Raw genomic sequence first — 68438 nt, forward strand, 5'->3', positions numbered from 1 at the left:
ACCCCAGTATTAATGGCCCTGGGGAGACCCAGAGAAAGAGGGATGGAGGCTGACGGCTTGAACTGCGGTCTGGACCAGCACTGAGGATTCCCGGTCCTGGTACCAGTTCTGAGCCAGGAGGGGTGGGGGTGAGGAGGAGCTCTGGCAGTGGTTGCAGAGAGGTGGGAGCAGGCGGATTCGAGCTGTGGCTGCTCCGTCAGGTTAGGGTTAGAGGCACATCTATCAATCCAAGGCCTGTTCTGGCCCGGTCCTGGGCTAATGGGACTCTATCCCGGCCCACGGAGCCTCTCCCGGGCTGGCTCCAGATGCGCCCCAAAACAAGCACACATTGTCCCAGGCCCGAGAAAGGAGGGCGAAGGAGAGCATGATCCCCTCCAGGCTCTGCAGGGACGGGGCAGATACGCCCCCGCGGGACTCTTACACGGATACCCTAATCCCATTGACCCAGATGTCTGTTTCTAGATCCTGGGCCTATTCTGGGCGGGCCTGGACTTGCCCCTTAGCATTGACCCGGCCCTCCGACTTCTGACCCCTCCCCCATCCTCTCAGCCTCGCCTGCCTTCCCAGCCCAGGGCTTCCCCGTCCCTGGTTCTGCCCCTCTGCCCTTGGCTCCGCTTCTCCGCCGTGGTGCTGCCCCTGAGACCCTGTCCCCAGGCTGGACATTTTGTTTTTTGTTTTTTGTTTTTTAATTTATTTGACAGAGAGAGATTACAAGTAGGCAGAGAGGCAGGCAGAGAGAGAGAGGAGGAAGCAGGCTCCCTGCTGAGCAGAGAGCCCGATGTGGGACTCGATCCCAGGACCCTAAGATCATGACCTGAGCCGAAGGCAGCGGCCCAACCCACTGAGCCACCCAGGTGCCCCATCACCTGGTCCGACCTCTGTTGGGATCACTCCTACCCACCCATCCATCTCCTTCAGATTCTCCACTTGCTTCACCCTGCCCGGTCGGTCGGATGACCGGTTCGGGACCATCCACACCAGAGGGAGCCCTGTGAGTGCCCCCTCCCCCAGGCAGTACTGCCCCCTGCCCCGGGCCCCGGGCCCCTGCCCCTCTTCCGGCTTTCCCGCCTGCCAGCCCAGCCCGCACCACCACCAAAGACAGGGTTTCTGTCCATTTTCTCACTGATCTTCCTGAGTTCCTCAAAGACAAGACCCACAACCTCCATTTTACAGGCCAGCAATGTCCTGTCCGCTACTGCCCTGGGGGGGCCTCTGCTACCCCTGAACCATCAAGGGCCGTCTGTCCTGCCCCACCTCCCACCGTCCCAGAAAGATTTCAATTCTCCGACTGCGGTCTGGGGCTGGGCCTAGGGTGAAGAACAGTCTTACTTGCCTCTCTTGCCTCACGCTAACTCCGGCCCTGTCTTACTTTCTGAATGCTGTGCTGAGAACAGACGGCAGAGAAGTCCAGGTAGAAGAGAGAAGAAACGGCACTGGCCAAGACCACAGTGGCCGCACCCTGGATATAGGTAAGGAAGAAACAACAGGACTGTCTAATAAATGTGGCTTGGGATGTGAGAGAAAGAATGGAATCAAAGGTCACTACAAGATTTGGGACCTGAACTACTGGAAAGACAGAGTTGCCATCAACTGAGATGGGCAAAGCTCCAGAAAGATCAGGTTTGGGGGCTGAGATGAGTCATGTCTGAGATGATTCTAGATTTCCAAATGGAGCTGGCAGGCAGCAGTAATAACAGTGACAACAATAATCGTGGCTACAGCCATCATGGGCAAGCTGAGCCCGGCGCCCTCCCAACGGTTCACGAAGCTGAACTCATTTAATCTGCGTGAGAGCCCCACGAGATCGAGCTAGCGTCACTCCCATTTTACGGTTAAGAAAATACTGGGTGTTCAGAGGAGAGGCCGGGGTGGAAACTTAAATCTGGGTCTCATCAGAGTGTGGGTGGCAACAGTTCACCTGAGAGTAGGTGTGAAGGTCCAAAGACTCAGCCCAGACCTTCAAAGTTTAGAGAATGGGAAGCTGAGGAACGTTGGTGAAGGGACCTGAGGAACGACAGCTAGGGAGAGGAGGAGGAGAACCAAGAGGGGGTGTCCCCAGAGACAAGTACAGAAAGTATTTCTAGGGATGCCTGAGTGGCTCAAGTCAGTTAAGCATCTGCCTTCAGCTCACATCATGATTCCAGGGTCCTGAGATCGCGCCGGCATCGGGCTCCCCTCTCAGCTGGGACCCTGCTTCTCCCCTCCCTCTGCCCCTCCCTTCCCCCATCTCACTCTCTCTCTCAAAAAAAGAAATAGGTCTTTTTTCCTTAAGATTTGATTTATTCAGTTGAGAGAAAGAGAGAGACAGAGCACAAGCAGGGGGAGAGGCAGAGGGAGAAACAGACTCTCTGCTGAGCTGGGAGGCAGACGCAGGGCTCGACGCCAGGACCTGGAGATCATGACCTGAGCCGAAGGCAGACACCTAGCCATCTGAGCCACCCGGCGCCCCAAAATAAATAAATAGAAAGAAAGAGAGGAAGGAAGGAGGAAGGAAGGGAGAATTTCTAGAAGGAGAAAGTAATGAAGAGAGAGCACTTTGAGAACTGTAAACTGAGATCATAATACAAAGAGACAATTTGGGTGTCTGCGTGGCCCTCAGCAAGTCACAGAGCCTCAGCCTTTACATCTGTAAAATGGCTCCTTTCGCCCCGTGACCCCCATGACTGGCCCTTGTCCCCAGCCTCATTCCAGGACCACCTGCTGAGTCAGGCTTCTGCCTCTACCCACCTCCCAACCTACACCACCCTCCCCTGGAGGGTCTCCTGACCTCTGCCCTTGCCTCTACTTCCTACCTCCTACCACTTACCTGACTAGAATGTTCTAGTTCATAATCTATATTTTTGCCTCCAAAGGATTCCCTCGCCTTGGACCAGGCTTGTGTTGGGGAGGGGAGTTTTAATGTAACATGGTGCAGAGCACCCCTCGAGATGCCAATATGTGCAATCACTCTCTCCCACCACCCTGGCTCTCCTTTGACTCTGGTCGGGCCCAAAGACCAAGTGGGTTGCAGATGCAGCTGGGGACAGGGAAGGGGTGACCTGTTAACCAGGTAGAACCCCAAATCTCACAAAGAGCTTTGGAGAGGAAGGCTGAGAGTCATGGGTGGGAAGCGGGACCAGGGCCTGGAGATGAGGTTCAAAGTTCAGAGTCTGGAGCTGGAACCCAGGATCCTTGGGGCCAGACTCCTTGTAAGCTAGGGAATGAGGTCTGTTGACTGAGGCCTGGAAGGCTGGAGGCTGGGTGAGGGGAAGCTTGGGGCTGTGACCTGGGCTTGGGAACCAGGAAACCACATGCAGGGCTATGGGAAGCCATCACACTGACCCCCACCAGGAGAGGCCAGATGGCACCCCTCAGATCATCTGGCAACCAGAAAGAATCTGGGAAGGGGCAGGCAGTGGACTGATTTGAGCCCTCTAAGGCCGAGTCAGGGAAATTCACAGGAAGCCAGACACAAAGAAGGACATACTAAAGAAAGTAGAGCAAGGGGCTCCGGGGTGAGAAGTGTCCCGAAAAGTTTGGAGCCAGGGAAAGGAGCCCTTGATGGGGACAGGGTCCAGGCCTGAAGGGTGGAGAGAAGGCCTAGAATTTTTGCACATGGTAGCTGGAGGGTTTCTACGTAGGCTAGTGCTCTTGTGACTCAAGTATGCTCTTCTGATGCCGGTCCTAAGAGATGCTCATGTGTAAAATAAAAAAAAAAAGAATTCTGTCGAGGCAACGGGGTGGCACTGTCGGTTAAGCCTCCGACTTTTGGTTTCAGCTCTGGTTACAATCTTGCAGTCATGGGATCAAGCCCCGCATTCGGCTCTGCACTCAGCATCGGAGTCTGCCTCGGATTCTTTCTCTTTGCCCCTCTCCACTTGCACATTCATTCTGTCTCTTTCTCAAATAAACAAATAAAATCTTTTTTAAAAAAAGATTTTATTTATTTATTTGACACACATCACAAGTAGGCAGAGCGGCAGGCAGAGAGAGAGGAGGAAACAGGCTCTCTGCTGAACAGAGACACCAACTCGGGGCTCAATCCCAGGACTCTGGAATCATGACCTGAGCTGAAGGCAGAGGCTTTAACCCACTGAGCCACCCAGGCGCCCCAATAAATAAAATCTTTTTTAAAAATCTGCAGTGAGATAGGGTTAGGAATCTGCATGTTTTCTCTGCCTCACCGAGATTCTTTGTTCATGTTCGCCATTTGAAGGTTCTGATAGGTTCCTGCAGTAAAAAAAAAAAAAAGCCTAATTAATTTCCCGTTTTCTCATGGAGGCCTTTTTTCTTACCATTTACACCTACTAAAGTCTTGCAAAATAGACTTTGAGGAACGCTAGGCTAACCTAACCTCCTTTTTTACTTCTGAGAAACCAAAGCTCAGAGAAGGGGAGTGATGTGCCAAGGGCTCAGAGCCAGGCAGAACTGAGTTAAACCCCAGGTGTTCCCTCTGCAAAGAACATCAGAGCTGGGAGAGTCCTTTGGGACCATCTAGTCCATCTTCACCTCTATGCCCATCCCATTTAGAGATGGGTAAACTTAAGCTGGGAGAAAGGCCATGACTCCTTCCCTCCCACAAGATTCTAGATTGGGTCCCCAACCTGACTCAAACAGTTCCGTGCCCTGACATCCTACAGAAGATCCAGAACCAGACCATCCTTCCCAGCCAGCCCTATACCGTCCCCAGTGGAACCAGTTCCCACAGAGCATCCCTATACTTTTCTTCACCTTTCTTCCTATTCCCAGGAAGTTCATGGGCTCTGGTCTGCCGTGGTACGTTCCCCAAGACCATCTTATCTCCTTAGCTAGCTCAGCAAACCCATGGCTTCTGCGCTTTGATTTTATCTATTCCCTTCCTTGTGTTTAGCACACTGCTGAGCAAAGACTCCAGACTGTTGCCTTAGGATAGGGTTGCATTATCAACCTGCAGGAAGTAGGACCTACTACTCCAGGCTGCACTGTGTCATTTTCAAACAGTGACTACTGGTTTAAAACTCTGGAAGCCAGGGACACCTGGGTGGCTCGGTGGGTTAAGCATCTGCCTTCGGCTCAGGTTATGATCCCAGGGTCCTGGGATGGAGTCCAAGATCCTTTTCCCCAAGCAGGGAACCTGCTTCTCTCTCTGCCTGTCTCTCCGCCTACTTGTGCGCTCACTCGCTCTCGCTCTCTGTCTCTCTCTCTTTCTGACAAATAAATAAAATCTTAAAAACAAAACAAAACTCTGGAAGCCTATCCCTGGAATGTAGGGTAAGGGAGCAAAGGATCCCCATATAAAGGGCTGCCCACCTGGGTTTTCATCCCTGTCTTCCCTCACCCTAGGTGGCTTGTACACTCACCCCCCTGGCTGGTGATGGCCGGAAAGCTAAAGCAGGCTAGACGTATGCTCAAGGAAGAGGACCACAGGCCTAGAAGGAAAACATACCCACCACAGAACTAAGCCACTAGAGGTCCAGACAGAGCTGCTTTCCACCTTCCACAACGAAGAGACAGCCTGGCTCCCTCCCACTCCTCGCTCAGTGCTGCCGCCATTTTGCTAGAAGGGTTTTCCTTCTTCTCATAGGCACCCAGCCCCTCCCCTTCGGAGCCTCCCGCCCTCGGTGGAAAGGGCAAGGACAAGAAAGACAGTGAAGATTTGTCCCCAGCCCCTGAGGGACACAAGCGCCCTAACCCCGTTGGCCGGGCACATCACCCTCTCGGTCTTCCGGGGGTCTCCGGCTACTTGCAAACGCCTAACGCGGCCCGGGGAGAGGCGACTCTAGCTGGGAGGCCCCTCCCCCTCCCCAAGCCACAGCCGCGGAGCTCCGGCCCTAACTCGATTGTGCACTGTTAATCACAGCGTGTGCCGACGGGCGGAGTAAACAGGCGGCCTCCGAGGTCGCCCAAAGCTATCAATCCCTGCCCGGGTCAGGCCTTCAGCAGCTGAGGCTGGCCGGAGGCGCCAAGGGGGCGAGGAAGGGGGGGACCGAGACCCTAGCAGAAAGACTGATTGCCTACAGTCAAGGATTGGAGCGGGGTGGGGGGAAGGTTGGAGAAGGGGAAGGCGATGTGGATGCATTGATACTGACATTTGGGGGACCTTTAGGATGGAGGCAAAGGCGATGATCGGAGTCTACTGGCCTAGCTCTGGCACCCACAAGCCGAGCGACCTTAAACAGATTACTGAACCTCTCAGTACCTCCGTTTCCTTATCTGTGAAATGGGTATAATAATACTACCTACTATGTTGGGTTATTACAAAAATTAAATTGGTTAAAACATGTAAAACATTGAGGGGCGCCTGGAAGGGGCAGTGGGTTAAGGGGTTAAGCATCTGCCTTTAGCTCAGGTCATGATCTCAGGGTCCTGGGTTGAAGCCCTACATAAAGCTTCCTGCTCAGCGGGGAGCCTGCTTCTCCTTCTCCCTCTGCCTCTTTCCCCACTCTCTCCACCCCCGTTCATGCACTCTCCCGCGGGCGCTCTCTCTCCCAAATAAATAAATCTTTTTTTTTTTTTTTAATGTAAAACATTGAGAACAAAGTTACGTATTTGTTAAATTAAATCGGGGCAGCTGGACGAAGAACTGTTGGAAGGACACTGGCTTAGCAAATTTCCGGGATACCTCTCCTCATAAAGGGCCCAGAAGAATTCTCAACTAGTAGGAAGCTGGGACCAAGATCCACAAACTGTGAGGGAGTCCAGAGGGCCGACTAAGTTAGCCTAACTTCTCTGGGCCTCAGTTTTCTATCTGTAAAATGGAAATCACAGCACCCACACCGTGGGGATATCACAAAGTTTACATAAGACAAGTGCACGTAAAGCGCTCATGAATGCGTTAGCCAAGGGTAAGTGCTGCAATGAAAGGTACTTCTGAGAGGGGTCTGCACCATCCCTACCCACCCCTGCACACGAAGGACCTGCGCTGTAGGTCAAGAAAGAGGCCTTTGGGGGCGCCTGGGTGGCTCAGTGGGTTAAGCCGCTGCCTTCGGCTCAGGTCATGATCTCAGGGTCCTGGGATCGAGTCCCACATCGGGCTCTCTGCTCAGCAGGGAGCCTGCTTCTCTCTCTATCTCTGCCTGCCTCTCCGACTACTTGTGATTTCTCTCTGTCAAATAAATAAATAAAATCTTTTAAAAAAAAAAAAAAAAGAGGCCTTTGTACTACTATTCCTCTCCCCGCCCCCGCCCAGCCTCTCGCCCCGCCCCTCCGGGACCAGTAGCCCGGCCGCTAGGGGGCGCGGCGGAGGTGCGAGGGGCGGAGGGTACCTCCGGTAGGTCGAGAGCAGCGGCACCGAGGCGGAGGACTGTGGAGAGCCGCCGCGCCAGGGTTACCACCCCGCAGGCCGGGAGGGTGGGCAGCGCCTTGCCAGCTGACGTACTTGCTGGGCCCGTGCCCGGGGCGAGGGTCTCGCGGGGGAGGTGAGCAGGAGAAAGAGCGGGCTTAGGCTCCTCTCGCCCTGCTACGTCCCACTCCTCGCCACTGTGGGCTTCGAGCTTCGGTCTCTGTCCTGGTGGGGACTCGAGGACAAGGCGTACAAGCTCACGGGGGTCGGGGGGGAGGGGGTGCTAGGAGGCAGGGAAGCCAATCTAGCCCAGCCAGGGACAGGGGACCCTGACATCAGTCCAGCCTCACCCGGCTCACTCGCCGGACACGTGGACTCAGCTATGGGAAGGGAGGGGGCTGGAGAGAAGCTCTGGGGATCCGGCCCGACGCGCCCGCCCAAAGCTCTACACCACTTCTCCAGCAGTCTCACATGGGGTCAAGTCCAAGGCTAGGGCGCATATACCGGTTGCTGCAAACTTGGGAACCTGGTGTCCGCTGACCGGGCGGAGCAAAATCGACACCGTTAATCAGATTTTCCAAAACGTTTTTGACCGGAGAGATTTGAGTGGGAAGCACAGCCTCCATAGCGCTGGGGAAAGTGCCCCCTCCCTCGGTCTGGGCCGCTCGTCCACTGTGCGTCCAACTCCTAGGCGGCAGCAAGTGACCTGGACTCCGAGGTCCTGTCCTCATAGGCGGGACAGAGAGCGCTTAGGGACGCCCAACAGGAACGCTGCCCCCCCCCCCCCGGAGCCCCGTGCAACCGAGATTCACAGACTTGTCCAAGATGCGTCACCTCTGTTACCACATTCAACATCCCGGCGCGACCCCTGTCGCTCCAGCCGCCAGAATGACCAGGCGGCGCTCAGCCCAGGTCCAGGCCGCGCAAGGAACCAGAGTCTGGGTCTCCCGGAACCCATCCATTCTCCGGAAGCCGACCTCAAGGCTTCGGGGAGGGTAGAGCTGGGCTGCCCGGGGCCCTGGCGCTGCCCTGTAGGTACCTGCAAATTGCCCCGCCCGGTAAGTGAAGCGTCCGGGGCGCAGAGGGAGATTGTTTCTCGAACAGAGGCCTTAACTTCGGAACGGGATCGGAAAACCTCGATCTCCTGTCCCAAGATGATGCTTGTTGTTGTAGCCACTTTCTCCCGGGCCCCAAATGTCAGGGAGTAAAGAGGCTGAAGGCCTAGAGCTGCCTTCCCTGACCCCCCCCCCCCCCCCCCCCCCCGGCTCAGAACCGAGGTCACCTCCCACGGCCGGTGAGACCTCCAACCCACGCCCATTCCTCAGGGCACTGAGACCCAACCGGTTCGACTTCATAGGCCCGGTGGTCCGGTGGGAACAAAAAGAATCGCCCACTCCGGCCTCTTCCCAGGACAGAGGAAGCGGCACTGACAAGTGGCAAATGTATCTGGTTTTGAGCTTCTGGGGGTGTACAAGCCGAGGGGAGGGTTTAAACGGAGGGGCTTCGGGCGCGGAGCACCAGCACACTCCCCGAGCACGCTCACTTCCTGTCCCCAACCCCTCGCAGCCCTCCCCCAGGAGCCCCCGCCTTTCAACACACGCGGTCGCCCAGCAGGTCTCTGCCATTCCTGGAGCTGCAGCCGGCGCACCCCCATTGCGACCCCAGTCCCAGCGTGGCCCGAGACACGCTGACCGCACCCGCCACGGAGCCCCGGGGTTACGCACCGCTTGTAAACCTACTCATCTGTAAAATGGGAATAATAATAGAAACTCCCTCAGGGAGCTGTGGGGAGAAGCAAACCAGTTAATGAATGTAGAGCGTTTAGCGGCGCCGGGCACGTAGTAAGTGCTCAGTGCGGGTTATAAATAACGACGATCATGGCCTTCACCGGTGGCGAAACGACAGTGCCCCGTTTAACCCGCAACTGAGGGTCAAACGCCTGACTTCCGTGACCGGGATAAAGAAACAGACCTAGACAGGGGCCCTAACTTGCTCGGGGCGGTTCAGCGGGGAAGAAGGCAGAGTCGGATTCGCACCCAGGGCCGCTTGTCTCCTCCTCCCCGGAAGGAGGCTGAGGGAGGGGCCCGGCCCCGCCCGCCGACAGCCCCGCGCTCCCTCGGTGGCCCGGAGGAGTGACTCCTCAGTCAAGGGACCAAAAATAGCAACCCGCAGGAGCCGAGACCCGGGTGTCCTGCGCCAGGCGGCGACCCAGCCGGCCAGACAGAAGCGAGAAGTGGCTGAGGTCAGGCCGGGCCGCTCCCGGGTTGCTGGGGGGCGTCGAGCGGGGGTGGGGCTGGACCCCCACGTGCGCCGCCTGCCGCTGCTTAGCCAAGCCCTTTGTCGCGAGCAGCAGCGTTCGTGCCTCACTCAGAGGCTTAAAATAAAGACAATGTTCCCAGCCTCCCTGCGGCTAAATCCGGCGCGGGTGCGGGGGCGGTGAGAGAGCCGGGTGGGAGAGCTTCTCCAGGCCCTCCCTCCCTTCCTGCCTCAGTTTCCCCATCTGGTAAGGGGACCGAGCCAAGTCTGGGCGGAGAAGAGTCATACAGGCAGGGGGGGAGGAGGGTTTGAGGGGACATCATCCCCCTGCCTCCGCAGCTTCACGGACTTAAGGAGGAAACCGCCTGGGACAGAGAGGGGCACTCAAGAAGAGGCAAGGGAAAGCTGGACACCCTCCCCCTTCCACCCCACCCCCGCCTACAAAATAAGTGTTTTTATTTCTAAAGGGACGTGTGCAGAGGCGGTGGGAGAAGAGAAAAGGGAGACCAAGGAGACTGGGGGGAGGGGGCAAGGAGAGAGCCTGATTCAGACTCGGAAATGGATGTTGAGCGCGGAGGCCTAACACCCCCACACTCAGCCACGTGTACGCGCACAAGTACCCGCAGCCCCACCGCGCGCGCCAGCCGCAGGCGCAACCCGAGGACCGCCCAGCAGGGGGCAGCCCGAGTCCGCGCCCACGGACAGGGACCTGTGGCGTTCTGACCCCACCCCTGACCTGCTGGTCGGCCCTGGGGTGGGAAGGGTTTGCTGGGACTTGTCTCCAAGCTGCCGTGTCTCCTCTGCTTCAGGAGGGAGGTGGCCTAGATGCTTGCTCTACCCGCAGCTGGCTTTGAGACGCAGAGATCCCCCTCATGTACCTGCCACGTGTGCCCACCGCTGGCGTCCCATGGCTGCTGGCCAAGCCCGGGGGACTCCCGTGCCTGTTCCACCTGGCTCCATTGGCAACTGGGCTGCAGCCTGAGGAAGCCCTGGGTTATCCACAGGCCTCCTGATTGAGAGGGGGTGTTTGGTGGGGAAATGGGCAGGGGAAAAGTGGGGGGCAGGTCCCAACCCCTCAGAGCCAAGGGACCTGAGTCCATTCACGTATTAACCACGCCTCTGATCTTCAGTTTTTTTATCTGCATAATGGGACTAATAGATGATCCTTGTCCTTCTATCTTCCACCCCAGAGCTTGGGCATGGCCCAGTGGGGCAGAGGACACAGCAGCCCAGCAGAGGGCTCCCCAGCTTCCCTCCCCAGGTCAGTTCCCCCCCCCCCGCCCCCCGGGACTGTCTCTAGGGCCAAGTGAGGGCCACACAGAACCCTGGGCTCTATGCAAAGGGCCCCCAGAATTCTATCTCTGAGGAAACTCAGCACAGAAGTTCAAAAGCCGGCGGGGGGCGGGGGGGGGTACTGACCAAGCAGTGGGACTAAGGCGGGTGGGGAATAAGGGCATGGTTGTCATTTCCCAGGAACACACCTGTGAGCCCTGAGTGGGAGTCAGGGGAGACAGAATTTGACAAGCTGGGAGGAGAGCTGTCTGTCTGCCTGTCTGTCTGTCTGTCTTCCAAGTGGAAGGTGGGGGTGGAGCAGGCAGGGAGGTGGAGGCAGGGAGGGAGAATTAGCAAGTTCCACAGTTGGGCAACACTCAGACACACACCGAATACAGATACACGTGTACACACACGTCCTGGTTCCAGACCAACGGGCGACACCTGCATTTACACAGGTTGCACGGTATTCGGGGACATTCGCGTGGGGGGGACACTCAGCAGCACGTGTAGTGAGCACACGCCCCCCCCCCGCTCCTCCCTTCCAACCAGACCCCTGTATAGCCTCACACCCGGGCTCTGCAGCAGGGACGGGCACAAGAGCACGCAGCCCAGCACGCGGACACGTCTGCCCAGCCCCTGGGGCGGGTGCGCCAGCCCTCTGGGTCTGTTCCAAGTTGGAGCCTCTCACGTGAGGCCCAATGTGTCATTTCCAAACAGAAGGAATCTAGCTAGCTCCTTCGCAGCAGGGAGGAAGGGCAGGGTGTGGGGCTGGGTGGGTGGGTGGGCGCGTGGGCATGTGCAGGGCACAGGGCGTGTATGAGGGAAACAAGCATGTGAATGCTAGGCTGTGTGTGTCGGGACATGGTGTGCACCGGTTGGGGGCTCTAAGGGTGGGTGGGGGAAGGAGCCCCGGGGAAACAGTGTGCCTTTGTGAGGGTGTGTGTGTGTGTGTGTGTGTGCGCGCGCGCGTGTGCCGCTGAGTCTGTGTGCAGTGGGTGTGGGTGTTTGTCTCCCTGTATCCGCCTTCTCTCCCGTTCTGGACTTTTAGCCTTCCTGGGCTCATTTCCCCCATGTCCTACCTCCTCCCTCTCCGGGCTCGACTTAGGTGCCCTAGTGGAGGAGGGGGGCATGCTCCAGGACCCAGTCCAACCCCAGACGCTGCCTGAGGCTTCCCTCCAGCTCCCCCTCCCTTCCTTTTCTCCCTTTCCTCCCTCCCTCTCTTTCCTCTCCTCCCTCCCCCCCAAGGCTGGCGTGCCAGGGGGTGGGACATGCCAATCACTGGCTGTGCCTCTCCGGCTGCCAGCACAGGGCGCAGCTCCCCCCCGGGAGCCAGGTGTTTGGGTCCCTGGAGACGCCGCCGGCCCCCGGGGAGGCAGTGGGGCTGAGGACCCTACAGACCCTTCTCCAGTCCCATGGTGAGTACATTTGGAAGGGTTCGGGAGGGGCTCCACCGAGATGGGGGCGGGAAGAGCAGGTCCTGGGAGCAAAGCAGAGACAGAGGACTAAGAAATGGGGATGAACTCCGGAGAGAGGAGGGGGCCGAGGAGGGGTCTAGAGACCAAGGGGGCTCTGCAGCACTGGACAGTGGCTGTTCCAAACACCCGGTGTCGTGGCTTTGAACAGATACACCCGATGTTTTTCTGGGGTTCAGCTGGCAGAGAAGATGGAGACCCCTCCCCTTAGGAAACTGGACCTGGAGCCCAGAGGGACTAAGCCGCCCCCTAGCAGGCAGAGGACCCAGAATCCCAGAGACAGAGTGGAAAGGGCAGGGGGCCAGAGGGCAGCCTTTGCCACCAGCATCCTGTGGGAGGTTGCCCCCCCCAGCATCGGGGTGCCCGTCCCAGAACCTCCTCCTCTTTTCCCTCAGGGAACCCTGACTCCCACCACCCCCATCCACCTTCAACCCCCCCAAGATGGACTGAACCAGGTTGCTGGCCAGACGGACAAGCTGGATGCCAAGGTGGGTGTTAGGCCAGAAGCCAGCAGGGGACCAGGCCAAGAGCCCCAGGGCTCTCCGGGAACAAATGGGCACATGGAAGGCCACACCAGTCAGGGTACGTGGCCCTGACGTGTGCAAGGGCCCAGAGAGCACTCCCTATGTCCACAGTATCTTGGGCTCCCTCAGAGTAGGTCTCAGTCCTGTAGCCTCTTAATGCATCGGTACTAATGGGCACCCATGCAGGGACCCATCCCAGGAGCCCCCAGACCCCACGATGTACGGAGGGAGGGGCTGGAGGCCACCAGCTCTGATTCTGCAGATTCGCCAGCTCCCAGGGCCGGCAGCTGGGAAGGGGGTGGTCAGCTCCCATTCGGTCATTCAGACAAGTGCTGCTAAGGGGTTCTCGGTGCTAGCAAGAGAGGCTCACCTCTTGCCACAAAACAGACCTACAGCTCCACCCAGGCTGACCCAACCACCACCAGCCACCCACCCCCCTCTCCCAACTGGCCGGAAGGAGTCAGATTGTCTCCTGTAGCCGGACAGTCTCCTATCCCTGAGTAATCAGCTGCTCACTGAACTGTCAGATAAGAGTTAGTTCTCTGCCCCCTGACCTTAGCCACTGGGCAAGCCATGATCGCTGCTGTGATACAGAACACGGGGAGGGGAGGGGATGGTGAAACGGGGCTGTGGAAGATGTGACTCTTGTCTCCAGGGCTGGGGCCTGGAGGTCTGAGAACTAGATCCCCAAGGGCAAAGAGGCGTCCGGAGTGTCAAGAAGGGATTAGGCAGAGGTCACGTCAGCCCTAAAAAGGAACCTCTTCATCGAACAGATGAAGAGACTGAGGCTGAGGAAGGAGAAGGGACATGCTCATGGTCCCAGAAGGGACATCGAAGGTTCCTCCTGGGCTGGGACCCCATTCCCCCCCCCACCCTCAGGGCAACACTGCGCCCCCACCTCCCCGAGAAAGATGACGGGGTGAGGGGAACAGCAAGCCTTGGGAGGCAGGAGCTTGGGCTCCGGAGGGGAGGGCGGGCGGGGAGAGGTGGGTGACTATCTTGCTGGGTTTCTGCTCTGCTGTGATGCCATGGTGATGCCTAGAAGGATGGGGGAGGGAGGGAGAGAGAAGAAAGGAAATGGGGAGGAGAATTCAAGGATGGAAGAACAGGGGGCAAGTGGAGAGGTGGATGAGGGGCGGAGCTCTGATGATGCCACCTGGCGGAGTGAGGTCTAGGGCCCAGCCTGCCGACTGCCTGGCTCTGGCATGGTTTGGCTCAAGTCGGGGAACTGGTTAAAGTCCATCAGCCGTGAGTGTGTTTGGCAGTGGTTCTAGGGCTGACGCTCCTCTTCCGGCTCGGCAGCGCACTTACGAGCCTTTAACTGATGGCTCCTGCTCTCCCCAGGGCTAGTTGGCATTCCCAGTGGTGACTGTTGAGCCTGAAAATGTGGTAAATTGCATGTGTTTGCCCCCTCCTTGCCAAGGCCAGGCATTGGAGGTAGGAGTTTTGTGCACCTTTAATGGGTCAAGAGCTACTTTTAGAGAAAAGTTAACCCAGGGGGAGAAAGCCGCCTGTGACAGGCTGGCTTCTGGATGAAGGGCCCAGCAGAAGGGACCCGTCAGAAGACCCGGCTGGAAGAATGCCCCCCTCCCTGCACATGTGAAACCCCAGAAGCCCAGCCGCATGGACCCTACCTTGTATCTCCCTCTCCCCAGTACTGCTCATTCTCTCCAGTCAGGGCTCCGCCAGCTTCCAGGCCCAGAATCACAAGATGGCTTCGCTCCCTCCTGAGTCTCTTCCCCAGCAACCCCTCACTCTCCCTCTCCCCTTCTCCACCACTCGACCAGGGGTAAGATTCAGGAACCCCAGTGTTCAGGAATCCCTCTCCCCAGCAATCGCTCCTGGCCTCCCCCTTCCTCTTGCCAGCCAGATCCCCAGCCCCTGGGGATCCATCCAAGGCTCTGGCGGTCAGTAGTCTGGCCTGCTGTTCTAGAGGCTCTGACCTCATCCCTTAACCCTTTAAGCCCAGGCTGACTTCTTCCTTCCCCAGCACTGACAGGTTCCCTCCCACGCCCGCGCCTGTCCTATCACTGTGCTTAGCTTCCCGGCAGCAGGTGAGTCAGGAGGTTCCTTGGTCCGTTGAACAGGTGAGGATGCTCTTGGCCATTTCTCTCCTGTGCTCTCAAGCCAGACAGGGCCTCACCCAGGAGACAGGGACCCGGCAGGTGAGGGTAAGCAACAGCCAGAAGGAGTAGGGGGCATGCTCCTGAGCCTGAGATGAAACAGGAGGACCCCACGTACAAACTCACTTATTTGTTCCACAAAATATTTATGGAGAAACTACGTGTGCCAAGCACTGGGATAAAGCAGCGAATGAGAGCAGACGCAGCCCCTACCCTGCTCCTCAGAGAGCTACGGCTAGACCTCCCCCTTCCATAGCGCTGTCATCACACATCACGCAGATCGACAACAGACACTGTCACACACACACACACACACACTCACACACGCGTGCGCGCACACGCACACACACATACACAAACCCAGGCCAGATTCTAAAGGAAGGACTGGTTCTTCATTGACTCAAACCTCAAACTCTGGGTTGGCCAAGTCAGCCAAGGTGGGCGAGGAGGCTGGGGAGCCCGCCATTCCCACAAGAGCAGATCAGAGTAAGCAGGGGTCCAAGAGGTCTACATCCTGGTTGCAATAAAGAGTTAAGGTCCTTAAGGCCTCAAAACCTGTCACCCCTTTTGCAAATTGAGGACAATAAAGCCTGTTTCACAAGGAGTTGTAGCAGGTCAATTTAATCATAACTAGAAAGCTTAGAGCTGGGTCTGATATATGGTAAACAATCAGTGAATGCCAGTTGTTATGATAATATTAATAATATTATTAAAAGCTCCAACAGCCTTCAGCAGGAGGCCACAGTCCTGAGCAGAAAAGCGCCTCCTGCTTCCTCGCCTCCTTCTGGTACCCCAGACGTGACACCCACAGAGGAGAGACTCACCCCCACCATTTTTTTTTAAGATGTTATTTATTTTTTTGACAGAGAGAGACACAGCGAGAGAGGGAACGCAAGCAGAGGGAGTGGGAGAGGGAGGAGCAGGCTTTCCGCTGAGCAGAGAGCCCGATGCTGGGCTGGATCCCAGGACCCTGGGTCCATGACCTGAGCCGAAGGCAGCTGCTCAACGACTGAGCCACCCAGGCACCCCACCAGCACCCCACCACCATTTCTTATTCCCGCTCAGCAATGCACACATCCTCACACACCATCAGCCTACAGAAGGATTACCAGGTTGAGACAGTGACTTGCCCAAGGTCACACCGCAGGGACCAGAGCAGGCCCCTGGGAATGTTCTCCTGAGCAAATCTCTGTCTGAAAGAGGTTTGGGGGGCGGCCTCTGCTTCTGACTGGGGAGGAAAGGCAGAGTTATTGATGACTCTGTCCTTGGGCAGTAGCCCAAGAGCTCAGAAGATCCAGGCAGTGGAAGAATCGGGGTCCAGTTCCCCAGAACCACTACCTCCTCTTTGCCCCTGCTCTCCTGGGAGGCCTTAGTCCCTCCAGCTCCTAGTTGGGGTACAGAGGAGTCTGCCAAGCGGGGAGAACGCAGACCTAGGAGCCGCAGCCCCGGGGCCGAATCCTAGGTCCTCCACTTCTCACCACTGTGAGACCATCAGCAAGTCGAACTTCAGTGTCTTCGTCTGTGAAACAGAGATAAGACCCCCGCTGGGGTGCCCCATGGAGTACAGGAAATGATAGCATACATCCAGTTTCTGGCATGCAGGACGTGATTCATGATGGTGGTTATCAGCGTGGCTGTTAAAATGAGTGAGCGGGGAACGCCTGGGTGGCTCAGTCGGTTAAGCCACTGCCTTCGGCTTAGGTCACGATCCCAGGCTGGGATCGAGTCCCGCATCGGGCTCCTTGATCAGCAGGGAGCCTGCTTCTCTCGCTGCCTCTGCCTGCCTCTCTGCCTACCTGTGTGTGTGCTCACTCTCTCTCTCTCTCTCTCTGATAAATAAACAAATAAATTTTTAAAATATTTTTAAAAGAAAAATGAGTTAGTGGGAGGGATTTCTAGCCCTTAAGGAGGGGGACTGCCTCCAAGGACCACTTCCCATAGATCCTCCATTCCGAAAGCCCTTTTAAAACTCATCAAAGCTGGGGCACCTGGGTGGCTCAGCCAGTCAAGTGTCTGCTTTCGGCTCAGGTCACGATCTCGGGGGTCCTGGGATGGAACCCCGCATTGGGCTTCCTGCTCAGCAGGGAATCTGCACCTCCTTCTTCCTCTGCTCCTCTCCCTGCTTGTTCTCTCTCTCAAATAAATGAGTAAATAATCTTTAAATATATATATATGTAATAATAATAAATAAAAACACATTTTTAAAAAGAGAAGAAATTTAAAAAAAAACAAATGAGGAATCTAGGACTGGAGCGGGGCTGTGCTAGGGTCTGGACAGCAAGAGGGGGCTGGGCTGTGGGTGGGACTGAGGAGCCAGAAATAAGTCCAGAGACGTGCTTTGGATGCTGTGAACCCCAGCAGCTGGCAGATGGTGGCCGAGGAAGGACAGGTTAAACGGTTGCTGAGGATCACACCGCTAGGAAGAGACAGTTTTGAGGGAAGACACACAAAAACTCACTAATCGAGATAAATAATATTGTAATGTTACGTTTTTAAAAATCAACTTACAAAAAAAAAAATCAGCAACTAGACAGCCCATAGGCGAGCCGTCTGTTTTTATAAATAAAGTTTCATTGAAACCAGGGCCAAGATCAGGGTGAGTCATGGGTGATCGGATGGTTTGTGCAAGTGCAAGATTGGACCCTGCCTTTCTTTAAAATTTTATTCATGATGGATGGTTGTGCATCAGCTTCCTTTTTTTTTTTTTTTAAGGTACTCTCTATACCCAACATGGGGCTCGAACCCACGACCCCGAGATCCAGAGTCATCAAGCCAGCCAGGCACCCCATCAACTTTTTAAATATTGCATTAAAATATCCACTTTCTTGAACTCTGAGTTTGGGGGCACCTCTGACTTTACACCTGAGGCAAAACTGTCTCCCTCACCCCCCAACCCCAAGCCTAGCCGGGTGGTGGTGTGGGACCAGACAGATGGGAGGCCTTGACGCAGAGCTGATGGCCACACCACACCCCGGCAGACAGGACGCCCCAGCAGCTGCTTGGGGTGCGGCCTCTGAGGTCAGCAAGTTCATCTTGTCTGACTCTGACTTAGTCTTTTCCCATCTTGACCCAGGGAACTACGGGGGGCTCCAGAGCTGCCCCAAAGCACCGGAGGTTGAGGGGTTGGGAAATGGAGCCGGCACCCGATAAGAGCCACTTTGGAGATACACCATGCCTTCTTCCCCCTTTTCTCTGGGCCTCAGTTGCTCCATCTGTGCAATGGGCACTAAAGAGCACTGAGTTCAGATGAGAGGGGCAGGAGTTGTGCAGGGCAACAGTGTCACAGCTGCTGACATCCACCAGTACCTCCCCAGGGAAAGCCTCCGTGGGCACAGTCCCATGCCAGCCTCCAGCCCAGCACCTGCCTTTGGTTACGGGAAGATAATGCAACAAAATTCAGTAAGCAAGGGGCGCCTGGGTGGCTCAGTGGGTTAAAGCCTCTGCCTTCGGCTCAGGTCATGATCCCAGGGTCCTGAGATCGAGCCCCACATCGGGCTCTCTGCTCAGCAGGGAACCTGCTTCCTCCTTTCTCCCTGCCTGCCTCTCTGCCTACTGGGGATCTCTGTCTGTCAAATAAATAAATAAAATCTTTAATAAAAACAATTCAGAAAAAAAAAAACAATTCACTAAGCAAGACAAGTAATATTTCTTTTTTTTATTTTATTTTATTTATTTATTTGACAGGCAGAGATCACAAGCAGGCAGAGAGAGAGGAAGGGAAGCAGGCTCCCTGCTGAGCAGAGAGCCCGATGCGGGGCTCCATCCCAGGATGCTGGGATCATGACCTGAGCCAAAGGCACAGGCTTTAACCCACTGAGCCACCCAGGCACCCCAAGACAAATAATATTTCAGCATAATATTTTTGAAATTCAAATTGGCAGGGCGCCTGGCTGGCTCAATCAGAAGGGCACACAACTCTTGATATCAGGGTCATGAGTTCAAGCCCCACACTGGGTGTAGAGATTACTAAAAAACAACAACAACAACAACAAAAAAAAAAAAAAAAAACCACAATTTAAGAGATAAAGTTCCAAGGGCACCTGAGTGGCTCAGTCATTAGGCATCTGCCTTCAGCTCAGGTCGGGATCCCAGGGTCCTGGGATCAGCCCTACATCGGGTTCCCTGCTCTGTGGGGAGTCTGCTTCTCCCTCTCCCACTCCCCCTGCTTATGCCCCCTCTCTCGCTGTCTCTCTCTCTGTCAAATAAATAAATAACATCTTTTTTTTTTTTTTTAAAGAAAAGACAGATAAAATTCCAATTGGCAAACTATGATAGCCTCCAAGCCAGCCATCGGTTTTTATAAATACAGTTTCAGTGGAATGAAGTGCTTGGGCTCAGATCTTGGTTCCTACCTTACCTGCCTGATCTTGCTTTTCCCAACCTCTGTTTTTCACCTGGGAAATGGAGAGAAGAGCGACCCCTAGGTCACGTGCTTCCCAGTTAAGATTAAATGCAGTAATGCACAAAAGTGCTTTCAGCAGCGACTGCCACTCAGGGAACACTGAATAGTAACAATGATCATTATCGTTGGCAGTTGCTATTGTCATAGTATTCAAAATTTCTTTTAAGTTTATTTAAGTAATCGCTACACCCAACGTGGGGCTTGAACTCATGACCCCAAGATCAAGAGTCACATGCTCCACCGACTCAAAGGAGCAGACACTTGGGGTGCCTGGGTGGCTCCATCAGTGAAACTCACTCAGCCGACTCTTGATTTCGGCTCAGGTCACAATCCCAGAGTCCTGGGATGGAGCCCCATGTTGGGCTCCCTGCTCATTGGGGAGTCTGCTTCTTCCTCTCCCTCTGCCCCTCCCCCCCTTCCCTCTCTCCCTCTCTGTCTCAAATGCATAAATCTTTTTTTTAAGATTTTATTTATTTATTTGACAGACAGAGATCACAAGTAGGCAGAGAGGCAGGCAGAGAGAACTCAGGCCTCCCCACTGAGCCCCGATATGGGACTCAATCCCAGGACCCCAGGATCATGACCTGAGCCGAAGGTAGAGGCTTTAACCCACTGAGCCACCCAGGCGCCCCTCAAATACATAAATCTTAAAAAGAAAAAAAAAAAAAAAAAAAGTAAAAGGAGCAAACCCTTGTAGGAGGAAGCCCTCACCGGCACACATGCTAAGAATCACGGGAACCAAGTTCAGGCCTGTGGTGCCAGGCCTGCCTCAGGCACTCTTCATCTATAGACCCATTTCGGCCTCACAATTCCTTGATTTATTCGCCAGGGACTAGTGTCATTCCTGTTTTCCAGCTGAGGAAACTGAGGCACCCAGCAATGACACCGCCAGCAGCGATCCCATACCCTGGAAATAAATGGTACAGCCTGGGTCCCAGCGGAGCCAGTGTGACTCAGGCTGTCCAGGCCCTTCCACCATGACGTGCTGTGTCCTCCTGATGTGCAAACGGCCCAAGACGCACAAGCACACGCTGACAGCGACGGTCCTTCTCGCTCCTTCTGTCACACTCCCGACTGCCATCCTGAGAGTCCCTCTCACGCCCCGACCCCGTGACCGGTGGAGATGACCTCAGCCACACACCCTCGGTCACAGGCTGTCACAGCCGCCTGTCATGCCCTGACCTCCTCACAGGCACACAGCGCCCTCATCTCTCTGTCAGAGACCAGTTCCTGAGGAACACCAGAGCCCGGTGCCCGATGTCTCTCCCTTGAAATTTTTCCAATGATACAACCCCTGAAACCATAGCAGCATGTGGGGAGAGACCCCAGTCTTCCAAGGACAGACGGATGCCTGAGGCCCGGGACAGGAAGGGACCTGCCAAAACAAAAAACAGCAAAATGGTGGCTGAGTGGTGGGGTTCTCCGGCTAAGGTTGCTAAGAGACCCGGCTTTTCCCTTTACACACCTTTAGTCCTTTAGTGCCTGGGCTGGACTCCAGTTTCAAGAAAAATGTGGGGGAATCTTCCTTTTCCCCTTGCTGCCCCTCACTCAGCTTGGACCCAGGGAGAGAGTGGGGAGACAGAAGGGGGCTCCCACACCTCATCAGGGGCCAGATCCCTGCTGGGAGCTGAGGCCCTCAGTTTCCCTGCCAACAGCGCCCCACTACCGTGGCCTGCATTCACTCCAGACTCTTTTTCATTTTTTGTTAAGATTTTGTTTCTTTGTCAGAGAAAGAGCGAGCATAAGCAGGCAGAGTGGCAGGCAGAGGGAGAGGCATGTTCCCCACTGAGCAGGGAACCCAACTCGGGACTCGATCCCAGGACCCTGGGATCATAACCTGTGCCAAAGACAGATGCTTAACCGACTGAGCCACCCAGGAGCCTGTCCCTCCAGACTTTCTACCTCCAGACAAGCATTTAGACCCAGAGCAACTTACCCAGCTGCCCTCCGAGAGGGGTTGATCCAGCTCCAAACTCTGCCTCCCTCCTCTCTTTCTCTCTCTCTCTCTATCTCTGTGTCACACACAGACACACATGCGCGTGCTCTCACACATACACCCAGGGAAACATGCAGTCACGGCAACATAACCTCCCCCTTATCTTCTCTAGAGCCTTGCCCCGGCCTTCCCATCTCGCCTTATTTGATGGAAGAATCCTGCTGGAGCTCCACATGCTCAAAGTAAAAGAGAGACGTGGGTTCTAACCATACTCACCTCCTCTGTCGCTGTGGCCTGCTCTAGTGGCCGCTTGGAGCCACGGCTGCCTCGGGGAAATGGGGAGCCTAAGAGACCTTCCTCCTAGAGATGTACGACAGTTAAATTAGGTAATTCAGTTAAGTGCTTAGTCCTGTGTCTGGCATGTAGTAACTACCTAGTAAATGAGAGCTTTAATAAAATTGAGTGAAGTGCTTTGAAAATTTGGCAGTGTTGTATACAAAGCCAGTCTCCCGACTCCTGCCACAGGAGTGAAGCAAGACAGGAATTAGTAGCAATTTCCCAATGAGAAAATTGAGGCTGGGAGTCTGAAGGGTGAAGCCAGGAGGAGGATTCCATCTCTGGATTCCAAATCCCCACCCCCCAGGGCTGCCGGCACATCCATTCACGGCTGGGAAGGTGCCTTATGAATGACTGCGAGTGGCCGCAGGTGAGAAGGGATGATGTCTCGGCTAAGGGTCCAAGAAAGCAGAGGCCGTGTCCCCAGCACCTTCCACCCCAAGCTATCAGAGACGAGCAGCAACCCAACCAAAGCTCGTGTCCTCTTGTTCCAGGTGATGACCTCCCCCTGAGGAAGCCCTGTACCGCGACTAGAGGAAGGGGCTGCCCCCCCCAACCCCAGCCCACCACCATGAATACCTCGGCCCCACCCGCCGTCAGCCCCAACATCACCGTCCTGGCACCGGGAAAAGGACCCTGGCAAGTGGCCTTCATTGGGATCACCACAGGCCTCCTGTCCCTGGCCACAGTGACAGGCAACCTGTTGGTACTCATCTCCTTCAAGGTCAACACTGAGCTCAAGACAGTCAACAACTACTTCCTGCTCAGCCTGGCCTGTGCCGACCTCATCATCGGTACCTTCTCCATGAACCTCTATACCACGTACCTGCTCATGGGCCACTGGGCTCTGGGCACCCTGGCCTGCGACCTCTGGCTGGCCCTGGACTACGTGGCCAGCAACGCCTCCGTCATGAACCTGCTGCTCATCAGCTTCGACCGCTACTTCTCCGTGACCCGGCCCCTGAGCTATCGAGCCAAGCGCACACCCCGCCGGGCGGCCCTGATGATCGGCCTGGCCTGGCTGGTCTCCTTCATCCTGTGGGCTCCGGCCATCCTCTTCTGGCAGTACCTGGTAGGGGAGCGGACGGTCCTGGCCGGGCAGTGCTACATCCAGTTCCTCTCGCAGCCCATCATCACCTTCGGCACAGCCATGGCCGCCTTCTACCTCCCGGTCACGGTCATGTGCACGCTCTACTGGCGCATCTACCGGGAGACGGAGAACCGGGCCCGGGAGCTGGCAGCCCTGCAGGGCTCCGAGACGCCCGGGAAGGGGGGCGGCAGCAGCAGCAGCTCTGAGCGGTCCCAGCGGGGGACGGAGGGCTCCCCAGAGACCCCTACGGGCCGCTGCTGCCGCTGCTGCCGGGCGCCCAGGCTGCTGCAGGCCTACAGCTGGAAGGAAGAGGAGGAAGAGGATGAAGGCTCCATGGAGTCCCTCACGTCCTCCGAGGGGGAGGAGCCCGGCTCCGAGGTGGTGATCAAGATGCCCATGGTGGACCCCGAGGCCCAGGCCCCGGCCAAGCAGCCCCCCCGGAGCTCCCCCAACACGGTCAAGAGGCCAACCCGGAAGGGGCGCGAGCGGGCGGGCAAGAGCCAGAAGCCCCGGGGGAAGGAGCAGCTGGCCAAGCGGAAGACCTTCTCGCTGGTCAAGGAGAAGAAGGCGGCTCGGACCCTGAGCGCCATTCTGCTGGCCTTCATCGTCACCTGGACGCCGTACAACATCATGGTGCTGGTGTCCACCTTCTGCAAGAACTGTGTTCCCGAGACCCTGTGGGAGCTGGGCTACTGGCTGTGCTACGTCAACAGCACCATCAACCCCATGTGCTACGCGCTCTGCAACAAAGCCTTCCGGGACACCTTCCGCCTGCTGCTGCTCTGCCGCTGGGACAAGCGTCGCTGGCGCAAGATCCCCAAGCGCCCGGGCTCTGTGCACCGCACCCCCTCCCGCCAGTGCTGAGGGCCCCTAGCCGGCGTCCAGGCCCGCCACCCCAGGCCCTGGGACAGCCCAGCAGGAAGGAAGCAGGCAGGGGCTGCGACCTCAGACCCAGGGCCCTGCTCTGTCCTCACCAGGCTTCCAGGGGGCGGGGGAGAGCCGTAGGTCACCTTCCTGGACAGCCCAGACAGACCCTGCCAGCTTTCCAAACTGTTGCTATTCCCAAGCAGGGAACGAACCTGAACCCTGAACCGGGGGAACTGGTTTTTCTGTTCCCTGCTGGGTGGGAATGGGCTGTCACCAGGAAGAAGGCAGGGGAGGGGAGGATCCAAGCTTTTAGATCCCTTGTTTGCCTTCAGGCAGGAAATCCGTGGGGAGCCAGCAGGCCAGGCCAGGAGTAAGTAGGTTCACATTTCAGTCATCCCTGGCCCAGGGGCTGGCCCCATGGGGGGATGGCGGTGGGAGATGGTACCCAGCCCCACCCCACCCCCGGGCCAACAGCAGGGAGCTGATGCCAACCACTGAGAGGAAAGCTTGGCTCCAAGGCAGCACCCCCTGGCTGGATACTGGGTATCCCCTCTCTCCCCGGGCACAGCCCCCCCACACCCCTCACCTCCACCCCCCCACTCCATCCCACCCCACCCCTGCCGCGCCCAAGCTGGGTCCTAGGCACACTCTCCAGGGTTGTCTGAACTCCCTACAGATGTCCCCAGAGTGTCCCCACAGCAAACGTCCAAGCATCAGCAGGACAATGTCACCAGAAGAGACCAGCTTGGCTGCCGTCACACACCAAGTCCCGAGACAGGAGCAGGACCAGGCTCCAGGTGTTCTGACTGTCCCACTCTGTCGTTTCCCTGGGAATGAGGGGCAGGGGTGCCTGCTGTCCAGCCCCACACCCATACCCTCTGCCCCAGAGAAACCCTCGGTCCCTCCCTCCCTCCCTGGCTCACAGCCGCCACCTGATGGACTGCTCCACGCAGGCCTAGCCAGGTCTCCCGCATGCTGCCTGCGTCCAGCCTGCCCCACACAGGCCTGGCCCAGCCGACGGGTCCTCTCCTGTGAGCTCCCAGTCCAACCCGTGCATGGCCTCCCAGCCGCCCTAATCTCCGGACCCAGCCTGGCCCCACCCCCGATGTTCTTTCCTTTTATTCTCAGCAAGTGCTGAGTCTGTGAATAAAGCCACATACCCAGAGGGCACTCTGGGACCTTCTTCCCTGTGTTGGATCGTGGGCCTGGGCTTAGGCCAGGGCAGAATGGGACAGAGAGGGCCCAAGTACTGTGCAACAGGCAGTCCCAGCAGGGGCAGCACTGAGTGTCTCGATCTCCTGAAACCTGTGGGCCCCAGCACTCCAAGGTCCCCGGCTCAGGTGAGTAGGTCGTTCATGGGCGGTAGGGAGGCCAAGTAAAATACATTGCCCTTGCCCGTAGCCCAGCATATGCTCTATCAGCTTTGTCATATGTGGCTGCTCTGGGGGCCTACGAGAACCAGAGAGAGTAGAACTGCTGCAAGGCTCCATTTACAGATGGGGAGACCAGGGCCCACTGACCCAGGAGGACCATTCAGGGTTAGCCTACAAAGCAACACCCAGCCTTCCAGGCAATTCACAGCCTCCTGACCCGTGGACTAGGGAGAGGGGACACTTGGGGTCCAGACCAAAGCACTCCATAAAGGGGACCCTCAGGCCAGGTTCTAGGCATCTCATGGGTGAGGGGGCCCTAAAGCTTAAAGCAAAGGAATCTTCGAGAGGTCAGCCCCACAGCACAGAGTAGTGGTTCTCGGTGTCCTCAGGAGCACACTTAGGTTCAATGATTTGCTAGAAAAACACACCTAACTCAGCAGAGCTGTTACACTCATGGTTAAAATCTATTACAGTAAAAGAATATAAATTAAAATCAGCAAAGGAGGGGCGCCCGGGTGGCTCAGTCGGTTAAGCATCCCAACTCTTGATTTGTGCTCTGGTCATGATCTCTGGGTTGTGGGACGGAGCCCTGCGCTGGGCTCCACACTGGGCGCGTCTGTCCTTCCCCTGCTCTCTCTGTATACTCTGACTCCCCCTCTTTAGGGAAAAAAAAAAATCAGCAAACGCTAATAACACATAGGGCAGAGTCTAAAAGAGACCAGGTGCAAGCTTCCAGTTGTCCTCTCCCAGCAGGAGTCATGGGGTCATTTAAGAAGTCATTTAAGCCTTCCATGTGTGACAACATGCATGAAAGATTACCAACCACAAAGCTTACCTGAGCCTTGGTGTCCAATGTTTCAACTGGAAATTGCTCATGTAAGCCTGGCTGACCCACTTGGCTGGCCTTAGTTACTCAGTGTCCAGCCCCTCCGAGGCTAATCTGATACCACGAGACCCAGGGCCCTCAGGTAAACAAAGACACTCTTATCAGGTGGGATATTCCAAGGGCCTGGGGTGATCTCCCACGACCCTGGACGAGGACCAAACCTTTCTCCAGAATGTGCCGGGTTTGGACCACCCAGACCTCCCGAGTTAATCCTTGAAGACACCACCGTCCTGACCAGTAGCATTAGTATCACTCAGGAACTTGTTAGATCTCTAAGTGGAGTCACCCCAGGGTTACTGATCCAGAAACTCTAGGGGTCGAGCGAGCCCAGCCTGTGCTTCAACAAACCCTCTGGGTGTGCTGATGCAGGCTAAAGTTTGAGAAATGCTGGTTAAAGGAATGAGGTCCTGGGTGGGCTGAACTTTTTACAGAGAGGGCATAGAAGGTCACCCCCCCCACACACAGCAGTCAGCACCCCAGAAAAAGGAAAGCTTCCCACACTATGTCACCTCTAGACGCTGGGAGCACCCATTCTTCACCACTGCTCCCTTGTAGCCCTGAGCCCCCTTTATGGTTCAATGCCCGGCCCTGTGGCAAAGGCACTGGAAAAGCAGTCTTGGTGGCAGAGAGAGTGAGGAAGCCGAGCAGCAGCCTTAGGAGGAGAGGAGCTCTGGAATCCGGAAGCCAGGAGAGGGAGGTCCTGGTGTTCCCATCAGGAATGGGGCTAGCGGTTCACACTTGTCCCTTGTCGCAAGCGCGAGTCCTACCTTGCCCATGGCCCCCACCAGGCAACCCTAGGCAAGTCTCTTATTTTCAGTCTCCTCAAGGGGAAGGAGCTCCTGGCAGAAGAGGGAAGAGGGCTGGAGAGATTAGGAAGAAAGCCCTTCCCAGGCTCTGCGAGCAATGACCAGTGTTACCAGAGTTTGAGGCTGTTCGGGACCCACACATTTCCCTACACCTCCAGCCGTGCCTTTACCAAGTCCAGAGGCCCATCCCCCACCCCCGCCTGGGAGGGGGTGTTGTGGGGGGAGAAGCGGGTCTTGCCGAAAGGAGGGTCGGGGAGGACTTGCAGTCCACGAAGGCAGCATCCCAAACATGGGGCCTGGGCCCTGCAAGCCTCTGTAGCAAGAGTCCTTCAAAGCCAGCTGCCAGAAGATGGAGGAAATGGCTTGAGGCTGACAGGAGAAGGTGGCTGGATATGGCGTCAGTCCACCCCAAACATCCCAAACCACCCCCGCAACCCCCACCCCCACCACCCTGCCCTGAAGGTGTCTTCCTTGGCCCTGGGAACAAGGGCTGTTTCCAACGTGAACAGGAAGTGAGGAAAGAATGAGGTGGCTTTGTGAATGCCACCTCCTGCCCCTACCAAGTTGGAGCGGGCCTAGAGAAGGGGCACCGGGTAGGACTTTGTCGTCCGGGCTGCCCCCTCCCCGCCACCCGGCGGTTCTCACCGTATCACTTGAGCGCCATCTGCTGGCAACCTAGGGAATTGCCCTGCCGAGACTCGGCGCTTAATACCTGCCAGGGGTTTCTTCCCAGAGAGCAGGACCCCAAGGCAAAAGATAGAGTAGATCATTGGCCACCTCAGCAACTGCCCCACATCTTGGCAGGAACCCGAGGCCCGGGAAGGACCAGTTCACTTGGCTACCAGGCTAAACCTGCTGGGGCAAGCCTGTCCTCCTGTACGCCGGCTTCACCAGACAAGTAAGAGACGGATGGGGGCAGGGGGGTGGGGGGGTGCTTGGCATGGAGGGACAGCCCAGCCCCCCCATGTTCTCCCAGGGCCTCCCCCCAGGCTTTTGGAATCATCAGTTTCATTTCTTGGAGCCGGGCTCTGATTGTACAGAACAGACACTGATCCAGCTGGACATTTAGACAGGGTACCGCCTACCTTTACAGCACCAAAGCCTTTGGAATAGCAGGTGTCCCACACCAGCCGCAAGCTCCAAAGACTTTGAGGTGATGCCTTTGTTCTTTGCATCTTTAACACACACAAACTGCCTAACTCCAGGAATCAGACTATCACACAAAATAAGCCTGAAAACTACCGTCACTCTCCCCGTAGGTCCTACAGGTCTCGGTACGCCCCCCAGTTCTACTCCCCCTCCCGGTGTTCCTGGCCTGGCTAGCACCACCATCCACGCAGCACTCAATTCAGAAATCTGTGCTTCATCTTGGACTCCTTTTCCTTCTCAATTCCCTGTACCAGTTGGTCAGTCCACCTCCTGAACAGTTCCTAAATTCGTCCAGCGCTCCCTGTCTGCCCATCACCACCCTAGTGCAACAGTGCCTGAACTGCTTAAAATACCCATTAATTCAGGGGTTAACAAACCTTTTCTATAAAGGGCCAGATAGTAAATATTTTAGGTTCTGTGGACCAAGAGGCAAAATTAAGGATATTATGCAGTTACTTACATATTATAGTCGCTGTCACAACTGTTCGGTTGTGCCATTGTAGGAAAAAGCAGCCATAAACAATACCTAAGTGAATGAACATGGCCATGTTCCAACAAAACTTTATTTAAATTACACTGAGCTTTGAATTGCATGTAATATTCATGTGTCACAAAACCTTATTCTTCCTTTGATTTTTTTTTCCCAGCCATTTAAAAATGCAAAACTCATTCTTAACTTACAATGGGTACAAAACCAGGCCAACCAGCCGTAGTTTGCCAACCCCTGACTTAATTGATCCCATTCCCGTTCATTCTCCACGCTTCAGCCAAGGGGATTTTGCCAAAACATAGATCCGATGCTGCCAATCTTTTGCTAACAACTGGCCAATAGCTTGAGATAAAAATGCAAGGCCATCAGCCTCCAACAGCCTTCCATCCAGGCTCTTCTGTGACCCCCTCATCCCATGAACCCTAGACAGCCCCGGAAATTCCCCTGGTCCTCACACAGGCCCCAAGCCCACTCATTCATGCTTTTCACTCCTTCTAGTTCCTCTGTCTGGAATTTTCTTGCCCCACTAAAAATTCTGTTTTCTTTACACTCTACTCACAAAATTTCTGACACCAAATAGCAGTTGTTTGTTTGTTTGTTTGTTTGTTTCCACATCAGCTAATTCTCCAACATCAGCCAGGTGTCCAACAACTGATTCTGACACTATCTACCTGTAGTTAACATCAGATCCCACGGGCTAAGGGTTCAGGGCCACGAGACTTCCCCCTCATTCCACCAATCTCAAGTAGTGGGTCGTGAGGGGACCCAGACTTCTGTCTGATTTGGCTACAAGTTGGGAATTCCCACAACCCCCTCCTCCGGTTCAATACTTTGCTCAGGGAACTTGGATAAACACATTTACGGGTTATATGATGGAGACGATAAAGAATGGACAGAGGAACAGTGAAGTCCAGAGGGTCCCGAGTCAGGACCTTCTGTTCCCATGGAAGTGGGGTGCACCCCCTTCCCAGCACAAGAATGTGTTCACTGACTGGGGACCCCTCGAACCCCATACTGCCGGGATTTTATGGAGGTAAGTGTGGTGGATTATTAACTCAACCTCTAGTCCCTCTCTGCTCCCTGGAAGCTGAAATGGTTGCTCAAAGTTCCAAGCTCCTAAGGCCCCTCTCAAAGCTATCCAGGAGCCTAACGAGAGCCATCACATTAGAAAAAAAGGCACTCCTGGGGCACCTGGGTGGCTCAGTGGATTAAGCCGCTGCCTTCGGCTCAGGTCATGATCTCAGGGTCCTGGGATCGAGCCCCGCATCGGGCTCTTTGCTCAGCGGGAGCCTGCTTCTCTCTCTCTCTCTCTGCCTGACTCTCCGCCTACTTGTGATCTTTCTCTCTGTCAAATAAATTAATAAAATCTTAAAAAAAAAAAAAAAAAGAAAAAAAAAGAAAAAAAGGCACTCCTATCACCCAGGAAATTCCAAGGGATTTGGGAGCTCTGTGTCAGGAACCAGGATCAGAGTTTATGACAACGATGAAACCGTTGGTGTGGAGGGACCCTACAGAGCTCGAGGGGGATAGGAGGGCTGGTTGCCAGAGGACCCAACCCCTAAAAAGAAGCTTGCAACTTTCAGTCCCACCCATGACCTCGGGGAAGGGAGAAGAGCCGGAGATTTCCTTCCGATCACTACTGGCCGAGGACTTGATCCGTCATGCCTACATGATGGCATCTCCATAAAAACTCCTAAATGACAGAGAACAGGGAGCTTCCAGAACTGCTTACACATCAAGGTGCTGGGAGGGTGGTATGTATGCCCAGAGGGCATGGACGTTCCCTGTGCACCTTCTCTCCCCCGAACCTTGCCCCTTACATCTCTTCTATGTATCCGTTCCTGAGTTGTAACTTTTATAAGAAACTGTTAATGGTAAGGAAAGCACTTTCCTGAGTTGGGTGCATCGTCCTAGAGAATTCTGAAACCCATGGAGCCCTTTGAATTGTTAGCCCGTTGGTCAGAATTTCCGGGGACAACCTGGCACTTACGACGGGCATCTCAAAGAATGGCAGTCTGGGGGACTAAGCCCTTAGAACTGTGGGATCTGAGAGGGACCCTGGTAGATAGTGCCAGAATTGCATTGAACTGTAGAAGAATTGAACTGAATTGTAGGAGAAGTTGGCTGGTGTGAGAAAATACACACACACACACACACACAATTTGGTGTCGTAAGTTTTGTGAGTAAAGAGTTCAGATCATCTCCTACATGAGGAAACTGAGCTAATGGGTTTAGACGGGGCAGAGCCAATGTCATGATCTCCTCAGCCCGAGAGACCTCCCTACTATCCCAGAGTGCTCAGCTGCTGCCTGGAGGGAGGCACTGCTTCTCCCCTCCCCTGCCGTCGAGCTTCCTCCCCTGAGAAGCCGGCACCGGGCAATCTCTCATCCATGCCACAGCTGTCCATGGCCCCCGGGCCCCGGGTTTCCACTGCAAAGAGACTACCCAGATGAACCCCACCATCCAGCTTCCCTGATCCCATGTGTGGACAGCCAAGGATGGCTGGAGAAAAGGTCCTGCCACATTCGTAGACCGACACCATCAGCCAGTGGGCCCCATGGTGCCACCCACGTCTCCTTGTACTCGTCCTCGGTCAGCTTCCTGGCCTTCTTCCCAAAGGTATCCTTAACACGGGGACCTCTCGCGCCCCCTGCCCTCCACCCCCACAAGGTGTGCCCTTGTCCCCTGGGTGTTCATTTGAACGAGACCAGACCCTCGAAGTCTGTTGTAGAGACCTCACAGTCACAATCACCGGGATTCCATTATCTCCTGCGTGTGGGGTGTGTGGGGCATGTGGGACCCGAGGGAGGTGCCCCATGCTCCCCTTCTGCCTTAACAAAGAAACTCACAGGTATTTATACCTTCGAGAAAACAGAGAAGTGAATTTAAATATTATTGCCAGGGCAACCCATTATTAAGGAAGACAAGCGATCAGAATCACAAGCTTTGTAAAAGTTAAAGGTTACTTTCACAGGACAAAGCAACCGCCTCTTACATGTGATTGTCTGACAAGATTCTCTTGTAAGCAGTAACATTTGCAAGAATGGTTTTCAGCTGCAGGAAAGAAGCTGCTTTCATTTCCGTGGCTTCAGAAAAAAAAGGGAACATTTTTTTCTCTTTAGGCTGAGCCAGGGTTATTTTCATCTCCACCAGTTAGACGGACCTGGATTTTTTTTTTTTTTAAGATTTTTATTTATTTAGGGGTGCCTAGGTGGCTCAGTGGGTTAAGCCTCTGCCTTCAGCTCGGATCATGATCTCAGGGTCCTGGGATTGAGTCCCGCATCGGGCTCTCTGCTCAGCAGGAGCCTGCTTCCCCCTCTCTCTCTGCCTGCCTCTCTGCCTACTTGTGATCTCTCTCTCTGTCAGATAAATAAATAAAAATCTTTTTTTAAAAGATTTTAAAATCTTTTAAAAAAAGATTTATCTTTTAAAAAAAGATTTTTATTTATTTATCTGTCAGAGAGAGAGAGAGCACAAGCAGGGGGAGCAGTAGGCAGAGGGAGAAGCAGGGTCCCTGCTGAGCAAGGAACCTGATGTGGGACTCGATCCCTAGACCCTAGGATCATGACCTGAGCCAAAAGCAGATGCTAAACCCACTGAACCACCCAGGTGCCCTGGGACCTGGAATTTTTAAGGCCAAGTGCTGACATTCCATTAGCACCAAGAGGAACAAAGGCAGGTCCGAAAAGGATTGTCTACACTGCCAGGCGGCCCATTTACATGGCCTTCCCACTCTCCTACATCAGGGCTTGTCCACCTGGAGCTCGCCTGGGTCACCTGGGATCCAACGTGCAAATTCAGGTGCTGACTGCCAAGGTCTGGGGTGTCCCCGAGATTCCGCACATCTAACCGGGAGATGAGGTGCTTGCTGTCAGTCTCCCTCCAGACGCTGTGAATGGGACCATCCTGGATGTTTATTCATACGTGTCCCCACTCCTCAAACCTCCCACCCTGGAGAGGCCCCAGTCCTCACGCTCAGCCAAGGACCTTGTTTCCTATTTCACCGAGAAAATAAAAAGCAATCTGGGGGGTAGAATTCCACAAACTCCCACCACGTCTACCCCGCCACTCCGTCCTCGTCTGCGTGCCTCGCGTGTGACAGTGCGATATCGCAGGCCCTCCTCCCCCCACAACCTCACCCTAGATCCTGCCCCCTTTCCCACCCGCAAGGCATCCACCCCTCCAGGGTCCTCCCTCTGGCATTTTCCCTTTTCACCTAAGCAAATGCACGGTCGCTGCTCCCATCTTTAAGAAACCAAAGACGTCTGGTCCCTTCTTCTTGCTGCTACCCCCTCATTTCCGTCTCTTCCTTAATAGCTCCCTGTCTACAGGCACGGACTCCGAATTCTCTCCCTGGACCCTCCGGAGCCCCTTCCAGTTGGCTTTTGCCGCAGCCTCCACCAAAACTGCTCTCGTCAAGGTCACCAAAGGCCTCCATGCTGATAAACGTAACAGCCTAGACACTGTGTTCCCACTGGGCCCCCCAGCAGCGTGGGACCCAATGTTTCCCCAGTGCCTGGTCTTCAGGGCACCCCCTCCCATCCACCTCGCTGCCCCTCGCTCTCGGTGTCTGTTGCTGGCTTCTCACCTGCTCTGGCCCCTTGCTCCTCTTCTCTGGCCTCTCTACCCTTACCCTTCTGGTCTCCTCCTGCCATTCTGCGGCTCTCCATGCCAGTTGTACCCCTGACTCCCAGGTTCAAATCTGTAGCCCAGGTCACTGCGCTAATGCTGGGGCAGTACGCCCTGCTAACATCCTGACATTTCCACCAGGTGCCTGTCCAATCTCAGAGGCAGCAAAGCCAAACTGCTTATTTCTCCTTTTAAGTCTGTGCCTCGGGCAGTCTTCCCCACCTCAGTCAAGGTACATCCTGTCTTCTGCCTGCTCTGGCCAAAACCTATAATCATCCTGACCCCTTCTATATCCAGGACGCCCCCTAGGTTAACCATAGGTTAACCAGCACCCCAGTGTGAACTGGGAAAGGGTGCCCCTCTGGGCAGGCATGGGACCTGGGGTCTGAATTTCAGTGTCCCCCACGCCCCATCCCCACAGCCCACGGCTTTGGGCCCAACCGCACACACACTGGCAGTGTGTCCCCTGGTGGCAGCCTCTCAGGCTGTTCCAGTGAAAAGACAATTGTCCTTCCTGCTGCTTGGCACTTGATTCCTGCCCATTTTCCAAGTCTGGTCCTCCCTCCTCCTGGCAGTTCCTGATGGCCTTTCAATAAATTCCTCTGCTGCTGAAGAAAACCAGGAGCACCCACTAAGACTATCTAGAAACTTGCGCGAATCCCTCCTACCCTTAGAATTAGAAAACTCCATTTCCCCATCGTCCCCTGGAAACGGTCTGGAGGGGGCTGCCGGAAGACCACCAATGACGTCGCCAAACTGAAGGCCACCTGGGACAGCTCTGCTCTAGTTGACACCAGCCTGGTCTCCTCGTCCTGCCTTCCCACCCGCACGCCCCCAGGGCTCTGTTCTCTTCCCGGGCCCCTCTTCCATGTCTGTCCTGTAAATGGTGCCAGGCTTCGGGGCTCCAACCTCTCCCTTCCGCCCTCTTCCCCCCCCTGCTCCCCAGGGCGCCCTTCACACTCACGGTATGAACCCCATCTCTACCCCTCTGCTGAGCGGCAGACCCTCCCCTGCCGGAAGCCTCCACCCACAAGTCCAAGGACACCTACACCCAAGCACATCTACGCGGAGCTGGTCCCCTTCCCGCCTACAGCTGCTTCTCTTCCTGCCTCCCCCACCCAGCTCGAGGACCCCGGGCTGCTTCCCCAGAAGCTCAGCATCACCGCACAGCTCCCTTCTTCCTTCATGTCAAGTCCATCCTTCCTAGGCACTCAGGAAATCGGAAGCTTCTTCTTCTTTTTTTTTTTTTTTAAGATTTTATTTATTTATTTGACAGACAGATCACAAGTAGGCAGAGAGGCAGGCAGAGAGAGAGAGAGAGAGGAGGAAGCAGGCTCCCTGCTGAGCAGAGAGCCCGATGCGGGACTCGATCCCAAGACCCCGAGATCATGACCTGAGCCGAAGGCAGCGGCTTAACCCACTGAGCCACTCAGGTGACCCCGGAAGCTTCTTCTCTTGAAACATCTCTCCAAACCATCCCCTCCTCTCCAACCCCACAGCCTCTGCCTCCTTCAGTTCTGCATCCTCCCCGGGCTGTTCGGGCAGCCTCTTAGAAGGCTCCTGGCCACCTTCCTCTTCTTCCCCGACACCAGCGCCGAAGTGAGCTTCTTGCAACTCAAACCTGATCATATCGCTCCCTACCAGTGAGAGCCGCGTTCTGTCCTGTTCTTATCTCAGCTTCTTACAGAGATTCTGGTGTCCTCTCCCAGATCCTGCTGGAACAGGACATTCAGGAGAAAAACTGGGACTTCTTGGCCCTCCTCTTTGCTCCTCAGATATAATTCAGCAAGTTTGCAAAACATTGATCTAGTGATTCCCAAAGTGCTGTGGGAATCATTTGAGAAAGCGGGTTAAAAATGAACTCCCACAGGGCGCCTGGGTGGCTCAGTGGGTTAAAGCCTCTGCCTTTAGCTCAGGTCATGATCCCAGGGTCCTGGGATGGAGCCCCACATCCGGCTCTCTGCTCACTAGGGAGCCTGCTTCCCTTCCTCTCACTCTCTCTCTGCCTGCCTCTCTGCCTGCTTGCGATCTCTGTCAAATAAATAAATAAAATCTTAAAAAAAAAAAATTAACTCCCAGGCTCACCCCCTTGGAGATTCCAATTCACTGGACAGTGAATGTTAAGATTTTTCCAGAGGACTCTGCATCCTGGCCACCTGCTTCGACTATAATAATGGGGGAGGGGTGAGAATTCCTCCTTCCCAGGGTAGTTGGGGGGCTGAGAGGGCTTCTGCCTACATCTGCCTCTCACTTCCTTCCTCCTTTGACACAGGGGTGAATGTGAGGCCCCCCGTGGCACGGGTCTTTCTTGCAGACTCAGAGCCCCTCATTGATCTCCTCATGTTCCCCATGGCACCAAGGTCTGACCATGACCAGGATGTCCCCCAGTATCTTTGGGAGTTCCTGTGTCTTCCTTTAATGTTTGGTTTCTTCATTTTCTATTTTAAAAACGAATATGGGAGCACCTGGGTGGCTCAGTGGGTTGAGGTTCTGCCTTCAGCTCAGGTCATGATCTCAGGGTCCTGGAATCGAGCCCCACATAGAGCTCTCTGCTCAGCAGGGAGCCTGCTTTCCCCCCACCCCCACCTACCTCTCTGCCTACTTATGATCTGTCAAATAAATTAAATCTTTTAAAAATAATAAAATAAAAATAAAAATGAATATGGGCCAGGGGTGGGGGTGGGGGTGCCTAGGTGGCTCAGGTCATGATCTCAGAGTCCTGGGATCAAGACCCATATGGGGATCCGTGCTCAGCAGGGAGTCTGCTTCTCCCTCTCCCCCTGCCTTTCCCCCTGCTTGTGCTCCAATAAGTAAAATCTTTTTTTAAAAATTTTAAAATACAGAGGGACGGAGTTCTGTTCAATGGGTACATTAGGTCGACATGATGGTGTTCTGGAGGTGGATGGTGGCGTTGGTCAGGCCAGCGTGAATATACTTAATGCCACTGAACACACGCCTTCAAACAGTTCACGTGGTGTCTTTTATGATCTTTGTAAAAACTAAACCTGTTCCTCTAACAGTCTCCCCACTACTGGGCCAAAACCTTATAATCATCCTGACTTTTCTATATCCAGGAACCCCCCTAGGCTACTCAATACCCCACTGTAACAGGGAAAGGGCTTTCGAAAAAGTGAAAGTCTACAGGAAATTGCAAAGCACGAAATCAGGATGAGGTTCCATGTTTAAGTGATACCGCGATGCCTCCCGGGCCAGAGGGGAGGCCAGGGCAGAGCGAGAGAGAAACAGGGAGGCTGGAGTCAGCCCCCTGGGAGCGGAGCCTCAGGGAGGAGCGGCCCAGACCAGACAAGGGCCAGAACCCGGAGGCGGTAGGAAGTAGGAGGCAGAAGGGATGAGGAAGGCAGAAAGAACCGAGGCCCAGCTGGCTGGCTGCCAAGGGCGTCTTCACGGGAACTGTGACCTTGGCACCAGAGTGTATGCCATTGCAGCCTTGGCTCGGGTGCAGGGTGAGGGAAACCAAAGTGAGCAAACGTGGATCAGGCCTTCACTGGAGCATCTAGTCTCTTGACCTGTCCCCTGTACTAGGACCCCCTTAGAGGCCCAGTTCCATCCTGTAGGAATCAACTGTTCTTTTCCCTAAGAAAGCTGGGAGGGCCCAACTTAACCCCCAGGGCTGTGAGGCCAACCTAAGGATCAGGACTGCCGGAGAAAGATCCTACAGAAAATCCCATGGATCTACCTGCAAAGTCTGTGCACATAGCTCGTCCACTACTGCTACCCCCGTAAGGCTAGTAAACTGCAGCCCTAACCACCCCCGACCTAGCCTCCCAGCTAGCAGGACAGCCCGGGAGTCCTCGAAAATCAAAGCCGGACCACACTGGCTGCTCGGAGCCCTCCAACTGCCATCCCACTCCCTCAGACCGTGTGTGGAGCGCAGTTCAGCTTAGCCAACATCTAAGCCCCTGAAATGTCCTGACAGGAGTGTTTACCTGGAGCCCTCAGACGTCAGTCAGTCTAACAGTGTGACTTACAAGAAGTGCTTTGGGACACACGACCTCTGGGAGGAAGTGGAGACTCGAGGTTGGCCATGTAGGCTCAGGGAAGCTTCCCTGCTGGGCCACACTGGGCATCATAAACCAGGGTCCAGTGCTCCACGGGGAGAGGACAACAACCCTCTGAGAGCTTCACTCCTCGAGCCCCCCCAGACTCCCCCCTACACACCCCATCCTCTGGTGGCACATGCATCCTTCCGCTATTAAAACACCATCATCTTGGGGCTTTCCTGAGTTCTGTAAGTCATTCTAGCAAACTATCCACAGAGGATGGTTTGAGGCCTGTGACTTGCAGCTGGTGTTTGAAGTGAGGGCAGTTATGTGGGACTGTGTCCTCAGACTGTGCTATTGGCCAAATTCTTTGTGACTGCCTTAACTGGGACCTTCGTGATCTGCCTCACCCCTGCCAATGAGACCCCATACCCTGATCCTTGAGTAAGGCATACCCTTGCCCAAGGGCCCCGGGACACCCCCTTCCCCAGGTATCTGGCAAAGGAACCCCCTCCTTCCATTTCAACATCCCCTTCCAGGAGAGGATGCCTCCAGCCCCTCCCCAAACTCCCTCCACTCCGGGCCCCGCCCTCCCTCCCCTGTTACTGTTTCCCCATCACTCCATCCACGGCCCTCTAAATGGCATTCACCTTTCTCCTCCATCTCCGCACTGAACTAGAAGCCCCAAGGAGAGAGGGATTTTATACTTTGTTCCCTCCTGGAACCCCAGCACCGGAAACAACTGTCAATGTGCTAAGGACACAGGCGAGTCCTGTTGAACGAATGCCCTCCAGTATCCTTTAGAAGTACCTCTTGGAAAACAAGCCCCCCCGCCTCTCCCTCTTCCTCCCTGAAAGGCCAAGTCTGCAAAAACAAGGAAACCTGACCACATTTGGCTGGAGACCATTGCTGAGGAAGAGAAGGGGAAAAAGCAGTTAAGACCCAAGACCTCCAGGAGAGGCCCCCGGCCCGATGCTAGTCCTAGCCCGGACCCCATGTTGTTGTGAGCTTGAAAGGCCCCTCCCTCCCTGGGCTAGAGCAGATGCACGAAACTCTCTGGCTCTGATCAGGATGGGCAGGTCTGGGGGGATGGGGGCAGAGGGGAAGGAAGGAGGGGGAGGGGGAGCAGGGAGGGGTGCCCCTGCCCCGACAGAGAAGTGGAGAGAAGGCAAGACCTCACCAGATGGGAGTGGCTTTTATTTGAAGCCAGAACACACTTTAATCTGGGGTTTCATCTGTAATCTGTAACAGTAAAAAAAAAGCAGGAAAAGAAACCAGGATCTGAAGGGCCCAGGTGAGGGGAGGGGGGTCCTGTCAGGCCACGTAAGGGAAGCGGAGCAACAGCCCTTCATACGGCTTCAGGTTCAGGTGCTCCAATTCCAGAGACACGCCCTCCTCACGGCCCACATCGGTGCTGAGCAGCAGGTTGACACTGGCCGGCAGGCTGGCGCTGGCCGGCACACCAGAGGCCCCCAACATGGCAGTGTGGCCCACACCCCCGAAGTTGAGCACCACCAGGAAGCGCTCGTTCTGGTCCCAGTGGCGGATGTAGGCGAAGAGGTCAGGCTCAGGGGAGGACAGCACGTGGAAGTCTCCGTGCAGCAGAGAGCGCTCCTTGCCCCGTTGGTCGCTCAGCCTCCGGAACAGGGAGAGGAGGGAACCGTGGTCTTCACTCTGGCTCTGCAAAGGACCACGGAGAGCAGGAAAAGATGAAGGACGCCCCTCGGCGCAAGCTTCTAGAAGCCACCTGCCCACCCTCTGCTGAGCAGGCCTGGCCCACCCAAAACCCTTACCTGTACACTCATGTTGGTACTTCCGAGTCCTGAGGTGTTGGGGAAGCTGGACTCATCCCAGAGCATGAATGGAGCCTTCGCAGGCTGAGCAGAGAAAACAGGACTTGGAAAAGGCCTGGGCCCGCTCTCCCTTCTCCTCCCTCTCCTTGTCCCACACCGTCCCCGAGTGTGGCCCGACCGTGGCCTGACTTCGACTGGACAAGCAAGGCAGGCTCGTGCCTCGGGTCGCTGCCCACACAGGGCTCTACCCTTGAGGGCTCTTTTCCCAGACGGCCATAGCCAGCTCCCTCACAGCCCTCCGGCCTCTGCTCTGCTGCCCCACCGGATCTTCTATGGCCCCTCGACAGAAAACGTCCCCCATCCCTGTCCTCCAGGCCCCCGGCCCTGCTCTCTCTTGCACAGCACTGAGCAGTACCGGGCACCTTCATTCTGTTTTATTATCTAACTTCACCACCTGCAGCTCTCCTGTGCACTGCTGTATCCTCTGCGGGGGGCACAGAGCAGTGACCCCAGAAAACCGCGGAGTAACCAGACAGCAGCTCCATGCACATCAGCCGGGGTACCAACCTCCAAGCCTATGGCTAAAGGTAAGCCAGCGCCTTCGTGCCCTTACCCCGACCACAGCAAGGGCTGCCCTGCATTTCTCGGACTCCTCTGGGCCCTCTCCTGAACCAGGAGTTGCTGGAGGGCACAGAGTCCCGTGAATGCGAGAACGAATGAACGAATGAGGGGTCAGGCAAGGGCTGGCTCCCATCCGAATACCCAGCGGGGGTCAGCTCAGCCACCGCATCTTAAAATAGGCTCTCACTGAATCCTACAAGAAGCGCAATATCCCAGAAGAGATGATCAAGGCGACGGCAGGGAAATGACCTGCCGAGGCCGCACAGCAACCGATCAGGGGACTAACCGGGGATCAGACTCGGTTTCAGACAAGGCACCCGTCTGCTTGCTGCCACCCACACAACCTCCCCACAGCGTGCGGGGGGGTAGGCGGCAAGCCGTACCTGGCCAGGAAGGGCAGCTGCCTCCAGGCCAATCTCATCTCCGTAGTTGAAAACCGGGGTGCCGGGCAGGGTGAACAGCAGCAGCTGGTAGAGACGGCGGAGGTGAGCCGGCACGAGGGAAGCCAGGAACCCTGTCTGGGACAGCTGCGGGAATGGACGCACGGAGGTGAACCCCAAAGCCCGCCTCTGCCTCCCCGAGCGCCCCCACCCCTGCCCACCAGCTGGCGCCTCCTCCCCCCCACACCATGGTACTCACGCTCCAGCTGCACCAGTGATCCTCAGTGGCGTTCAGATACTGGGTGACCAAGAATTCCATGCGCTCCCCACTGGAACCAGAGCTTGACAGGTATGAGCTCGTCAACAACAGGTCCTTGGTGGACCCGAGCAGGCTCAGGATCTGCCGAAGGTCAGAGGACTCGGTCCCGGCAATCAGCAGCCTGCACAGAGCAGGGGTGGGGGGCCAGGTTGGTAAAGAGCAAGAAAAGAATGAAGGTGGAGAAGGTTCTTTGGACTGGGAAGTCCTCGTCCCGGGGCCTAGCCCTCAACGGGAGCATCTCAGAATGCAGCAGAGCCGGCGGGAGAGGTCTAGCCCTCACCTATCTTCACTGAAGCTCTTGGTCATGTTCTGCCACTCAGCCAGGAACAAAGGTGCATCCTGGAGGAGAAAAAGCCAAGTCAAGGACAAGGGAATGCTACCAAACCCTCGAGAGTCCCTCTGCTCTCACCCAGGCTCTGCCTCTCACATGGAAAGGGACTCACCTCCAGACTCTCCACGTCCCGAACCTGGAACCCATCCACACCGGCCTGCAGCCAAAAACTCAGAGCATCCTACAGGGAAGGGGGCAAAAGAACAGGGAAAAGGTATTGATACTCTGACAAAGGCTTACAAAATTCACCCCATGTGGGGCGCCTGGGTGGCTCAGTGGGTTAAGCCTCTGCTGTGAGCTCAGGTCATGATCTCAGAGCCCTGGGATCGAGCCCCACATCGGGCTCTCTGCTCAGCGGGGAGCCTGCTTACCCCTCTCTCTCTGCCTGCCTCTCTGCCTATTTGTGATCTCTGTCAAATAAACAAAATCTTTAAAAAAAAAATTCCACCCACGTCAAACCCTGTCCAGGATGCACGTCCCCTTGACCTTGGGAGAGTCACTTGCCTTGACCAGCCTCACTTAACCACCTCTATCATAAAGGTTTAGCCTTCGTCCCTAACCCCCACCCCACCCGCTTCTGAACTATGACTGATTCTTAACGCTGCGGCATTTCACTTCTCTGTTCCTCCCCAGGGCCAATTGCACAGGTTCACCTTTGGACACCTATAGGAAAAAGCCCAAGAGAAAAAGTACGTTCGTAAACGTAACTTCATTTAACCCTTAGAATGTGCGGAATGCTTATATGCTCAGGTCAGAAATGAGGCAACACTCCCAGAGCAGCAAGGAAGCATGCCCAAGACCACAGTCCGAGAGCAGCGGACACGGGACCCGAAATGCTAGCCAAGATCCCACAAGTGTCCTTACTCCTCTGCCAGCGTCCTGAGGCCTGGGAAGGGTAGAAGGAAGACAGCAGGTCAGAGCAAGGCCAAGGATGAAAGAGCATAATTCAAAGCACAGCCCTGGGGCAGTCTAAAAGTGAAAGTCTCCACTGAAAAGTGGAGTCAGCTCTGCAGCACAGGCCCAGGCCTGAATTCCAGGCAACAGGTCAATGTAGAACACGGGGCCCCCAGCTCCACAGCCCCCGGCCCTGTGCTCTCTCCTCTCACCTCCATTTTCATTTTTTTTTACTGCCTCTCTTTTCATCTGAAGCTACCACACCTCACGCCGTACCATTTACCATCTAAAAACATCCCTGCATTAATAACTTTTAAGAGTTTGGGTTTTTTTAGAGTAAACTCTATCACCACCAACGTGGGGCTCAAACTCATGACCCTGAGATCAAGAGTCACCCTGAGATCAAGAATCACTCCTGACTGAGCCAGCCAGGTGCACCCGCACCCTCCCCTCCATCAATAACTCTTAAAGCATCTTCCAGCAATTAGCAAGGGCTGAACTGGATGACCAAGGGTCCTATGGAAATGCTAGGAGTAAAGAATTCTAACTCAGAGTCACAGGGGCCAACAAAGGGTCAGGGTCTGGTCCATTTTTACTCCACCCCTGCTGACCTGGTCAGTGTCCTAGAACCCAGGCACCAGGAGCTCAGACGACAAAGTCCCATTCCCAGCCTGCTGGGCAGTCTTTGCACCTATACCTTCACTCAGGGAAGGCAGATCACAGAAATGAGACTATCTAGGACCTCCAACCCTAAACACAGCAAGCCCCTCTGAACCTTAGCTTCTCCATTTACAGACAAGAGATGATAGGGTCCCTGTGTGGTCACAGAGAAATTCAGAACGCATACAGAACACATGGCACAGACCCAGACACGTACAAGCTCAGTCTGGGCTCTGCTCCAGAACACATCAAACAAGAGCTGGGAAACCAGACAGAACAGGAGTCCCACAGAGAAAGGGCTTCCTCTCCCAAAAGGAAGAAAAATCAAACCCAGATTGACATCTGAGAAATTCCTTTCCTGGCACTGTTACCATCAGAGTCAAGGAAACAAGAAAAATCACTGGTCAGAAAAGGAACAAGCAAAAGGGGGGGGGGTGCGCTGTTGGCCACCCATCCTGCCTGCGGGAGGAGTGCGCCAGTTTGGCTCCAAGGACCCAGGGTCCCCTCAGCTGGAGCCAGGTTCCGTTTACAGGGCTTGCCAGGAGGCTCAACACAGCCCCAACATCCAGTTTGCCCCTGCCGGCAGCATCAACACACTCACCTTCATCTTGGCGGCCACAGAGTTAATCTCTGTGGGGAGGAACCACGAGTTCTGGCCCCGGTAGTTGGGAGTGAGGTCCAGAATGACCCGGATGCCTGGAACAATGGAGAAAACCGGAGTCATGAGAAAGACTCTGGGGCGAGGGAAAAGTTAGAAATCAACAAACACAAGCCGGCAGACTATTCGGTATGTATCATGTGGCACACATGCTTAGATCTGAACCCAGCCTTAAGATCTTCTAGGGCAGCAGGCACACACTGTAGCGGAGAAGGCTGAGTTATGGGGCCCTGGGCTCCCCACCCCCAAAGTGTACCCTTTGATTTCATGTGGCTATTTTTCTCAAAAGGATCCGCTCCTCTGAAAGTTTAAAAGCCACTGAATTAGGGGCGCCTGGCTGGCTCAGTCAGTAAAGCATGTGAGTCTTGATCTCAGGGTCATGAGCTCAAGTCCCACACTGGGCAATGGAGCCTACTTAAAATAAAAATAAACCAGTGAATCAGAAAAAGCCTACATTTTGCAAACAAGGGCACTGAAGCCAAGAAGTAAAAGGGCTGGACACAAAGCAATTATGTCTCCGAACCACAGGACAATTTTAGGCTAAAGCCTAAGAAACTTCCCGCGTACCTGCCTTAGGAAAACTCAGACCCAGTCAGTTTTTGAACCCAATAAAATTCCTAATCTGTCCTTCCTATGGCCAGAAGGCCAAGCCCTTCTCAGCTGCTTCCCAGGCAACTCCAGGACACCCACTCTTTTTCTTGGCCGACTGCAAGAGACTGTCAAAATCTTCCTTGGAGCCAAAAGTGGGGTCGATCTGTTCCAAGTTGGTCCCCGCGAGGTCATCCTTCTGGTTCTTGTGAATTGGGCCCAGCACAAAGCCCTTCACCTTCAGGGTGCTCAGGTAATCGAGACGTTCCTTCAGGCCTGAAACCGGGAAGCAGGGTTGAGGTGAAGCCCCTCCGGGAGGCCCCTGATCCGCCCTATTCTCCCCTCTCCCGGGAATTCAGTGTGGGGTCGGGCGTGCGCTTCGATCACAAGACCCAGGGGTGCTGATGTAAGATGCCCGGCACATTACTTGAGAAACGTCAGCGCCCGGCTTCCGGAGCCGCAGGGGAAGGGAAGCCGCTGAGTCAGGTACCCACACCCCGCGCCAAGAGGGAGTGAGGGCGGCTTTCCTCCAAGAGAGGGAGGAAGGTGCGGGACGACTCCGGGGCGGGGAGGGAGGGGGTCAGGACTCCGGGTTTAACCCGCCGCGCACGGAGCTCACCGGCGAGGTCGCCCCCCTCGGGGCCCTGGAAGGCCTGAAGGTCGCCGATGCGGTAGAGGGCGCCCTTGTGCCACCAGCTCTGCGCCGGCAGCTTGCGGCAGCGCGGGGCCTGCACGATGATGACCACGGCGCCCGCGAGCATGCCGAGCCAGCCGAGCCAGAAGAGCACCAGCAGCGCCCAGCGCGTGCGCACCCAGCCGGGGCTGCCCGCCACCTTCAGCAGCTCCTCTTTGGACAGGCCGGTGAACTTGGCCGCGGCCGCCGCCTCCGCCTCGTCGTCGGCCACCTTGATCTTCACCAGACCGTTCTTCTCTGCGCCGCCCGCCACGACCGCCGCCGTGGCCGCCCCGGACGGCGCGTTCATCGGCTGCTTCTCGGGCTCCAGCTCGTTCAGCTCCACCTCCTTCAGGTCCACCTCTGTGTCCTGGCTCATGGTGCCCGCGGAACCGGCGACACGATGCAGCCTGCGGTCAAGTGGTGGCTGGACTCCTGTCCCTACCTTCCCGGCCTCACCACGGCTTCGGCACCGGCTCCGGGTACCAGCGAGCCCCGCACAAGCTTCGGCTACTGCGTCCGCGTCTGCCCGGGAATGGGCGCAGCCTCCGGGAAGAGACCGGGGAGCCCCGCCCCCGCCCGCCCCTTAAAGAGGAACGGCCCCGATCGCTCTTTCTGGGCCCCTACGGCTCCTTCCAGACCAAAGCCCAGAGAGCTGAGCCGCTTTTCGGTGGGCGGAGTCTGATTTGTCCCGCCCCGCGAAGGGGACCTGGAGGGACAGTCCAGAGCCACGGGGGGACCGGCCCCTCCCCTCCCACTCCGAAAGCGGGGGCGCACCCGGACGCGGTCCTCCGTCTGCCCCTGGCCTGGGGCTCAGGCCACCGCGTGGTGGTTCCCACTTCGCATGGCCTCTGGCGCTCTCTGAGCCGGCGGCACGGAGCTCCCCTCTTTCCCCGATCTTGCTGCGTCTCCTCCAGCTTCTGGGACTTGGCGCTAGACCTCCGCTTCCCCGCAGGGCTTCCTCGTCCTTCAAGACTCATCTTGAGTCCAGTTCAGACAGTTCATCACGTTGCAACTATTCGGCGCCCACCACAATGCGTTTTTATTAACTTGACCAAAGGAACTCTAACCCGATCTTCATGATGTTTTAAGACGAATCTGTTCGGACAGGAGAGTTGAAGCTGACACTCTCGGTTTTACCCTACCCCACCCCCAGTTTCTGGCTCCAGGATGTCGGGCGGCGAGGAATCCGACATCCAGAAGAGCCTTGGGCGCCTGCTGGGCAAGCTCGGGCCTGTAGCAAACATTCCAAGGTTGGGCCTCAGTTAGAGACATCCACCATTTTCCTACAACAGACCGCCTTTTCCCCACTTTGCAGGGCCTCCCACAGAGGAGCCCGATCTCCCCAGGGTGCCCGGGGTTCCCTGACCCACCCGCCCCCGCGCCCCCATCACTTCACTGTTCTAAACCTTGGAGGCCTTGAAAATCATCTAACCTCCCTCCACGGAGATCCTGGGATGGAGGGGAAGTGGGATAGAGACAAGGTTCACAGCAAGAAAAAAAAAAAACAGGTTCGTAACAGGGACTGCGGGACATCAACAGCACGGGGCCCAGACGCCGGGAACTTATTGTTCCTGACCAGTGCCAGCCGGGTTATTTTCAGAAAAGAGCTGAAGGAAACAAGTTCTTTCTCCCTCTCCACCTGGGCTGGAAGCCAAGATAGCTGTGTATTTGGAAGAAAGCAGAAGCCAAGATCTGAAGAAACAGCAGACAGAAAGGGGGTCCAGAGGAGAGCCAAAGGTGTGGAAAGGCTCATCTTCTGCCTTTCCCGTTCTGCATGCCACAGCCCACCCCCACCTAGGAAAGCCAGAACTAGAGGGAGGCAGGCCAGGGGGTATAGGGTGGATGTCAGAGGAGTGCGCAACTATGATAGTAAGTCCAAGGTGCCCTGGGCATGGCAGATAAGTGCCAGCCAGAGGCGCTGAACAGACTTTATTTCCAGGGTGAAAGCTCAAGGTTGAGAGCTGGGGTCAGAAGCTTAAGACAGTCCAACATAACATCTCTGGGAACATACCATCTCACTCACACCAACCCCCGCCATGCTTCCAGACAGAAGAAGCTAACTCCTTCTGTGTGCAGTGAAGAAGCTCGCCACTGACCTCCCCAAGTTTATCACCTCCCCACACACCTTCCACGGGGACTAGCCACGCAGCGACATCAGCCTTCGAACACCTGCCAGTCCCACAGCATGCCCAGCTGGGTCAGTCGTCTGCATCTCGGCACCTGCCATTCTGTGTCCTTCCCTTCTGCTCAACCTCAAGAAGCTCCTGCTCATTCAAGACCTAGCTCAGATGACGGTTTTTCTCAACTTCTCCAACAGAATTCTTTTTCCATCCACCTCTGCTACAACACATACCCTGTTTGTTTATTACATTTCCTTTTCTGAGTGTCCGCACTTGTGGACAAGCGGCAGGGGCCTTGTGCTATGTCCACGGCCCTGCCTACTTACAGAAGTAGCTTAAGTAGGCGCGTCACAGGTGTTTGGAAAATGCGGGGATGAATTACACCAGTCAAACCCAAATATTTCCCTTCTTAGAAACAACAAAAGCAGCAGACGAAGATAAATGGGGAGAAGTGAAAGAACACGTGAATAACACTGTATGCTATCATAAGCAAGCAAAACAGGGGCGCCTGGCTGGCTCAGTCCTTGGAGCTCGTGACTCTCGCTCTCCGGGTTGTGAGTTTGAGCCCCAGAATGGGTGTAGTGATTACTTAAAAAATAAAATCTTTAAAAGTAAAGAGGGAAGGAAGAAAGAAGAGAGGGAAGGAAGGAAAAACAAACCATAGCTTGTTCAACCAAAGTGAAGTAATAGATCTAAGGGAAGGAATGGAGAGAAAGAGGGCAGAAGGTGGCTCGGGAGACTCGGATCCTTCAGTGTCTTTTGATACATATAAAATTTTAATATCTACGTAGGAGTGCAGAGTAGATCATTTGTCAAGAAGAATTAAGCCTTCAAGAGAAGGCTGGAACAAGGCGGAGATAAAAGGGGTCCGAAGGTCCAGAGGCCCCATGAGGCCATGTGTTTTCAGCACTTTACACTCAGGCGGGCCGACAGGGGGTTGGGCCCTGAAATACAGAGGGCCAAGTGTACAGAGAGAATTCCTTTCTAACCCCCCGTTGCAAAAATTCATGTCACGTGCTTGCCAGCAAATGAGGATGGCAGTTGATCCTTGAACAATGCAGGAATTAGTGGCGCAGCCAAAACCCTACATGGAACTTTTGACTCCCCCAAAACTTAACCACTAATAACCCTCCAATAATGTAAACGGTTAACACATATTTTGTAGGGTATATGCATTATATCCTGTATTCTTACAATGAAACTGGAGAAAAGAAAACGTGATTCAGGAAATGAAAAGAAAGGGAAACTTTTTTTAATCTGCATATAAGCTATGTGATACTGCCCCGTGTTGTTCAAGGGCCAACTATACTTGATCTGAGCCAAAATACAAAAAGGATTTCCAAAGTCAGAGCAAGGTGGAAGGACAGTTTAAAATTCTCTAGGAGACTGTCTGTCCAATAGACTCTACAACTTTGCCAAAACCCAAGGCATTATTCCAAAGACCCAGAAACAAAGCGTCCAGGCTCTGTTTCTGAAATAGTCACTGGAGCACCTGGGTGGCTCAGCTGGAAGTGTCTGCCTTCAGCTCAGGGTCCTGGGATGGAGCCCCACATCCAGCCCCCTGCTCAGCAGGGGGTCTGCTTCTCCCTCTCCCTCCACCCCTCCCCCTGCTTATCCTCTCTCCCTCTCTCTCTCTCTTTCTAAGTAAGTAAGTAAGTAAGTAAGTAAAATCTTTTTTTAAAAAAAGTAAGGTAACCCCTGGGGCAAATAATACATTATATGGGTTTTTTTAATAGTTTATTTATTATTTGACAGAGAAAGAGAGAGATCACAAGTAGGCAGAGAGGCAGACGGAGAGAGAGGGGGAAGCAGGCTCCCCGCTGAGCAGAGAGCCTGATTCGGGGCTTGATCCCAGGACCCTGAGATCATGACCTGAGCTGAAGGCAGAGGCTTAACCCATTGAGTCACCCAGGTGCCCCTACATTATATGTTAATAAAAAAAAAAATTGGGGGGGGGCACCTGGGTGTCTCAATGGGTTAAGCCGCTGCCTTCAGCTCAGGTCATGATCTCAGGGTCCTGGGATCGAGTCCCGCATCGGGCTCTCTGCTCAGCAGGGAGCCTGCTTCCCTCTCTCTCTCTCTGCCTGCCTCTCTGCCTACTTATGATCTCTGTCTGTCAAATAAATAAATAAAATCTTAAAAAAAAAATTTTTTTTTTAAATCCCAATGCCAAAAAAAAAAAGTAAGTTAAATAAAATATCCATTAGCTTTGGGGAGTTCAGACATTTGAAAACTGGGTCATGGCTGAAGGTAAGGCCCTGAGCATTTGGAAGTTAAAGCACTGTGGAAATGAAAGCAGAGAAGGAGGGGGGATAAAAGCCAGAAAGAGTAAAGGAAATACAACTAAAGCCACCTGTTAGAAGAGAAATAGATACACCATCTGAAAAGTATCTGGCACTCAAGTAAATCAGACAAATGAACAACACTGCTGGGAGCCTTTCTCTCTAATGCAACCAAGTATCAAAAGAGAGAAACATCAGAGATCTAGCAGATCAATTTACAGAAGAGACAAAGAAGCATTTTTAACATATTATTCTTGGATAGAAGACATCAGGTATCTATCTGATCAGAGACAATACTGATCTCATGCCAGAGGCAAAATGGTAATAAGAGATTCACTCAGCTTTAACCGACTGAAGCCCTCCAACATCACACCCTTCTACCATCCTAGTCCCACAATGCTGGTGGGTGACATCATTTTCCCATCCCTTGTGACTTTCAGAACTTTCTACTGTCAGGTGCCTGCGTGAAGCATATGCCTTCAGCTAAGGGCATGATGTCCAGGTGCTAGGATCGAGCCCCACATCAGGCTTCCTGCTCAGACATGAGTCTGCTTCTCTCCCTCTCCCTCCGCCCCTCCCCACGGCTTGTTCTCTCTCTCTCTCAAATAAATAAATAAGATCTTATTTTTTTAAGTTTATTCTTTTTAAAAATATTTTATTTATTTATGGGGCATCTGGGTTGCTCAGTGGGTTAACGTCTCTGCCTTCGGCTCAAGTCATCGGACTCTCTGCTCAGCAGGGAGCCTGCTTCCCCTCTCTCTCTGCCTGCTGCTCTGCCTACTTGTGATCTCTCTCTGTCAAACAAATAAATAAAATCTTTTAAAAAAATATTTTATTTATTTATTTGACAGACAGAAAACAGGTAGGCAGAGAGGCAGGCAGAGGGAAGAAGGCTCCCTGCTGAGCAGAGAGCCCGATGCGGGGCTCGATCCCAGGACCCTGGGATCATGACTTGAGCCAAAGGCAGCCATTTTTAATCAATTGAGCCACCTAGGCGCCCCAATAAATAAAATCTTTAAAAAAAATTTTTTCTTTCATCACGTTCTTTGGAAGAAGATTACTAAGTACAGCCACAGTCAAGGCGTGGAGTTAAGCTCCCCCTCCGTGGAGTGGGCAAGGGGGCGCTATCTACATGAATTACGTGGGATTTTCTGTACAGGAGATTTGTCTCGTCTCCTTTATTTATCTAGTCATTTCTTTATGTCAGTACGGACTCATGGATATTTATTTTATACTTTGGTTTAGAATTCAATACTATATTATTGGGGTCTTCCTTCAAATTTTTCCATCTTTGGCCACTGTGAGCTCTGTCGGGTTGGCTCCTTTAATACACTTCTCTTCCCCCGTCCCCCTGTCTCTCCCTCAGACACACTTGTTTTGAGCACTTCCTTATGTGCTGGCTCTACAGAATGGTCTGGGCTCATCTTCTTTGTACACCAGAGCCCCAGCCCCACAATCAGCCACTTCTCCAAGGAGCCCTGGTTTCTTTTATTGGAGAAAGGTATTAAAAACCAAGATCTGGGCACTCAGGCACCTTTTGATAAACAAAAGTTAACCATAAAATTGTTGTTGGTCTTGGTAGGTTATCTGGATTTGGGGGAAAAAAAAACATATCGATGTTTTCTTTCATGTTTTTATTTTTGGTGACTTATTTTAAAAATCTTTCTTGGGGCCCCTGGCTGGGTCAGTCAGGAGAGCATGCAACTCTTGGTCTCGGGGTTGTAAGTTAGATCCCCATGTTGGGTATAGAGATGACTAAAAAATAAACAAAAAAAATTTTTTTCTCTAAAAAAGTCTTTCTTTACTTTAAGGTCTGGAAGATTTTCATCAACACTTTCCATGCAAAAATGTAAGGTTTCGTTTTTGACATTTAAGTCTTTAATCCATCTTTAATTGATCTTTATTTATGGTATAAGGTAGAAAGGCCAATCTTGTCTTTTTTATAAATGGCTAACTGCGATATGATAAAAGCAGAGAGAGAGAGAGAGAGAGAGACAGAGTACACAAACATGGCTTTTGTCCCTAGTTCCTAACACTGAATTCCTAAATCCCTTGGAATTCCTGGGTGATAAGAAAGTCTTTCCTTCCAAGGAGGCCAATCTTGGTGATAGCTTCGGGGTGGGGACTGCCCACTAGAAAAACAGAGGCAGGACAGTCCCATCGCCCACCTTCCAGCAAGGGGAGGGGGCTGGAGATGGAGTTGATCACCAAAGGCCAATGATCATGCCTGCGTCATGGAACCTTTGCAAAAACCCTAATCGATTGGGCTTGGAGAACTTCCGGGTTAATGAACATGGACAGGGAAGTTGACACATCCCATGTCCACAGGATCAGAAGATCCTGTGCTTGGAATCCTTCCAAAGTCACCCTATGTACCTCTTCATCTGACTGTTCATTTGTTTCCTTTATAGCATCCTTTATAATAAATTGGTACTAGTAAGTAAAGTGTTTCCCTGAGTTCTGTGAGCTGTTACAGCAAATTCAGACCTGAGGAGGGGCTTGTAAGAACCCCGATTTATAGCCAACTCAGAAGTGTGGGTAACCTGGGACCCACAACTTGAGATCGGTGTCTGCTGTAGCCGGCGGGCACTCTTGTAGGACTCAGCCCTTAACCTGTGGGGTCTATGCAAACCAAGGATGGTTAATGTCAAGTCAAATGAAGTGGTAAGCCTTCCAGTGTGGGGCACAGAATTAGAAAGTTGTTTGGTGTGGAAACTCATATTCTGTGGTGTCAATATTCTGAACAGAAAACAGATCGTAGTCATGTCAACCAAGAAAAGGAGGTGAAATTGGTGTCCCAAAATTGCAACTTGGGGAGCACAGATTCCAGAGTAGCCAGAAAAAGTGTCCCACTCATTTGGTTTAAGCAAGAGGGTTTTTTTTTTTAATATTTTATTTATTTGACAGAGAGAAATCACAACTAGGCAGAGAGGCAGGAAGAGAGAGGAGGAAGCAGGCTCCCCGCAGAGCAGAGAGCCCGATGTGGGGCTCGATCCCAGGACTCTGCCCGAAGGCAGAGGCTTTAACCAACTGAGCCACCCAGGCGCCCCTAAGCAAGAGGTTTTAATGAGAAAGAACAGAGAGCCTGGGTGGCTCAGTCGTTAAGCGTCTGCCTTCAGCTCAGGGCATGATCCCAGGGTCCTGGGATTGAGCCCTCCACTGAGTTCCCCGCTCAGCAGGAAGCCTGCTTCTCCTTCTCCCACTCCCCCTGCTTGTGTCCCTCTCTCACTGTCTCTCTCTGTCAAGTAAATAAATAAAATCTTTAAACACACACAGACACTTTTGATTACTATCTAATCGATGATTCTATTAGTGCTATCAATTGAAACTGTTCTTGGTATGCGGTAGTTAACTTTTCTCTCCTCATAAAATTCCAAGTTTTATGGTTCAAATACCAGTCGTTATGTTGGGATTTTATGAGGAACTGCTGGTTAAACAGTTACTGCTTCTGGCCCAGTTTAGAGTGCATTAGTGGGACTCCTGGGGGGCTCAGTCATCAAGTATCTGCTCGGCTCAGGTCATGATCCCAGGGTCCCAGGATCCAGCCCCGCATTAGGTTCCCTGCTTGGCAGGAAGCCTGTTTCTCCCTCTCCCACTCTCCCTGCTTGTATTCCCTCTTTCGCTCTCTCTCTGTCACATAATAAATAAAATCTTTAAAAAAAAAAAAAAAAGAGCGTTAGTTAGAAAGGAAATTGGAGGGGTACCTGGGTGGCTCTGTTGTTAAGCGTCTGCCTTCAGCTCAGGTCATGATCCCAGCATCCTGGGATCGAGTCCCACATCGGGCTCCCCCTGCTCAGCGGGAAGCCTGCTTCTCCCTCTCCCACTCCCCCTGCTTGTGTTCCCTCTCTCACTGTCTCTCTCTGTGTCAAATAAATAAATAAGTCTTAAAAAAAAAAAGTTAAAGGAAATGGATCTTCTAGCAAGTTGAGAACAAAGATTCCCTTTCATCCTCTAATTAGAAAGCAGCATTAGAACTGATTAGCCAGTTTCTTTAAAACAGTAGTACCAATATTTTTTTTAATTCCAATATAGCCAACATACAGTGTTATATTAGTTTCAGTTGTATGATATAGTGATTTAACACTTCCATGCATCGCCCAGTGCTCACCAGACAAGGGCAGTCCTTGGACCCCTGGGTGGCTCAGTAGTTAAGTGCCTGCCTTTGACTCAGGTCATGATCCCAGGGTTCTGGGATCAAGTCCTGTGCTCGCTTCAGCAGCACATATACTAAAAAAAAATGGGATCAAGTCCTGCATCAGGCTTCCTGCTCAGTGGGGAGCCTGCTTTCTTCCTCTGGCTCTATCCCTCCCCTCTGCTTGTGCTCTCTCTGTCTGTCAAATAAATAAATAAAATCTTAAAAAAAAAAAAAAAAGACAAGGGCACTCCTCAATCGCCATCCCCTGTTTCACCCATTCCCCCATCTTCCTCCCCTCTGGTAACCACCAGCTTGTTCTCTAGAGTTAAGAGTTTTCTTGGTTTGGGGCGCCTGGGTGGCTCAGTGGGTTAAGGCCTCTGCCTTCGGCTCAGGTCATGATCCCAGCGCCCTGGGATCGAGCCCCACATCGGGCTCTCTGCTCAGCAGGGAGCCTGCTTCCTCCTCTCTCTCTGCTTACTTGTAATCTCTGTCTGTCAAATAAATAAATAAAAATTTAAAAAAAAAAAAAAGAGTTTTCTTGGTTTGTCTCTGTTTTTTCCCCCTTTGCTCATCTGTCTTGTTTCTTAAATTCCACATATGAATGAAATCCTCTGGTATCTGTCTGGAGCACCTGGGTGGCTCAGTTGATTAAGCATCTGACTTAGGCTCAGGTCAAGATCTCAGGGTCCCAGGATCTAGCCACACATCAGGCTTCCTGCTCAGTGGGGAGCCTGCTTCTTGCTCTCCCTTTGTCCCCCCCCCACAACAGTCACATTCTCTCTCTCAAATAAATAAGTCTTTTTTTTTTTTTAAAGATTTTATTTATTTATTTGACAGATCACAAGTAGGCAGAGAGGCAGTGGGGGGGCGGGGCGGGGAGAGCAGGCTCCCTGCTGAGCAGAGAGCCCAATGCAGGCCTCGATCCCAGGACTCTGAGATCATGACCTGAACCAAAAGCAGAGGCTTAACCCACTGAGCCACCCAGGCGCCCAACAAATTAAAATCTTAAAAAAAAAAAAAAAATCGTATGGTATTTGTCTTTCTCTGAGTTATTTCCCTTGGCATAATACTCTGTAGCTCCATCCACAATGTTGCAAGTGGCAAGATTTCATTCTTTTTTTTTTTTAAGATTTTATTTATTTATTTGACAGACAGAGATCACAAGTAGGCAGAGAGGCAGGCAGAGAGAGAGGGGGAAGCAGGCTCCCTGCGGAGCAGAGAGCCCGATGCGGGGCTCGATCCCAGGACCCTGGGAGTCATGACCCGAGCCGAAGGCAGAGGCTTTAATCCACTGAGCCACCCAGGCGCCCCTCATTCTTTTTTTATGCCTGAATAATATTCCATTGTGTGTACAGACCACATCTCCTTTATCCATTCATCTGTCGATGGACACTTGAACTGCTTCCATAATTTGGCTACTGTAAATAATGCTGCTATAAACCTAGGGCTCCATCTAGCCCTCTGAATTAGAGTTTTTTTATGGTTGGGGCAAGGGGTAAATACCCAGCACTGCAATTGGATTGTAGGGTAATTTCAGAACCTCCATGATGTTTTCCATAGTGACTCCATCAGTTTCCATTCCCCCCTGAGAGTGCAAGAGGGTTCCTTTTCTTTCCACACTTGCTGTTTCTTCTGTTACTGATTTCCGCCACTCTGACAGGTGTGAGGGGTATCTCATTGTAGTTTTGATTTGCATTTCTCTCATGATGAGTCATGCTGAGCATCTTTTCGTGTGTCTGTTGGCCATCTGAATGTCTTCTTTGGAGAAATGTCTGTTTGTATCTTCTGCCCATTTTTAACTGAATTATTTGTTTTTGGGGGTGTTAATTTGTAAAGTTCTTTATGTATTTTGGATACTAATCCTTTTTGGATATGTCATTTGCAAATTTCTTCTCCCACTCAGTTGGTTGCCTTTTAGTTCTGTTGACTGTTTCCTTCATTTCTGCATAGAAGCTTTTAATTTTGATGAGGTCTCAGTAGTTTATTTCTGCTTTTATTTCCCTTGTCTAAGGAGACTTATCTAGAAGAAATGTTGCTATGGCCGATGTCAGAGACCTTACTGTCTGTGTTCTCTTACAAGTTTTTTATGGTTTCAGGTCTCACATTTAGTTTACTACCAGTAATTTACAAAACACTTTTATAAGTAATTAACATTCAATTTTTCAAAAAGATTTTATTTATCTATTTGACAGAGAGAAAGAACACAAGCAGGGGGAGTGGGAGAGGAAGAAGCAGGCTCCCCACTGCAGGGAGCCCGATGCAGGGGCTTGATCCCAGGACACTAGGATCATGACATGAGCCAAAGCCAGATGCCCATCCAACTGAGCCACCCAGGCACCCACTAACATTCAATTTGCAAGAAAAATTGACACTTAAATGTTTTTCTCTACTTACTTACAGAAAATTCTGTACAGAAAAATCAAGTTGAGGGGTGCCTGGCTATCTCAGTCAGTAGAGCAAGAAACTCTTGATCTCGGGGTTGTAGGTTCAAGCCCCATGTTGTGTGAAAGATTACTTAAAAGATAAAATATTTTAAAAAAAGAAAAATCAAATTGAATCCACAAATTACTAGAAGAAGAGTTCAATAAAAACCAGACACAAGGGGCGCCTGCGTGGCTCAGTTGGTTAAAGCCTCTGCCTTCAGCTAAGGTCATGATCCCAGGGTCCTGGGATGGAGACCCGCATTGGACTCTCTGCTCAGCAGGGAGCCTGCTTTCCTTCCTCTCTCTGCCTGCCTCTCTGCCTACTTGTGATCTCTGTCTGTCAAATAAATTTTTAAAAAAGAAAAAGAAAACTAGACACAAAACAATTGTTCTGCATGCCAGGAGCAAACAACTAGAAAAAAAATTTTTTTGAGATTTTTAAATTTTATTTATTTGACAGGGAGAAACACAGTGAGAGAGGGAACACAAGCAGGGGGAGTAGGAGAGGGAGAAGCAGACTTCCACTGAGAAGGGAGCTTGATCATAACTTGAGTTGAAGGCAAACACCTAACAACTGAGCCTCCCAGGTACCCCCCCCCCAAGTTTTTTAAGTTGCCATTTATACTAACAACTGTTAACCTTCAAAATAAACTATCAGTTATTTTGCCAGCAAGGACGGGATTATGCAGGAATAGCAGAGAATTGCAATTCAGGATATGTGGGCAGTTTGCAACAGTCTATACAACTGAAAGTACCCTTGCTATTATCCAGAAATGTCACTTCTAGATTCACAGCCCAGAGAAACTCTCAGACATGTCCACAAAGCAACATACAAAAAGATCTCACGCAGCATTGGTTAAAGCATCAAATATTTGGTCATCTGAAAAAATGCCTATCACCAGGGGACAAAATAATTTGTAGAAAATTTCTCAATAGAATACTACAAATGACTAAATCTTAAAGAACCAGGGCAGAAAAGACAAAATGTGCATCACAAATAAAGCATGAAAGGCAGAGGGGAGACAGCAGGTTCACCTTGAATTTTTTATTTCAAAAACCAGAAGACACTATGGAGTACCGACAGGCTGCATTTTAACTGACTGCTATCCCGAAAGGGAGACCCATACCATTCACGGAGGTACTGTGCTCTCAGATTGGTCTGTGGAACGGACGGAGCCAGCCTCCCCTCAATCTCCCTGTTCCAAAAATCCACTTCATAAAATACCCTCAGGTAGAGGATTTACAAAACATTAAATGATAAGAACACATGCTATTCATGATCTTGGACCAAAAAAAACAAAACAACCTACAATTAAGTTTCCCATCAGACCTTGCTTCCCAAATTTTCACTCAAGGCAATAAAAGCAGGCTTAAAGCTGTCCCTGATAAAATTCCACATCGCAACTCTTCCAAAAACCAGTCTAACCCTTCCCTGGGAGACCTTCCCACTGGCAGAATTGAGACATTCTGTTCTCAAATTGAATTTTTCCCAGAGGTCAATGCCCTTGTTCCAGCTCCCAGCAGAGCGCTGCTCCTTTGCCTGCCCCTTCTCCGCTAACGGAGGCAGTGCCTCTTGCTGCCAGGAGGAGGCAGACACTGCTTCCATCTCAAGAGCTGCCCTTGGCGAGGAAGCTGTCTACAGTTGACTATTTCTCCTAACAACCTCTTCAGAAGCTTACTTCAAAGCACAGCGCAGGCGTTCAGTGAATTCCAGTGTCATGCCTTGTTCTACAAAACAGATGCCTTGTTCTATAAAATAAATCATACAGATGCGATTTCTGCCCTCGGGGACGTGGTTAATGGGTCAAGGAGCACAAGGAAAGGAATGCAGTAGTGACATTAAAACTGAAAAAATGGGGTGCCTGGGTGGCTCAGTGGGTTAAGCCTCTGCCTTCAGCTCAGGTCATGATCTCGGGGTCCTGGGATTAAGACCCGCATCATGCTCTCTGCTCAGCAGGGAGCCTGCTTCTCCCTCTCTCTCTGCCTGCCTCTCTGCCTACTTGTGATCTCTCTCTTTCTCTGTTAAATAAATAAATAAAATCTTAAAAAAAAAAAAAAAGAAAAAGAAAGAAGGAAGGAAAGAAAAAAGATCACTCTGGGCACCTGATTGGCTTGGTGGGTGGAGCGTCTGCTTTCAGCTCAGGTCATGATCCTAGGGTGCTGGGATAGAGCCCCATGTCTGGCTCCTTGCTCAGCAGCGAGTCTGCTTCTCCTTCTTCCCCTGGCCCTCTCCCCTGCTCATGCTCTCTCTCTCTCTCTCTCAAATAGATAAATAAAATATTTTTAGAAAGAAAAAAAAAAGGATCATTCTTGGGGTGCCTGGGTGGCTCAATCAGTTAAGCATTTGCCTTTGGCTCAGGTCACGGTCTCAGGGTCCTGGGATCAAACCCTGTGTTGGGCTCTCTGCTCAGCGGGGAGTTTGCCTCTCCTCTCTCCCTTTGAGCTCTCTCTTCAAATAAAAAATCTTAGGAAGGAAGGATGGATGGAAAGGAGGGAGGGCAGGAGGGAGGAGAGAGAAAAAGACTACCCCAGCTATAATATGGAGAATGGATTAGAAGGGGGTAAAGTCAGGGGTTCCTGGCTGGCTCAGTCAGTAGAGCATAGGACTCTGGATTTGGGGGTTGTGAGTTCAAGCCCCCTGTTGGTTGGAGATTACTTAAAAATAAACTAGAAGAAGAAGAAGGAGAGAGAGAAGAAGGAGCAGGAGGTAAAGTCAGACCCAGGAAACCAGGTTGGAAATCTGCAGCAGAAATCCTGGGGAGAATGGCTTAAGCTAGGGTACTGACAAGGAGAAAAGCAGCTGCTGATATCTAGAAGCTGGCCTGGCACTTACACCAAGGCCTTGGTGTTCTCCTGTTGAACATAATTTCAGAATATCAACATAAGACAAGGCCACTCTGATCATGATGGGTCAAATCAAAAGAAGCCCATTCTATATAATAACATCTGAACACAGAAAAAACATGAACACTGCCCAAATCACAAAAGTCCAAGCAGCTCCCTATCCTGCTAATATGAGTGACTGTTGTTTCTTTACCAATCATAGGTTAGCCTCATCTGACCACTGTCTTCCCTCCTTCTAGATAAGACTTATTCAGATACTGAATAATGGGGCGCCTGGGTGGCTCAGTGGGTTAAGCCTCTGCCTTTAGCTTGGGTCATGGTCTTGTAATCCTGGGATCGAGCCCCGCATCGGGCTCTCTGCTTGGCAGGGAATCTGCTTCTCCCTCTCTCTCTGCCTGCCTCTCTGCCTACTTGTGATCTCTCTGTCAAATAAATAAATAAAATCCTTTTAAAAAAAAAAAGATACCCAATAATAAACGATGCCACTTCCCAAAAGCAATGAATCCAAAGTAAAGCCTCACTTGTTTAAACCCTCCCCCCAAACACCTAACACAAGCCCAGATCCTAAAATAAGTTCTAACAGCCTCCTACTGAGACACCCTGTGGTTTCCCATGGTATGTGTTCCTCCTCCCTGTAACAAGCAATAAACTCATGTTGCTCCAATACAAATACGTTCCTGGAAGTCTTTGACCGGAGACCACTTACAGTTTATCAGCACTGGAGATAATGACCACACCTGGTTTAGACCACTGAGCAAGAGAGGGCCCATTGGAGAAGGAACAGATTTGTAGGAAAAGATGATGAATTCAGTTTTGGACAAGCTGAACAGGTTATGGGCCATCCCAGTGAAGATGTCCGGCAGACCGTTAGATACAAAAGTGTGCAGTCAGGAGATCCTGGGTTGAGACGATGTTGGGGACATGGCAGCATATGTATATGGTAAATGAGGCTAAGATTCTGAGTAAGTTGGTCTAGGCAGAGCATAGTGAGTGAGAAAACAAGTGGACTGGGGCAGAACCCTGAAGAACGTGTAGGGATAGAGCGTGAAAAATGGCCAAGAAGCAAGAGGAGACCCAGGAGAGTGCCGGGTATCAGAAAGCAAGGATGGAGAGCAACTTCAGGAAGAAAGGCAGGTCAAGGGCACCTGGGTGGCTCAGTGGGTTAAGCCACTGCCTTCGGCTCAGGTCATGATCTCAGGGTGCTGGGATCGAGTCCCACATCGGGCTCTCTGCTCGGCAGGGAGCCTGCTTCCTCCTCTCTCTCTCTGCCTCTCTGCCTACTTGTAATCTCTCTCTGTAAAATAAATAAATAAAATCTTAAAAAAAAAAAAGAAAGAAAAAGAAAAGAAAGGCAGGTCAACAGGGTCAAATGCTACTGAGAGGCCAAGAGGCACAACGTATTGGAGCACCTGACTGCTGCCATGGTGAGCCATGTGACTCTTGGTCTTGGGGTCCTGAGTTCCAGTCCCACGTTGGGTGTGGAGATTACTTTAAAAGGGGGCAGGGGGTGTCTGGGTGGATCAGTCGGTTAAATGTCTGACTTCGGCTCAGGTCATGATTCCAGGCTCCTGGGATCAAGCCCCGCATTGGGTTCCCTGCTCTGCAAGACATCTACTTCTCCCTCTCCTTCTGACCCTCCCCTCTGCCCATGTTCTGTCTCTCACTTTCTCACTCTCTCCAATAAATAAAATCTTTTAAAAATATTTTATTATTATTTTTTAAATAAAAGATGAAAGTATCTTCTGGGATGAAGTGAGTAAGATCAGTAGTGGCCTTGGTGGAGGGGCCAGTACCGGAGCCAGAGTGCAAGGGGTTAAGAAGAGAATGGGAAGCAAAGGGCAGTTTCAGAGATTTCTCTTTGTCCTTCCCACTGTGGTAGCTCTTCTTCCCAGGCGGGACACCTGATGTGAAGTTCATCTAACTCCAAGTACATCAACCCTGTTCAACACCCAGGGACCAGGGAAATGATGCGTGGAGTACACACAGCAAGCTCCCATTCCAGCTCCCACTCCCAAAATCAGTGGAATACATTGTTCTCAGATAGAGGACGCATCAGATGTTAAACTGGTAAGAACAGATACCACATTGATCTTAGCCAAAAGGCCGAGAATCGCTAATACCGGTATCAACCCTCCATCATCCCAAACCTTCCTCCCTCGGGTCGACAAACACCGCACTCGAGCCCGTCGTTATACTTTTCAACATCCTCATCTCCCTGAAACCAGGCTATTGCTTCCCAAGGTCATGCTTCACCACAATCCAGATAATTCTGGTTTCAAACTTTGATTGTTTCTCCACTGAGGTTGCGGGCGGGTCTGCCGATTCCTAGCAGAGCCGTGGTTACTTGCATAACCTCTTCCTCCCTTTAGGGAGGCAGTACCTCTCGTAGCCACCTGGGGGCAGGGTTGCTCCCTGAGCGAACTCGCCGGACCCCTAAGCAAGGAGCTCATTCCACCGGTAGCGCAATGAATTGGAGCTGGAAAAAGGTCATTCGAAATTTACGGAGATTAACTAAAATATTGAGTCCTTCTTAGTGTCTTGCATTCTTCCAGGCAACAAGAATATAACGATGATTTCCACAGGCATGATCTTGAACCTGAAAGAGTTACAATGGGCGGCAGGGTGGAATCAGGCTTGGGGAGAGAACAGGAGGTTTAAAAAAAAAAGAAAAGAAAGAAACTGGCAAGGAAAGCAAGGGTCTTGACAGCTATATTGATGGCCTGGTCTTTAGCCTAAAGACTATGAAAGGGTACTGAAGGATTATGAGCCGAGAAGTGAGACTTGACCACAAATGTTTTATTTGGAAAGATCTCCCTGCTATAAGGTAGAGAATGGATTGATTAAAAGGGAGGAAACCAGATCCAGGGAGCCAGATAAAATTTGTTGTAAAAACCACAGGAAAGGTGTGCCTGGGTGGCTCAGTTGGTTAAGCAGTTGGTCCTGGGATGGAGCCCTGGATCAGGCTCTCTGCTCTGCAGAGATCCTGCTTCTCTGTCTCCCTCTGCTTCTCTCCCTGCATATGCACTCACTCACTCACTCTCTCTCTGTTAAATGAATAAATAAAACCTTTTAAAAAGAAAGATTTTATGCAACCTACTAATGAGAGAACAAATAAGATTTAAGACTGGTTCAAAGGAGAATTCTAGGAAAGGAGTATTTTCAAATCCATCAGTCAAGAATGCTGATATGAATTTGTTCATAAGTAGATATAAAACTGGCTAATAAAAAAATAAAACTGGCTAATGTCACACAAGGATATCACAGAATTATAAAATAACCAAATCAAGAGCAAATAGGAAGTCGAAAAAAAGGACACACTCCCTAGAAAATCAGATAACCCCGAAGATGTGTTGGCTCACTTTACAGCATCAGAAGGACGCTGAGCAATCACTTTGGCCTCTCTCCAATTTTTGGAAAAAGGCAAAAAAATTTTAACAGGGTCAAAAGTAGAGACCAGGTTTGAATCACAGCTCAACCACAGTAGCTCTGTGTCCCTGGGTGAGTAACGATCTAATACTCCGTTTTCTCATTTTTTTCTAAAGGTTTTATTTATTTGACAGAGAGAGATCACAAGTAGGTGCAGAGAGGGAGAGAGAGAGAGAGAAGAGGAAGCAGGCTCCCTGCTGAGCAGAGAGCCTGATGCGGGGCTCGATGCGGGGCTCGATCCCAGGACTCTGGGATCATGACCTGAGCCGAAGGCAGAGGCTTTAACCCACTGAGCCACCCAGGTGCCCCAGTTTTCTTACCTGTACACCAGGGATGAGATTTTTGTTGTCGTTGTTTCCAAGTAGTTTCCACACCCAAAGTGGGGCTTGAATTCACAACCCCCCAACCGCACGCTCTACTGACTGAGCCCCCCAAGCACCCCAAAATTATTTTCCAACTGAGGTAATACTTCACATAAAGCACTTACTATACTACCTTCCCCGGGTTCCATGGGAACAGTTAATGGATATTAATATTTTTCTAAGATTTGTTTATTTATTTGAGAGAGAGCACGGGGCAGGGAGGGACAAAGGGAGAGGCAGAGAATCGGAGAACCTCTAGCACACTCCCCACTGAGCGGGCAGCTGGAGGCAGGGCTCCACATCTGACGGTGAGACCATGGCTGGAGCTGAAGTCAGAGCCTTAACCAACTGAGCCACCCACGAGCCCTGGATGTTAATATAACAACATTAACACCCTCCGCTAATTGTTTCATCTCATTGTTCCCATTTCTCATTACTTGACACCCAAGCCTTTTGATCCTGGCCAAGTAAATGTGTTTACACACACACACACACACACACACACACACACAGAGTTTCATTTCATGTGACTACTACATTCTTCATTTCCAGAACAATCTCCTTTCTTATCCATAGGAAAAAAAAATCAGTGTTTATTCCGTGGATAATGAAACTTGCGTTATTTCCACCAAACTTCAGTCTCCCCTTGACATACACAAAATCTCCCCAATTCTGTTTCAAAAATCCTACTCATGGGCGCCGGATAAAATAAAAAATTATTTTTATTAAAAAAATAATAAAATGGACAAATTAATAAACAGTTCTGGATTTTTGGATCCTCTTGGTTAGATTTTTCACACAGAGACACTATTTTAAAGATTTTATTTATTTATTTGACAGAGAGATCACAAGTAGGCAGAGAGGCAGGCAGAGAGAGAGGAGGAAGCAGGCTCCCTGCTGAGCAGAGAGCCCAATGCGGGGCTCCATCCCAGGACCCTGAGAATCATGACCTGAGCCAAAGGCAGAGGCTTTAACCCACTGAGCCACCAGGCACCCCCAGAGACACTATTTTAGCAAGGCGACAACCAACTGGTCTAAAAAGCGGCCTAGTTTGCCACTGTCCCCACCAGTTCATATCACTTAGGGGCATTATTTACAAATCTGCACATATGTCAGTTGGAGATCCCTGACTTAAATCCCCTCTTTCCATTCCCATTGCCAGTGCACTTGTTAGTACAGAATCCATTTCCCTGTTGACTAAACTACTCGGACACTCTAATTAATGTCCTTGTCTCCATCTTCTCTCTCAGTTTCCTATCACCTCCCTGCTCAAAAACTTTCATCTTTTTCCCCTCATCATCTACGGTTCATATAATCTTTGCATTCCAGACCCTCCTCATTTGGCCTTCCCCAGGAAATCTTTTCCAGTTTTATATTCTACGATTCCCCTCCAGCCCATCATTCATGAATTACACTCATACACTTCCTTTCTGCTCCAGCTCCAAGCCTGTGCTCAATTTTTTTTTTAAGATTTTATTGATTGATTGATTTGACAGAGAGACAGCGAGAAAGGGAACACAAGCAAGGGGAGCAGCAGCAGGAGGGAGAGAAGCAGGCTCCCCGCTGAGCAAGGAGCCCCACCTAAGGCTCGATGCCAGGACCCTGGGATCATGACCTGAGCAGAAGGCAGACACCTAACGACTGAGCCATGCAGGTGCTCCCTGTGCTCAAATTTTAACTGGAATTCCCACCTACCCCCACCCCTGTAGTCTGTTTAATCTACTCTTCAAGGCCTAGGCACTCCATAAAGCATTTCCCAACTCCCATTTCCACACACAACCCCTCTATATTGTTTCTGCCTAGTGTGGACCTTCTGAATTGTTCATAGTTTAACTGTTTCATACACAAAACACACACACAAACACACATATGTAAAATACTTCAGGCATTTTTTAGTTATTTAAGTAATCTCTATACTGAACGTGGGGCTTGAATTCAGGACCCCAAGATCAAGAATCAGCGACTCCTTCAACTGAGTCAGTCATTTACCCCCACATCTTCTATATACTTTGTTATAATTTTTCAACCATGTATTTGAGCAAGCAATTAATATTTGCTGAATAAATAAATTTATTTCAGTCCCTAAATGTATTCAAACTGGAATTCTCTCAGTTGTGAATACTTGTTAGGGTACCCTGGGACACACATAGGGACACTGTTGCCCCTGAGAGTGACAATTGATTTGGCAGGGGGAGAGACGGAAAAATCTTAGATATTAAAGAGGTTTCTGGCCCTTCAAAGGGCCATGGTACATAAGCAAATATACAGCATACCAGTGGTATTAAAATTTCATGAGTGGGACTGGAGAGAGAAATGTCTTCTTAAGGCTCCTGGGGAAGGGGAGATAACAAAACAAAACAAAACAAACAAAAAGACTGAGAAACAGAGCCCTGGGATCATTCCATTTGTTTCCTGTGCATTTGCCTGCTCCCTGACTACCTTGAGCAGTAACTCTAAGATGAGAGTCGTAAAGCCTAGTGGTCAGATGTGCCGGCATGGAATCAGACAGCCTGAATTTGCAGACTGCTTGGCTCTGATTATCTCTTAAATGGGTAACACGCAGCAAGTTACTTAACCTCCCTAGACCTCACGTTCCTCACCTGTAACATTACCTTAATAGCTTCCTCCCCGGGTTGCAGCGTTAGGTGAGGTCACACAGAGGAGCACACAGTCAGAGCTTAGTCCATGTTTCTGAAACCGGCAAGTATACCGACTACTTACCGCAAATTGCTGATGAACCAAGCTAGTTGGTCCTAATGGTCTAGAGGTGACTGGAACCACCTTGAGGATCAGGTGAGAGTTGCAAGCCCCTCTGTAAGAACTCCTTGCATCTAGGGTCCGTATCTATAAAATGGGGCTAGTTATGGGGCTCTCTTGGGATTTGGGAGAACTAAAGTAATCAAGTCGTGTAGTGTGCTTAAAACGGTGCTTCCAAGGATAGCGAACATTGGCTCAACTACAAGCCAAGCTTCCAACGACAGCGGACTAGACAGCAGGTCACAGGTGGCATCTCAGGAAAAATCGGAACCCTGTCGGAAGGCTCAAACGGAGCACTTACAGCCTGATTCACTTTACCAAAATGGCTCCATACAAAGGACCTCCCCACAGCCACCCGCTATGCAAAAACCCTGCGCCCCAGCGCTGCAATGGACGCTGGGCGGCAGGCGCGGGACCGAGATGACACCGGTCGAGGCTTCAGGAGGTTCGGGATCTGTGGAGGCAGAGCCTACACACCGGTTTAGGGGGTGTGGGGGGGGGTCAGGGGGTGCTGGCACCGGTGACCGAAGCAGAGCGTCGCCCACCACAGGTGCGAAGCCTCGGCTTCGGCGTCCTGGTCCCAGAAAAAAGTAGCGGTCCAGACCCCAACCATAACCACAAAGCCGACCGCGCCCTTCCCTAAAGCGCATGCGCGTCTTTTTCCCGCCCCAGCTCCTGCGGGTGCGCACAGCACTCCCGCCTTCCCGGGAATTCTCTACCCACAATTCCCCGGGCTCGCGCGCGCTCTCACTTTTTTTTTTTTTTTTCCTCCGCGCGCCCTCTTTCTATACGCCTGCGTCCGCTATAGTCCCTCCCACAAGTCCCGTGGGCCTCTGCGAGGTGGTATTTAAGCATCTCGCGGGAGGCCTTCGGTCTCATTTTTCCACGGAGTTGGGTGAGTGCTTACTTTCCCTGCATTATTATTTTTTTTTAAAAGATTTTATTTATTTATTTGACAGAGAGAAATTACAAGTACACTGAGAGGCAGGCTCCCTGCTGAGCAGAGAGCCCGATGCGGGACTCGATCCCAGGACCCTGAGATCATGACCTGAGCCGAAGGCAGTGGCTTAACCCACTGAGCCACCCAGGCGCCCCCCCTGCATTATTTTTTTAAGTCAAGTGAGCGAAGCACGCTTGAGGGTGTTAGGCTGGGTTTACTGGTTGGCGCGGGAGGGTTAAAATCTTGGCCATGGCCTTGAATTCGCGGAGCCGCCGCCGAGCTTTGTAAAGGACAAAATGGCGACGGCGGGCCGTGGCGGCGGCCCTCTCTGTGATGAGAACCTTTTCACAGACCTGTACTGAGCTCCGTGAGGAAAAGACTCTCTGAGGAGACGGGCCTCGCCCAGCCCAAGCCCAGCACAGTCGCAGCTCCGGAAGACAAAGCGAACGTGAAGTCACGGGTGTGGATTTAATGTCCCTTTGTCCGCAGGGTTCGGGCGCACCTTTGAACGCCGCAGAATGGAGAAGAGCCGACTTGCGTGGGTAGGTGTTCGTGGTCATCCTCTCCCGCTGTTTCTCTGCTGTGCAGCTGACGCAGGCCCCCGGGGGGGTGCTACGGGGATGATACTTAACTTGAACTCTCTCTTTCTGATGGCTCAGTGGAGAAAACATAAAAACTGAGTAGCACCGCCCTGCAGCAGACGTGTGGGGTTTCGGCCCAGAAGTGTTAGGGCACGAACGTGAGAGGGACTGCGAGGTACGGCACTAAGTGAGGGGTGCTCCTCGGTTTCTTTCAGATGCGGTTCGGCTCTAAAGACCTTAGAGGTTTGAGGGCGAGACAAGACCTGTCCCCTGATCCCTGCGAACTAGGCCTCACTGTGATGCTCCAGGTGGGTATGAGGCGATTTCTGCAGGTGCGGGTGGGCATGGGGTCTGGTGGGGTTTGCTCTCGTCCAAATTGTGCTAACCACTCAATGATGAACATAAAAAAGACAAGCATATGGCTGAACTTAAAGTGATGTCATCTTCCTGCTGAGAAGTGGGCGGGGAGTACTCCAGGGTCTGTGAGCGACTCTTCCTGGGTACATCATCATGCCTTTCTTTTCTGCTCTAGCATCTCATCACTAGGCCTGAGGAACCCAATGGTCTGCCTGGGTGAATACAGGTAATTAAACTGTTGAAATGGGGGATTGGAGTGTCCTCTCGGTTATGCCTACAACCAGGAGAGCAAATGGGCAGTGGAGCCATGTTGCCTTTTTGCTCCTTCCAGCTTGTTCTTCTTGGAATGATTTTGCCGTGGAGGGAGAGCAGCCCAACAGTAGAGTTCTTGGGAGGGTGTGCTCTCCCTCACCCATGTCAACTGTCAGATGATTTGAATAGATATGCTGATCCTTTGTGAGGTGCGACAATTAATAGCATGTTAGAGTTCTGATGGCAGTTTTTGTTAACGAAGAAACTTTATTCCACTTTGTATTTTTAGGTAACCGTTTGTTCCCCTTTTGCAGGTTGTCCTGAAGGTGATACATTTATCTGTGATACGGTAAGTAGCTTCCGACAGTACTGTGATAAATATGCATGTATAGGAGATCGGTATCCAAAGGATGGCTTTTATCATCGTGGCTGTTTTTGTTGTGACCAGAGATATGTTTTTATTTTATGTAGACTCCATTCCCAACGTGAGGATCAAACTCATGACCTCGAGCCCAGGGGTCACATGTTGCACGGACTGAGCCAGCCAGGGGTCCCTTGATCTATTTCCTCTAGATGTTCAAGATTCTGCCCATCGTTGAACTCCTGGCAAGTGTTAAGAATGGTGAGTACTTGTTACCTGAGTGGTTGTGGCTTGGCAGAGTATGTGCCAGTGAGGAGAGCAAGCATCCTGTCTTACCCCAGTCATAGCCCCAGAGCCAGTAATGGTGAACCCACTGGGGCTAACTGGGAGAGAGGATGAGAATTTGTTCCATAAGGAACTGTCTGAGGTACAGCATATGCCTGTCAGTAGCATTTTTTTAGCTTAAATCTGTTGACCATAGTTAGGATGGACTGGGCTGTTTTAGATCCTTTACTAATTCTGTAATTTTCTCATTCAGAAGCAGCTTGTTCCTGTGTGTTACCCCAAAGCCTCCAGAGTTAACAGGTTAGTCGATTGATGTCTGGTTCATGCCCCAGATAGGCAGTTTCTGTGATGAATCAAACTAGCTCACTATGACTTACACAATGAAAATAAGTGAACACCTGAGAAACTGGTGAAGGCAGGAGCAGAGGGATGCTATGTGGAAGGGCTTTTTATACACCTACACTTTCGTCTTTTTCTAGGTGCTGCTACCAATAACCTGCTTGCTAGTTCAAAGGTGAGTTGTTCATATATGTAGTACGTGGAGCATATCAGATAGAAAAAAATAGCCTTTTGAGGGCCTTAAATGCATGATGACTTACATGGAATCTCGTTCGGCTGATGGCTTGCTGTTGAGACTCAGAAGTCTGATTCTCCAAGGAATGGTAATTTTAAGTGGGAACAATTTTTGTTGGAGGTAAGCATTACTGATTCTGGTCTTAACTGTTTCAGGTCTAGTACGTTTTGTGGAGCCCAAGAGTGACTTGAGGTAAATGCCTTTGTAACACTGTCTTTCAGCTGCTGTATAAAATTTGTCAGGTGTTTTGGGGTCTGTGGGGGTGTGTGTGTGTTGGGTGTCATTTTTCTTGGGTAGCTATAAGAAGACATGACTGGCTTACTGCGGAGTCTTGTCTCTTGTCTCTGACCATTCTGAACCACCTGCACAACAAGCTCCCCCTCACCAGTGATGAATTCAATACCGCCCCAGTCTGATCACTGTGACTGAAAGGTATTTTCTGAGCTGAGAGCTTGTCTTAAAATGAAGTGACAGCAGTGGAAAGTTTTATCAAGTGACATTTAAGCCAGTAGAAAGTTCATGGACTACCTGGTGGTTACTGTAAAATATGCATGCTGAAACTCAAAAAGCCTTTGCTCTAAGCAGCAGAGACCCCTAGGGATGATTGAGAGGCTTAGTTCTCAATTATTCTTTTGCAGGAACCCTGAGCCATTTTTCTCCTGGGCTCCAGTCGAAGTCAGAGGTGAGTAAATCTAGGTGCAGGGTGGCCCAAACTAGAACTTCCCAGTGAAGAAACAGTCACATGTCCTACCTCCTGTCCTAGTCCCAGAGCCTGTAAAGGTGAACCCACTGGGGCTGGCTGGGGGAAAAGAGGAAACTTGTTCCAGAAGGAACTGTCTGAGGGATCATAAGTGGGTTCTAAATATGGGAAAGAGTGATAAATCTCTTGTTGAAGTTGAGTGTATTTGTTTTCCAGGTCTGAAGAAAGAACAAGGCCTGTATTCTAGGTTAGTGTCTATTTAAA

General features: G+C 52.3%; 2 protein-coding genes, 2 long non-coding RNA genes and 10 other non-coding genes across 15 annotated transcripts in view; 10 read left to right on the top strand and 4 right to left on the bottom strand.

Moving 5' to 3' along the window:
• The first annotated feature begins 11686 nt into the window (after positions 1-11686).
• Positions 11687-24704, top strand: CHRM1 (cholinergic receptor muscarinic 1). Its single transcript, XM_059403493.1, has 3 exons — positions 11687-12186; positions 12639-12731; positions 22059-24704. Exon 3 carries the CDS (start codon positions 22136-22138, stop codon positions 23516-23518), a length of 1383 nt encoding a protein of 460 aa, XP_059259476.1. The 5' UTR covers positions 11687-12186; positions 12639-12731; positions 22059-22135; the 3' UTR covers positions 23519-24704.
• On the bottom strand, positions 19577-22479 carry LOC132019831 (uncharacterized). The gene is made up of 3 exons (XR_009404850.1): positions 22391-22479; positions 21505-21588; positions 19577-20667 (listed from the first exon to the last, which is right to left on the bottom strand). It is a non-coding gene; the product is annotated as an uncharacterized LOC132019831 (long non-coding RNA).
• A 13327-nt stretch (positions 24705-38031) lies between the features above and the next one.
• On the bottom strand, positions 38032-44325 carry SLC3A2 (solute carrier family 3 member 2). The gene is made up of 9 exons (XM_059403517.1): positions 43719-44325; positions 43202-43375; positions 42455-42549; positions 40412-40480; positions 40249-40307; positions 39909-40089; positions 39653-39796; positions 38649-38732; positions 38032-38535 (listed from the first exon to the last, which is right to left on the bottom strand). The coding sequence occupies exons 1-9, from the start codon at positions 44149-44151 to the stop codon at positions 38170-38172; spliced, it is 1605 nt and encodes a 534-aa protein (XP_059259500.1). The 5' UTR covers positions 44152-44325; the 3' UTR covers positions 38032-38169.
• An 11526-nt stretch (positions 44326-55851) lies between these two features.
• On the bottom strand, positions 55852-56035 carry LOC132008572 (U2 spliceosomal RNA). Its single transcript, XR_009401668.1, has one exon. It is a non-coding gene; the product is annotated as a U2 spliceosomal RNA (small nuclear RNA).
• A 3466-nt stretch (positions 56036-59501) lies between these two features.
• LOC132008511 (U2 spliceosomal RNA) lies at positions 59502-59694 on the bottom strand. Its single transcript, XR_009401653.1, has one exon. It is a non-coding gene; the product is annotated as a U2 spliceosomal RNA (small nuclear RNA).
• A 5282-nt stretch (positions 59695-64976) lies between these two features.
• The window catches only part of LOC132019837 (uncharacterized), a 3736-nt gene continuing 274 nt past the window's right edge, over positions 64977-68438 (top strand). Inside the window, exons 1-11 of one of the 2 annotated variants that reach the window (XR_009404860.1) lie at positions 64977-65019; positions 65554-65606; positions 65861-65953; positions 66178-66228; positions 66569-66603; positions 66726-66876; positions 67154-67200; positions 67380-67414; positions 67630-67666; positions 68113-68156; positions 68391-68421. This is a non-coding gene — a long non-coding RNA (uncharacterized LOC132019837). The other variant, XR_009404855.1, reaches the window with a different exon arrangement.
• LOC132009501 (small nucleolar RNA SNORD26) lies at positions 65677-65749 on the top strand. The gene has a single exon (XR_009401971.1). It is a non-coding gene; the product is annotated as a small nucleolar RNA SNORD26 (small nucleolar RNA).
• Positions 66033-66104, top strand: LOC132009500 (small nucleolar RNA SNORD27). The gene has a single exon (XR_009401970.1). It is a non-coding gene; the product is annotated as a small nucleolar RNA SNORD27 (small nucleolar RNA).
• LOC132009499 (small nucleolar RNA SNORD28) lies at positions 66426-66500 on the top strand. Its single transcript, XR_009401969.1, has one exon. It is a non-coding gene; the product is annotated as a small nucleolar RNA SNORD28 (small nucleolar RNA).
• Positions 66920-67046, top strand: LOC132009508 (small nucleolar RNA SNORD22). Its single transcript, XR_009401977.1, has one exon. It is a non-coding gene; the product is annotated as a small nucleolar RNA SNORD22 (small nucleolar RNA).
• Positions 67241-67307, top strand: LOC132009496 (small nucleolar RNA SNORD29). The gene has a single exon (XR_009401966.1). It is a non-coding gene; the product is annotated as a small nucleolar RNA SNORD29 (small nucleolar RNA).
• LOC132009502 (small nucleolar RNA SNORD30) lies at positions 67484-67553 on the top strand. The gene has a single exon (XR_009401972.1). It is a non-coding gene; the product is annotated as a small nucleolar RNA SNORD30 (small nucleolar RNA).
• LOC132009503 (small nucleolar RNA SNORD31) lies at positions 67855-67923 on the top strand. Its single transcript, XR_009401973.1, has one exon. It is a non-coding gene; the product is annotated as a small nucleolar RNA SNORD31 (small nucleolar RNA).
• On the top strand, positions 68196-68320 carry LOC132009506 (small nucleolar RNA SNORD22). The gene has a single exon (XR_009401976.1). It is a non-coding gene; the product is annotated as a small nucleolar RNA SNORD22 (small nucleolar RNA).

Source organism: Mustela nigripes, chromosome 1, assembly GCF_022355385.1.
Source record: "Mustela nigripes isolate SB6536 chromosome 1, MUSNIG.SB6536, whole genome shotgun sequence".
In the NCBI taxonomy this organism is placed as follows: Eukaryota; Metazoa; Chordata; class Mammalia; order Carnivora; family Mustelidae; genus Mustela; species Mustela nigripes.

Excerpts from the sequence above, each read along its gene's own strand:
- SLC3A2 (XM_059403517.1), bottom strand. The coding sequence starts at position 44,151 with ATGAGCCAGGACACAGAGGTGGACCTGAAGGAGGTGGAGCTGAACGAG. Across the intron at positions 43,376-43,718 it reads CGAGGGGGGCGACCTCGCCG|GCCTGAAGGAACGTCTCGAT; the intron begins GTGAGCTCCGTG and ends TCCCGGTTTCAG. Across the intron at positions 39,797-39,908 it reads ATCACTGGTGCAGCTGGAGC|CTGTCCCAGACAGGGTTCCT; the intron begins GTGAGTACCATG and ends CCATTCCCGCAG.
- CHRM1 (XM_059403493.1), top strand. The coding sequence starts at position 22,136 with ATGAATACCTCGGCCCCACCCGCCGTCAGCCCCAACATCACCGTCCTG.